Genomic DNA, 69,476 nt, shown 5'->3' with positions numbered 1-69,476 from the left:
TGTACCATGACGGAATCTCACGATACCCGGACTGGCAGCGGCAACAACAATCACAGTGTCGCCGCAATGGACGCCGTCGCGAAACCCTCTCACAACGCCAGGCGACACAAGCCCTCCGCCTCCCTGGGCTCCTTGTACGAAGTCCTCGCCGACCTCGACGACAACCAGCTCCAGTACCTCATCCAGGAGATGAACCACACTGGTCACCAAAACGTTCCCGTGTCCCAGGCCGTCTCGACGTTCGAGGCCCTGAAATCATCTTCCTCCCCCGTTGAGCCCTTTGCTGTCTCCGAGACGGGCCTCCACGCGCCCGCGCCCGACTCGCCGGCTCGGGATCCTCTGCGTAATCTATCAAAGTCGCGGCGGGGAAGGCTCTCTCTGCAGACGGCCTTTCAGAGGGCCCCGTCCTTGAAGCATAGGCAGCGCCAGCAGCAGCAGCAGCAGCAGCAGCAGCCAAGTTTGGACAGCCCAAAAGATGACTATCTCTTCCGCAGCAGCACGTTTTCCCAAGGCCCCGAACCAGCTCACAGTCACCGGCCCGCCAAAGGGTACGGTGAATTGCTCTCAAGTCCCGTCAGCAGCTGCTCCTCACCGGCCGGCGGCCCCGTTATCATGAGCGGGCTGCCCGAACCGGCAACGGTTACGCGGCCCACGCGGTATGAGGAGATCGAGGTACCTCAGCCCGCCAGCCAACCACTTCCATCACCACCACCGTCAGCATCATCATATCTTCATCATCAACCGACACTACCGCCGCCACCGCAGCCTCAAGCTCAACAGCGTCGGCCGTCTACCAACGGAGCCCGAGTGGGACCACCCGCTTACCACCGAATCCCTCGGCCAGATTTCAACCTTCCTGATGGTGTCACGGTCACTGACCTTCTCCACCTACTCGAAATTGAGTACATGTCCTCGAATCGGCAGGCATCCTCTTCCTCGCGCAGGTCTTCCTCCTCCTCCACTTCATCGTCCATCTCCCGGCCTTCCTTTTCTTCACCCTCGCCATCATCACCAGCATTGGCCACTCGCCTCTTTCCCCCACCATCGAGATCATTCTCACAGACGCCCAACTTGCATGGTCGCTCGCCTCTGCGGAGGTCCTCTTCAAGGCTAGACCTTGCCCTCGGTGCAGAGCGATCGGCTTCCGGGGCCGCCGAGATCGGAATGGGTATGCTCGAACCCAGACAGCTGAGATCAGTCTCGCTCGGTTTCCCGGGCGGGGGTATGGCCACCACCATGTCCATGGACTCGTTGAGCCGGAGTCTGAAGGGCGAGACACGGCCTCCCGCGCCAGCGCCAGTCTTTGAAGGAATCTTTGACGTTTTGGAGAACCAATAGTCTGCATCTCGACTACAAAAGAAGACAAGAAGGCAACTCAGGTCGCCATCGTTGCTTGCCGCGCGCGCGAACAGCCCGGCTTCAGCAGCTGTCAGCATCAATGCTACATGTAGACAGAGTGGGGGACGATGGAGCAGGGCTAACGTCAATCACGACGGAGGCAGCGTCCGCATGACACGAGGTGGCTAGTCTAAGTTGCTGGGTCAACCCATAGCCCGCAAGCCGCTGCTTTCTCCCGGAGCCATTACTATGAGCCAGGAGTATCGGTTTGTTTGATTTTATTTGCACAATACCAGCTGATCACAGCCAATGCTTTTAGGGGCACTGTCGAGTGAAGAAATAGAGGACAATGTAATAAGCAAGCGCTACGATACCCAGAATGTACTGAAAGGATAATACAAAGGTCGCTAATGCGAGCTTTCAAACGAGCCATGTCGAAACCAACTTGACTGTGACACAACACCCACCGTGATCGCTGTGAGGATAATGGTGTTTCCTCTGGAATTCTTGATGGGATCCATCCTCTCCATCTCGACAACTCAGTCGCTGGCACATCGAATCCAGACATGCTTACACGCAGAACAAGCGTGGGGCCATATATGGCTCGCAGAAGTATCAGGTTGGTGTTGCAGGTGGCTAACGAGGAGGGATCGCTGATCAGGATCCATTAGCAGTCAACCAGTAGACAAGTACGATGCGACATCAGAGGGCCACGTGTGTTCAACTTACTGTCTGCATCATCCCACCGGCGGAATAGTCCAGCAATCTGGTCTCGAATCCTGATTCTGGGCAGCCTTCTTGGTCGGACGCTCAAGAGATTGAGCCGGTTCCTGTATTGGAGATTGCCGTGTTTGACATTCGACGGAGCCCGCTTCCACCATTCATCGGTAGCGGGTCGCGGGACATGTTTCCCAGCCCGACGGGCAGCCCAGCGGGCTTTGAAGGATGCCCATCGGTAACGAAGCCAGTATTCACGGAGGAGTTGAGGATAATAGGTTCTCATCCACGCCTCGTCCACATTCCCGGCATTCCGATCGTTCTCTCCTTCGTATTGAATTCGTAAGATGACTCGGTTATGCTGGCCAACATGGTGTCCCAGGACGTTGATGACCTTTGCTGTTGATTTATCCCAGGGAAGGATCTCTTGGCGATCAAGAGGATCAAAGTAACTGGTCCAGGCGTCGGGATCACCAAGCTGAACCATGTATTCAGATGCCCAAATGTCTCGCAGTTCGCCATCTGAACTCTCGGATTTCTCCTAAAGTGTTCGAAGCTGAAGTCTGGTTGCATCTTCGGGATCGAGTCTGTGGGCAGTGACTCCGAGATGTTGCCACTTCCGTTGAGTTCCGTGGGGCACAAGCTTTACTTCTCCTCCACTGTCGAAGAGCGACGGCTTGAAAGCAAGTACGTGTTCGGGGACGTGGTCAATCGGCGGTTGCGTGTAAGTCGGCGGGTCTAGATAATGAGTCGTCTCAGCACAACCTGACCGCAATGAGAAAGGAGAGAGAGCGATTGATGGCATACATGTGAGAATCATTCCGATTTCTGGCTTCTCGGGGTTCATGTGCCATCCGTCCAGCGGTCTGTCACTAGAGTGCGCAAGACGTGTTAGCGAGAGGCGGTAACGTGCGAAGAGCCGGCAAGACCAAAAGCAGTGAACTCACACAATGCGGGGCACTCCAACAGCAGTAAGCAGACGATCAGTCATGGTGGTTATGAAGTCCATGGTCAATGTTGTAATCGCCCGAAGACTTGGTTGGATCGTGGACGAGGTCGGTCACTGGTGTTCGTGACGGGAGCCGTGGCTGTCTGGCCTGCAGGACTCGGACCGTCGCTTGAGAATTTGGGAAACGAGTCACTGAAAGTAATGCCTGAAGCTCGTTGCCTCTTATTTGGGTTAACCAGTTGCTGAAATGCCAAAAAAGATGCGTGTAGTGAAGACATGCAGCTGTTGATGAATGATGCCGATCTGTTTTGCCTTGACGACGGGAGGTTGTGGAAGAAGAACCAGAAGGAAGCGGAAAGAAAGGAGAAAGGAGTGTAGGTAATCAAAGAAGCGCACGGAAGGGAAGTTTCGATCATCGATATCTTAATCCAACGTACCTTCCGTTGTCCGCTGGGGAGTGGCCATGAGGTGGTTGTCCCAAAACACATGAGAGAGTTATGGCAAGAGCAACGAATATCTGGAGGCACATGTACTTTACTCAATGCAAGTCGATCCTCAGATACCTTTGTAAGGTACCTAGCTGAGTTCATCCCCACGACTCTTCATTTCTTAGCCTCAAGTTCGTCACTTGGTAGAGATATCTCACGCTTGAACCTTGTCTTCATTATCATTGTTGTTCTCCTTCTGCTATACTGTGAGGCGTCGAGGCATGAATGTACTCCTAGCTTTTGTGTCATATATTGACTTCCTATTGAAGGGAGAATTAATGTCGAATGTAACAAAGCTAGATGCACCTCCAATCAGCAATTTGCGGTAGTTGTTGAAGATCAAGATAGTCGCAGCGCCTCTTGGTACATCTGAGCTTAGCGTATTCCAACCTCCATTCTCACCAAGCTTAAACCTAGGCAGTCGTGCATTGGGATCTTCTGATCCAATCGTCTCATTATGCCACGTCTGGGGCATTTCATGGACCTATCGTATAAGAATCGCTTGGCTTGAGGGCGACACTACTACCACCATCTCATACCGTTGGTACGTTGTGGAGGAGGCAGAAATTAGAATTCAGTGCAAACAGCTCTTGCACCTACTTTCACCTTTCGCATCCCACTGCGCAGTTCCATGTCAGATTATCGAGCCTCAAACCGGCTGAATAGCTGTTCTGCTGGCACGTATCACCAGTATCGAGCAAACATCTCTGCCGTCCAACGCGGCATTGCTTGACTGCCCGCCCTTCCCCGGTTTCCTCACTATGTCTGCCAAGAAAAGAACCATCGTTTTGTCCACTCACAACCTGGAAAGAACTGAGAATCCGACACAAAGGACGAGCATCCCTGTCTCTTACTTGCGGCGAGTACCTACATACGGGCGTCGGTATTCCTGCGTAGTGTTGGCTACCTACACCCTGCAGTCTACCTCGCCTGCTAGCTCTGTCGGACGCGTCACAAAACGTGGTAATGTCCATGATGCATCTGAATAAACTTTAACGGGATCTCGGAGCTGGCTACGTCCTGATTGGATTGAACCACATTCTCATGAAGTCAATGGCTGTTGTTTTGAGGGTCGGACAGCCATCAGTAATTTGGCGTGGCCGGCGTTCGGCCGCTGATGTTTCCAACACCAATCGCGTGACTTGGGCTTGTCGTTTTTTTGTCGTTGGTGGCGCCAACGCCGCAGGCCAAAAGAGGAAGCAAACAATTGAAATTGCCACTAACGAGCGTGATTCCAATCACGACCCAATCGTTGGTCAAGGTAGGGGCTTATCGAAGCGCCCCTGGCTTTGCAGAGACTGGCACAAACTTTACTCTTTCATCTCCAGGCCCGCGAAGTCGTCGTGGGACACAGTAATTCTCATCAATTGCAGCAGTTTTTACTTACTACCATTCGCAACCTTTTATGTGCCTGATAGCTCAGCTGGCAATTCTGCGGGCTATTGAATCCATTCCGTTGTAAGCGTCAAGCTCTTAGTCCTGCCCTTCAATATCACAGTATCACAGGAAGAAGGAAACTCGCATTTGCATGTCGGGGTCACTGAAGATGCTTGGATGCCTTGTTTTCCTTGCTCATCAAGAGTTCAATCAGTGATTCTAATGTGGGTTCTAAAAAGACGTGTCTGATAAATCCGGGGCACGATAGATTACAAATTCACAATGACCGCCGAAACGCCTACGATAGAACCTATCCCTTTAGCACACATGACGAGTGCCCCCGTTTAAAATTAAAATTAAAATTAGAACTCTTAGTTATTATAGTATCCTAATTAATTATACTAAAAGTATTATTAAATTATATTTTTTATACTAATAAGGACTTATTAGAAGGAGCTATTTTTTTAAAAAAGATTAGGGATTACCCTACCCTTTTTAAAAAACTATTTTCTTTACTTTTTTATAAATAGTTTAATTTAAATAGAGATTTATTTATTTTAGCTTATACTTAACAAAGGGTTTTTACTCGGTTTTAAAAAAGAGATTTTTTTAATTTTTTTTTATATTTTTAAACAATTAGCCTTAGTTAGAAAACGATTTATTATATTTACGTTAATAAAATAAAAATATTATTATTTAGGGAAAGAACTTATAATCGTAAATTATATTAGCTAGCGCGTTATAAAAATAATTATAATAAGTATATTTATAATATTTTAACTTTTTTTTAAATATTTTATATTTTTTAACTCGCTAAATAATAGAATAAGTAAAGTATTACGATTTCGAAATTATGCTTTTTTATTTTAAAAAATTAGTTTAAAGTAATAATAAGTTAAAGAATTAGTAAATATTTTAATAGAAATATTTTTTAAAAAGATCGGAGTAACTAAATAAGGACCCTATTAATTTATTTATAAGTTTATAAGACTAGATTTTTAGAAAGGAGACTTAATATTACGATTTAATATATATAATTAAGATTAGGGCTAGCCCCGTAAGCTTATAATAGCTATAATATATTATATATATATAAGGCTAAGGAATATAAGAGTTATTTTATAGAATAGAAAAATTATAAAATAAGTTATATATAAATAAGAAAAGTAATTAGGTAATAAAGTAATTATTATAATTACCCTAAATAAGTAATTATTAATATTTATTCTTAATTATTAATAAATAGAATAGAGTATTATAAAAGATATATTTAGGAACAGAGACTTATATATAAAATAAGCTCGAGCTAGGCTTAAAAAATAAACCTTTTATAGCTTCTTTAATAATTAATTTAATATTAAATTTTATAATTATTTTTAGCTATTTTTATTAAAAAAACCTTTTTAATAAAGATTACGATTAATTACTAAAGCTTTATAAACCTTACGACTTATAAATATAGTTTTAGGGAAGTTATTTATAATTATAATACTATTTATTTAGTATTCGTAGCTTTAACTTTTTATTAATATACTTACTACGACTAGCTAGTTATAATACTTAAGCTTAGCTCGAGGTTATATTATATATAAGTTTTATTTAAAAATATATTTTTTATAATATTACTATTTATAATTACTTAATTATTTATTAAATAGTTATTTATTTTATTTATATATAATTATCTATTTTATTTTTTTTATAAGTATTTATTTTTTTATTTTATTATATAATCGTAGTTACGTAACTTATTTATAATTCTTTTTATCTTAAGAGGAGTTATTTTAAGTTCGTTCTTTTTTATATATATAGTATAATAGCCGCTATAGGTCCTATAGGGCAGCCCCTAGCCTTATTATATTTATTAAGTTATAATAGCGAGCTTTATAATTATTTAAAACTATTTATAAAGCTTAGTTTAAATAATAATACTTAATAATTACTATTTAGAAAATAAAAGAAGTTTTTTAATAAGTAAGCTTATTACTTAGTTATATTTTAATATTAGGTTCGAGTTTTAGAGATAAAAATTGAGTATATAAGGCTTAAAAAGAAAAAGATTATTTAAATAAACTTAAATATTAAGTTCGTTAATATTTAAAATATATAGAGAGCTTAGGAGGACTTTAGTAACTATTTAGCTAGTCCTAATTAACTTATGGGGGTCGAATTACTTAGGGATAATATTAACTATATTATTATAGTAATAGAAAATATTTAATTAATTAAGTGTAGTTAGTAGCGATGTTTTGATGCCATGTTTGTTGGGGGGCCCATAAGTGGGTGCTTTGACTTAAGGCCAGACTTCTTTCCTACCGGACTCTTCAAGACTTGCTACATGAACACGCTCCGTAATCTATCCTAGTTAGATCCCTTTTCACGCTTACAAGCAACCTAACCGGGTATCAATATAGGTAATCTGCCGTTTTGCCTACTCGTTTCTGCCACTATTATTGCTTTGGCTCTTAAGCTCTCTTGGAACTGATGTATCCTTTTTCTGACATGCCTTCAAACTTTTAGGAGTTGGATGGCACAATGAAGATAGTAGTGATAGGGAAGTTAGGTAGTGAGTTATCTGATGTCTAGCAAATCATTGAGTTACTGTCACGAAACATCAATGGTCTTGAGACGCAGCAGCCGCTTTGTCACGTGCTACTCCATGTGGATATCACATTCGTTCAGTACCTACGTAGACTGCTCTCTCTTCTTTGTTTCAGATAGGATGGTTCGAGCCACTTTTAACCCACTTCAAATGCCCATTGCTGCGTGCCATAACTCGTGACAGTTACCTGAAGTAAGGTAATTACTGCCTAAGGTTCTAGCTTCTATGGGAATAGTGCTCTCATTTTATAGGTCTTCTCAAAAGCGTGGGGAAACGAGAACTCCCATAAATTTCTACCCTGAAAGTCTAGAGAAATAAAATAGCTATTGGTGATCTTGCTGCTGACTCAAGAGGCCAAGAACATGTATCGGCGTGAGTGCCGTAGTCATGGGTTTCAACCCCGCCTTGTCCATCGTCATGCCTAAACTCAAAGTTGGAGTACGGTGGATTTCCTGGGGTCCCCGCGAAACGGAAAACATCACCCGCATGGGGGTTTCTCGGGGTTTCGGCAGAGTCGGAGAACAACGGTGATCAAATACCCACCTACGAGTGATTGATGATAGGTATCCGGAGCTTAAGAAGACGTAACCGTCCGACCCAGAACTTCCGATGAACTTTTCCTTTTCAAGCCTGCGTGTCCATGAAACCTTGAAGATTCACCTCAACTACCTGAAGAGTTGCCATCAAGTCGTGAAACCAATGCACTTCACCTAGACAGCATGGCTGAGCCCACAATCCTCATCATAGGTGGTGGGACATTCGGCACTTCCACGGCCTATCACCTCTCTCAAACCTACACAGACGCCAGTCGCGTGACTGTAGTCGACCGGTGGGCACCATCCGACCCTGGAGCAAACAAGGCCGCCGCAATAGACGTCAACCGAATCATCCAAACAAATTACGTGAGACCGCTTTATTGCAACCTTGCCAGCGAAGCAATTCATCCATGGTTTTGGGATCTTAATCTCGGCCATTTCTTTCACAAAACCGGGTGCGTGACAATCGACGAAGAGGATAACCAGTTTTCCGACGCCGTGCGAAAGACACTCAAGCAAAGAGGATCTGACTATACCGTTGATGCCAATGTTGATGATTTCGGAAAGCGGTGGAAGCCCTTCAAGGGACTAGACACTCGTGGGTTAGGAACGGCATTCTTCAATCCAGAAGCTGGATGGTGCGACGCAGCACTGGCAACACAAAATCTGATGGCTGCGGCGAAACGAAACGGAGTAAGAACAATCACTGGCGAAGTGGAACAGCTGATATTTGATCCACTTCTTGGACGAGTACTTGGTGCAAGGATGAAAGACGGCCAGCGACTGACGGCAGACCGAATCGTCTTGTCAGCAGGTGCATGGACAAGTGGTCTACTTGCGCCAATAGAAGCTAAGCTGCGTTTCGCACCCCACGACCAGATTGAACGGCAGATCACAGCAGTTGGCAGGGTCTCAGCTTACTACAAGCTCTCGCCCGAAGAAACAGAACACATGTGCGCAGCCGGAATGCCCATCATCATCTATAAGTCCTGCGGGATCTTAACGCCGCCGTCACGGGAAAACCGAATTATGAAGATCAATGACCTTCAAACCGAGTTCGTCAATCGGGTTGCTATATTTGCAGAGCATGTTGTATCAATTCCGTCTGAAAGAGCACAGCAAGATGTGCCGCAGAAGTTGAAAGATGAAAGTCAGAAGCTCTTGAACACCATGATGCCTGAGTTTGCGCAGGACAAGAGCCCAGATCGATGGCGAATATGCTGGGATGCAAAGACTCCTACAGAAGACTGGTTACTTTGCCGGCATCCGAACTCACAGCTCGAAAACCTCTTTCTAGCCGTCGGAGGGAACTTTGACACATACAAGTAAGTGAACTTTCTTCCAAGGGGTGATGCTTTCAGGGTAGATCTGACTGACAGATCCACTCCAGGTTCCTCCCAATTGCTGGCAAATACATGTGTCAGATCTTGCAAGGGAAGAGCAACGGCCGGGAAAAAGATGCCGCATGGGGCTGGAAAGATGAAGCCACCTTAATGAATGCCATGAAGAAAGAGCTGGGCCCCAAGTCAAGTACTTTGCCATTACCTGAGTTCCGATCGTTTGAAGAGGGTAAGCGGTCATCCAAACTGTAGTTGGACATGGATGTGTCAAGTATGTCGTAGACCCACACAAAATAATCCAAATAAAGCCATGTCGTCCTCAAGATCTCAAACACAAGTAGAGCGCGGGTGCATAACTACTATGAGATGGTTTTGGCAAATGAAACGAGCTAGTATCTGACCTGGAAACCATCTGGATGCTGCAAAAGGGGAGCATCACTAGCCTCGAATGGAAACTTTCTTCCAACATGCCTGACTAACTCCACATGCTCCTCGCTCCGAGGTACGACTCTCACTTGGAAGGCCGTGGGATATGTCAAAATGCCGGGCTTCGGTCTTACCTCGACCTCAATTTCCTTGCCATTCTTATCTAATGCCTTAGCGATCGTGAAAGCGGCGAGTGTTTGGGCCATATTGATAAAGAGGCTTGAGTCGGCAAAGAAACGTCCGGGGCATATCCTGCGGCCGTACCCAAAGACCTCTGTCGTGGGATCAGCTTCATTCCGTGGGGGTAGAAAGCGGTTAGGATCGAATGATTCTGGGTTGGCGTAAACACTTGGGTCGTGAAGGAACCACCAAACAGCCGGGAGAACAAAAGCGTCTTTGGGAATTCGATACCCTTCATACTCAAATTCCTCCGTCGTTGTATGAGGAAAGCTCATGGGAACAATGGGCCACCACCTGGCAGTCTCCTTGACCAAAGCATCCACATACGGCAATTTGGAGCGGTCTTCGAAGGTCGGAAGGCGGCCAGAGCCGATCACCTGATCAATCTCCGCCTGTGCTTTGCGCTGAACGTCGGGGAACTCTAGCATGGCCAGCGCAAAAGTGCTGAGAGTGATGACAGTTGTATCCGCAGCCGCGCCGTAAAGACTTGCCGCTGACCAGATGACAGCCTTTTCATCTTCTTTGCTTAACCCGCCCTTTTCGTCTTGTGCCAGCTGTTGGGATAGTTTTGACACATAAGAGGGTCTATTTGAGAAACAGGACAACTGTTGTTGTACAAATTCGTACGGGATATAGGCCGACGCTTGAATGGATTTACGCCATTCCCTGGCAGTCTTTTTGAAAGAGGCACCCGGGAAACTTTCAGGAAGGTATTGAAGAACAGGAATGATATCTACGAGCCAAGCCATCGGACTTGCGGCAAGAGAAAACTCAGTCATCATCTTTTCAATGAGCTCTACGAGTGCGTCCGATTTATGGGGTTCGATGGTGTAGCCATAAGCCATCTGGAGAACGGTGGCAGCGGCAGTACTGGTATAAATCGGCCATTAGCTTTCGATCTGTTTGCTAGATCCCTGCCTAGACTCACGTCTTGTAATGCTCTAGGAGACTCTCAGGCCTCTCCAGGGACCGCACTAATTGTCGGCCTACTTCGCACTCCTGAACGTTGCGGAACTGCGATGCAGAGACCTTTGTACCGAGCTCTTGGTGAAGAAACTTGCGATAGCGTCGAAACATGGGCGTATAGCCTTGGCAAAGAACGATAGATTCGTAGCCGCAAAGCTTGTTGGCCATGACCATTGAGGGTCGACCTGACGTTTTACTTGCAGTTTGTTCCAGCAAATCATGCGCCATGTTCTTATCGTGGACAATGATGAGAGTCATCCCCATGACCGTTACCGAACTGATTGGTCCATATAGATCCTTATGCTTGAGCCAGTGTAGATGCTCTGGTGTGCCTTCAGGAGGGAAATCTCGGATGTTACCCAGCAAAGGGAGTGGCTTTGGTCCGGGAGGAAGTCTTCGTTGGTTCGGTTTCCGCCTGCGACTGCAAACAACAAAGCTCGCTAGAGCGAGTATGCTCCATAAGAACCACAGCGTATAAGTCATATTGGCAAACAGTTCATGGCCTCGGCCGAAACAATGTCAAGCTCGATCCCGAGCTCAAGTGAGGAGAGCTTGAAAAGAGAATGAAGATGAACGTTTTGATATGGGATGATGTACGTATGAAGCAGGTCCAGTCTATTCGCTTACCTGCCATCTTGCTTCCTGCGCAAACCAAACACGAAGGGGAACCTGGACATCATAATCAGAAGAAATGTGTACGGATACCATGGATCCGAGGCCGGGATGACTGCGTATTGCCAAATTGAAAGGATCTTGTCGATAATGCAAGGGTAACACTCAACATGTTATTTCCAACAACGACTTCCGGAAGCCACTGTTGGTTTGGATGAAGACTGCTTTGGACCTGACATCAAATTACCAACATGCACTAGTGTGGCATCATCTGGGGTACGTTATTGGCTTGGCTGCAGTGTTGTGAGGTTCAGCCCCGTCCTCCACTGCAGCCCGTGAGCAGCCGATCCAATAATGAAACGCGCATTGCTGAAGACACGGGAGAACGGGCGTGGCGGAGATTGAGGTTGTCCGTCGTTTGGTGGCCATTGTCTCCAGATGGGGCACACCGCACCCGGGGTATTAACGGGCAAGACAAGGCCAGATCATGAGAAGCAGACCGATCACCGAAATAAGTAGCTGCACAGTACGGCGTGGATCTTTTGGACATGTCCGGGTGGGGTGAGCTGCCGGGGTAGGGCTGCTGGCTATATCACAAGCTTTCAACTGCTTTTCATGGTCTGATCTGATCAGATTGCTTTGGCACGTTTGCATTACGGGTCGCCAGATCGCTTCGTGTAAGTCACCTTACCTGAGATTATGATACTTACGTGTGGCTGCCAAAGGGAAGGTTGACTTTGGATGAGCACTTTCACATTGACAGAAGCACCCATCCTCATCTCAGGTGGTCAAAGGCAGTCTTTTGTGTAATCCGTTGACTATAGTTGAGCCCTGGATGAATACAAGAGCAGACACTCTTCAGCTTGCAGGATTGCAGGATTCATTCAGTGCACTTGCACCATCCCTGCTAGCTCCCCTGCGGCCGCTAAGGGGGAAGCGGGCCGGTCTGTGACGACGTTGCAATGGGGCCCCGATGTAGCTGCAGAGTATGAGGCAGGCATCTCTCGGTGTGATGTGATGGACTCTGTCATTTATCCTGCAGGAGTCCTAAACCGTATAGAATAAGAAGCGGCACCATTTGAAGAATTTCGCTGCAGACAAAAGGTCAAAAACTGGCGCGCCTCGATGCTGGCGCGGCCTGAAACTAGCCAGACTGGATTCCGCCCACATTTCGCCCCAAAGAGGCTTTTATCCGGCTTCGCGGCCAATGAGTCGGCTGATTCCTCGGACTTACTTGGCAAGGTCGAATCCTCATGCAGTGTGCCAGCCATTTCTGCAACTTGGTCACTTACGCATGGCGTTCCGAATTGGACTTTGGTTTAAGTTCCTGCTTGTTATGAGCGCCCCGTCTCCCTCACGCTCGGCTAGGTGATGTGGTATCCGAATTTTCAATCTCAATCGTGCCGAAAATGGAACCCTAGATCTTGGGAAGGGAGAGAGAAGCAGCATTTCCTTGCGTGATTCTACTAAACTCTTTCTCCCTGCCTATTTGATGAGATCAATAATTTGTTTTCAGACTTATTTGAATACCGTTATTCTCGACCCATCGTCAAGCTGGTATGAGGGCACTGTCGTAGACAAGTAGCCATGGGAAAGCTTCCAACCGAAGAAGACATCGCCTGGATGATGGCGCATATCAACGACTCGACGGTTCCCGACATTATTGTTTGCTGCATCATTTGCAGTATCGCTTCAGTCATTATCCTGGCCCTACGCATCTGGGCGAGATTCCAAGCTGGACTCAAACCCATTTTCAGTGACTGGCTGATCGTTGGTTCGGTGGTAATGCTATTTTGCTAGCAAGACGTAAGATTCACCGCGCTTACGACAGCCAATAGTTCTTCTATGTCGTCTTCTGCTCAGTTTTTGCTTTATCGACAAGATATGGAGCTGGCAGACACATCATCCTCATAACGGATCCGGAAACGATGCGCATGTTGGCTATCGTAAGTTGGCCTCTTTTTGTACTTCAAGTCCAAGGCCCCTAACGACCAATGCGGACGCAGGCTAATTTTTCGTCCTACAGCTAAATATTTGCAATCCGATTCTATATGGCGTTTCCAGCGTTCTTGTCAAATGGAGCATCCTCGCGTTATACCTTGCAATCTTTCCCCAAAGAAAGTTCCACTACTGGGTTCACTTCGTGAGCACCGTCAACTTGCTAAATGGACTCGCCATAATTCTCGTCAGCTGCCTGCAATGCCGTCCTCTAGAGGCCTTATGGAACACATCAGTGATGGGCACTTGCATCAACTTCAGTTATTTCAGCGTTTTTAATAGCGTCTTCAACTTTTTATTGGACGTGGTCATCCTTCTGACACCCCTACCGCTTGTCAAACAACTCAACTCGTCCACACGCAAGAAGATCTTGCTATCAATCAACTTTGCCTTGGGCGGAAGGTAGCACCAAGCCGGTTCAAGTCTCAGTGTCTTCTAGCAGTGCTAATAATCTGATATAGTGCTTGCATCATCGCAGCTATCCGCGTTCCTTACGCAAGACGAGTGGGAGGCACGGTGAACCCGAGCTGTAAGGGTCGTTCTTATAATCCTGTTCTTCATGCCGCACACCAGAAATACTGACCGAGCTTGTTGCCTCTAGGGGACATGATACCGGGAGGACTACTCTGCGTTGTTGAGGTTGCCGTTGCCCTCTTGACAGCCTCCCTACCTATATACCGCCCACTATTGGGTTGCCTAGGCATCACTATTACATCGAATTCCGCATCTAACTACAAACGAGGTAATTCGCGTAGTTCGAATAACTTCTTAGGCAGCCAAGTGAGCACCCACATCACTAGTGGCAGAGACATGTCATCTCAGCAAGCAGGTATAAGTATCACAGACGATATAACGTTGACGACACATACATATGTGGGAGGAGAATGGGTGCGTGTGGCAGACGAAGATGACGATGCTGCTGGTTTGGTTGTGCCAGATGATTCAGCGCCGTACGCACGAACGGTCAGCAGCACAATGAGTGATAAGTTTTATTAAGAAGTAGGCGCTTGTTTTTTTAAAAAAAAAACCGTCCTCGACGTAAGATAGAAGTAGTACATCAACTCAGGTACTACGCACAAACGCGAGCGTTGTCATCCACTGACTGTCTGGCCAGACGGGACAACTGACAGACAGTTCCGAAAAGCTTGGGACTTGAGATCCATAGCAAATTGAACGTGTTCTCTTCATGCCATTCAAGCGCATTTACCTTTCTCTCTGACAGCTTGAAAGAGACATACCCCTATTCACCTCATCTAGACGCCTCTCATCCTCATGGCCGATTTGAAAATCTTCGCAAAGTCAGCCATATGCTCTTTGTTGAGCATTTTGCATGAATGCCCGGGCAATTATGGAACTCTGCTCCTGTCCGCGTGAAGTCGACCCATCGTCCAAGTTTGTTTTCTCTCCAGTCTTGTCGGTCACGAGCCGCGTAAGCTGGCGGGTCCGCCACAAACACGTCTAGACTATTGACGTTGCCTAGAGGTTCATAGCTTTGTACATTGACACGGAAGTTCTCGGCAATGTCTGAGATCAGCGCAAGCCTTTCAACGCCAATGGCGAGAGCACTGGCACGTTCAGTATCGCCGACTCTGAGTACGTAAGACAGTGCTTCGTCGCGGTTGAGTGTGTGTAAGTGGGGCGTGATGTCTTTCATGGTCTCCTCGTTAATGAGCTCCAGGAAGAATGCAATGTGTGAAAGCACATCAATCCAATCTAAGCCGCGCACGTAATGCGCAATGTGTGGCGGGTAGTCGATACTAGCCAGGAATCTTACTTCTCGCCCCTGTTTTTCGAGCACCTTTCCGACCTCGAAGGCGAGCGTAGATCCAAGTGAGTAGCCTGCAATGGCATAGGGCCCCTGCGGCTGTGCCTTGCAGATTTCTGCTGCGTAAAGTTCCGCAGTCGCCTCGATAGAAGAGAAGAAGGATTCCCCAGGATTGTAACCCCGACTTCTGAGGGCATACACGGGACGGGTCGGGAAGTGTGCTGCAAGAGCAATGAACACGAGGATGTCTCCGCTCCCGGGATGGATACAGAACAAGGGTGTGCCAGACCCATTCTGTTGCAATGGCACAACCGGGGTGTAAACGATTGGATGTGATACGAGCCGGTCAATGGCGGATGCGATAGCGACGATAGTTGGCCTGTACGGATACCGAGTCAAGGATTAGCAACTGTGCCTCGGCCAGACAGGAGTAAGATAAGAAGGGTTGATAAAAAAGAGCTAGAAGAGAGTAACTTACTCTGTCAGCAAGAACGACATGGGCATGTCAACCTGGCCGCCAATCGCCCCCTGGATTCTGGATTTCAGAAGGATGAGATGCATCGAGTCGACGCCGTGGTCGAAGATGGACGTCTCCACGTCAATCTCCGCAACGGGCATCTTCAAAAGGTCGGCTAGTATGCCCTGCACAACCTTCTCGCTGTCAGTGTCGGCCCCCCGCCATTTGCGCTGTCTGTCTTTGTCAAGGAGCTGTTGGTCTTCGCGCTCAATCGGTCCGAATTGACCACTCTCGAGTGCAGCGCGGATTTTGGAGCGCGAGATCTTGCCCAGCGATGACTTCTCGAGCATTGATTGGGGTAAAGGCACTATCCGTTCTGGTTTTTTACCCGTTATCAAGGAGATCACCCTTGTAATTGCCCTTACCGTCTCAGAGCGCGCACCGAGATCTTCGTCACGGAATCGCGGGGAGTAGGCGATGGCAATACCCTCAGTCGGTGACCCAGCACTCCGAGTCGGGAAACAAATCGTGAAAGATGGAGTCATCCCAGGAATTCTCTCATCATCGAGTGCGCTTTCCAGCTCGGTTGCACTCCACTTAACGCCATTGACGATGATAGAATCCTTGATACGGCCAGCCAAATGAAGATTCCCGGCATCGTCGATCCATGCCAGGTCTCCCGTAACAAACCAACCGTCTGAACTGAAGGAATCTTCCGTCGCCTTTTTGTCGTTGTAATAGTGGCTGAACACCATCTTTCCAGTGACCTGGAGCTGGCCAGTGTGGCCTTTGGGAGCTTCATCCTGGGGGTCTTGGAGACTCATGACGCGCATTCTCATCCCTGGTATGCATAGTCCCACAGTCGCAAATTCTACAGAGCGTTGAATGTCGTATGAGGGGCAATGTCTAGAATAGATGGAACCGGCACATGTCTCTGTCATTCCAAATCCTGGGCGTATCACCTCGCCCTTGCAGCCAAGACGGCGGAATTCTCGCGTGAGCTCATGGCAAGTTGATGTAGGGTTTGACTCGCCGCCTGAAATCAAAGCCCTCAAGCTGGAAAGATTTGCGGTGCAACCTGGACTCGAAACCAGAGTGTCGAGAACCATAGTCAAGAAGAAATTGGGCGCAAAGGTGTAAGTAACATTGCATGTGTCCAGAAGTCGAATAAACTGCATCGGGTCTCGGATCAGAGGCGACGCAGGAATATGAATTTGACTGGCTGCAAGGCTCACTAGAACGATGGAGGAGATTTAGTTTCTTGACTGGCCAGACATCGGAAAGATTTAGACGCAATTGAAGGGGCCCAAAGCCATCGCTTACTTGCATGAAAATGGATCTCTACCAAACTTGCAACATGGTCTAATCCGACCCAATTAAGAAAAATATCGGCAGTTGTGGTCTCGTGATATGCGCTTTTCCCATTGACGGCATCAAGGACTTGGCGATGCCGAAGCGGGACGGCTTTGACATTGCCCGTGCTCCCAGATGTCAACATTAGCGCGGCGATGCTGTCGGCACCTGCTTTTTGTCCGGCACCCTGACTTGCACACTGCTCATTGGAATCAACGCATCGAAGGTCCTCGACAGTTCTGACTTGCAATTCGCACGAATCAAGAAACTCAGCTGCAAGTTTGGTTGACGTGAGTATCACTGGCTTCTTCAGGAGGCCGTGCAGGTGTCGTAGGTGCTTTTCGCGTTGCCCAATGTTATTGACCAGCGGAAGTGACATACATGGCAGAAATCCTGCCAACGTCGCGGCCCAGAACCAGGTAATACTGTCACGCTGTGAATTGAAGTGTATCAACATGACCTGTTCTGGTGACTGGGCTTGAATGCTGTGGCTAATTAATCTAGCCTTATCGCGTGCTTCGGTCCAGAGTTCACGGTAGGATAGGGTGGAAAGACCGGGCCCCGCAACAGTTTCTGAGTAAAAGTAGAGATGGCCCTTTGTCTCGGCCGCTCTTTTGAGTAGCTGGGATAAGTTTAGGACCGATTTCGGAGCTTGGAGAGAAGTCATCGATGATGGAAAGGCATGGGGTGTCGCGGGCGACGAGACTTTCAGCTGGGGACCAGCCTCGACGTAGGATGGCATATTCGTATGTACTGTACTGAAATGAGAAGTGAGGAATGTTGTTAACGACGATGGCAGAGATCATAATTCAACGGTTTCAGAGGGACTTTAAGCCAACACAGATTCATGAAATTCGTGAGACTTCAGGCAACCTAAGTACCTTAGCAAAGCAAACAAACATGAAGTATTGTCTGCATGCGCTAAGCTGCACTTTTCCGCTGCTAAAAGGAACAAACTCAATGATTTAACTGTTCACCCCTTCGTGGGAAGGATTTGTTTGCTATGCAGGTTCCAATTTACTCGGCAAACTGGCCCTTTTAGGCGTGAAACACTGAGCTGTGTGCAGGGTAGAAATGGATGTTCAAATGCATTGGTCGAACTCGCCCCATATCTACATCGAGCCCAGCCAGACATGCGCGTGGAACACAGCACAGCGAGTTGACTTTCCGCCGTTCCCGACACTTCACCCAGTGTCCAGCGGCCGCCCTGTCTCCGTGCCCCCCTCTCTCGACTGCAGAATAAAGTGCATGAAGATTGTGGCAGTGTTCTTCGTCTGCTGCACGCTTGCATACCTGCGCGGTGCGGATGCCTGGCGCCGTGACACTGGTCTGCGTGTTCCTGGCTAGATAGGTTCTAGATTGGTCGCATCAATTTCGGCGTTATTCACACCATAGCCGCCGATAGAATCCTTCTGAATATGGTATTTCTTCATCAGTCCACACTTACTCAGGAATGAAGTTTCTTGCGACGTGACATCGACTTACAGTTCAAATGGTCTAGGCAACGAGGCCTTATCAGCTGGATCGCAATCCTTGCAATACTCGCGATCAAAGTGCTAAGTAGGCTTAGGAAGAAAGAACATCTTTCTTATCCTGGAAAGGTACCGAAGTCGAAGCAATGGTCAGATCGACAACGACTGCCGTAGTGAGGAGGAGATAGTGCGTGCCGCGTTCGTATTGAATTGAGTCGGTGACTTGAGTAGGTTTCTGTTGTTGAATCGCAAGAGAGATGGAAAGGTTAAGTCCCTAGTTCCGTAGGGCCAGAAGCCCGGACAAATCACAAGGCATGGTTTTTTGTAGCCGCAGAGTTGCCAGCGGCGTATATTTGAAAATCTTGAGATTTAGTGATCCCATGTCAGCCTTCTAGTGTTGCAGTAGGAAGTGTGTCAGGCCTCAATGTAACACTCACTACAATTCAAACCATAGTAACCACTCATTGACCCTGCCAATCTTTTTGGATGTTCCGTCAGCGTAAAGGATTCCTAAATGCGCTGCATTAAACCCCATGTCACCTCCGAGCCTGGAACACGATGTTCCTTCGAAAACTTATCCATATTTGGCTCATATCTTCTTCAATGAAAACTTGCGTCGACGCGAGATCCCCACGCTGTGCAGATTAGCGTAGATCTTATAGGACAAGAAGTCGCGGCTATCATTCACGCTTATTTAAATACATCCTTCACTAACGACCTGTCTCTGTCAGACTGTATCAAATATAACCCGGCCAAACTCGTCAAACACGTTTCAGTGAAGCCTATGTCGTTCTGGAATGATTGAACAACATGGCTTACATGCCCTACCGTCCGCTCTCAATTAGAGAACGTTTTTATGCGGTCGAGATGTCACGTCACTCTGAAAAGTGCCAAGAAGCTTCTCAAAATGATGTTTCGCTGAAAGGCGGAATATATAAGGGGGTATGGTGTGCTCAGCGCTTTTGATGGCGTTCTTGGTTAGTTATTCCAAATAATTTTTTGGATAAATAGCTTGGCGAGCTCACATATTCAGCTGGTAGTCAACATTCATAACGAAGTAGATTTTCAAACGCCTCATGTTTTTAGTATGTCACAGAGAACTCACTCTTGGACTATTCCACGATTTGGGCCCTCTCCTTGTTCATCCCATAGAAACAGTAGACCCCAAGTCAAGACCTGTGAACCATGCGTTGAGAAACGTCGTGGCTGGATATTCAACTTCATGACTTCCCGTCTCATCGGTTTTTTTCCCGCTAGCTCTTCCATAACTCCCTATAGAGTCTAGACCTGCCGCGTTCAGACGATCTGACGATAATATGTTCCCGGCTATGCAGATGATTCAGTCTCGATCTTTTCACTGTAGATTGCTACTACGCATATAGGATGAGTAGCATGTTACAGGATGGACGGCTCCTCGTATCGGCTTCCAAGATATGCTTCGAGCTCTCGTGGCTTGGCCCACAGTATTCACGACAATCTTTACCTGAACGTATTGCTACTCTAATGAATAATGAAGCCGGTGGAAGTTGCGTGCTACAACTTGGATTGTCTGGCAAGGTTGACATGAATTGCCTTGATGTTTGAGTAAGCGGCCAGACCAGCCTCTCCCAATTCTCTCCCAATCCCGCTCTGTTTGACCCCACCGAAAGGGATTCGCCAATCACTATCATTACTCGAGTTAATCCATACCATGCCTGCCTCGATTCTCTTTGCAACGGTATGGGCGCGGGCAAGGTCTGTAGAGAACAGAGCGCTTCCGAGACCGTATTCGGAATCATTGGCCAGGGCGATAGCGTCTTCCTCGGAATGGAAGCGACAGATGACGACAAAGGGACCGAATACTTCCTCCTTGAAGATCCTCATCTGAGGCGTGACCTCGGTAAAGACAGTGGGTTCGATGAAATAACCAGGAGAGTTAGGCTGGTGAGGCTGGCCTCCGAGCTCGAGCCGTGCGCCCTCCTTCTTGCCGATGTCGACGTAGGAGAGGATCCTGTCGTACTGTGCCTTGGTAACTTGCGGTCCCTGAAAGGTGTTCTCCTCAAAGGGGTCTCCGACCTTGGAGATCTTCATGACCTGATTTCGGAAAGCTGCTAGGAATTTATCATAGACAGTGTCCTGCACCAAAATCCTCGAGGTCGCGGTACAGATCTGGCCTTGATTCGACATAATACCAGCGTGAGCCCAGTGAACAGCCAAGTCCAAGTCAGCGTCATCAAACACAATCAGTGGACTCTTGCCACCCGTCTCAAGCGTAATGTTCTTCAAGTTATTACTCGCCATCTTCATGATTCGTTTCGCCGTCTCGGTAGACCCTGTGAATGCAATCTTATCAACATCCATGTGGGATGCAAGAGCTGCGCCTGTGACAGCTCCAAGGCCATTGACGATGTTGATCACACCAGGTGGAAATCCTGCCTCTACTACGAGATTTGCGAAATACAAGATTGAGAGCGGTGTTTGCTCCGCCGGCTTGAGAACGACTGTGTTACCACAAGCCAAGGCGGGGCCGAGTTTCCAGGCAGCCATTGCCAGAGGATAGTTCCAACTGTGGTCGTTGAGATTAGCTATTCAATTTCTTAGTGTAGAGAAGCAGAAGGAAGAATGGGGGAGTTGGGGCGTCTTACGGGATGATCTGGCCGCAAACGCCCACTGGTTCGCGGACTGTGTAGGCAAACTTCTCAGGCGTCGTCTCGATTACCTGACCGAATACCTTATCCGCAAAACCACTGTAGTACGTCAAGGTTTCAATAGCCTCGGTGAGATCCTCATTGAGAGATACCGAGTATGGTTTGCCGTTATCCCATGTCTCGATGGTTGCCAGTGTCTCGCGGTGTGCTTCCATCAACTCGGCAAGGCGTACCATGCATTTCCCGCGGTCCGATGCAGGCAAGTCCCTCCAACTTGGGTGATGAAGGGCTTTCCGCGCGGCTCGGACAGCTCTATCGACATCATGAGCCGTCGCTGCGTACACAGAGATGATTTCTTTTTCGTTGCTGCGCAAGTTTGTTAGCGACATGACTTCAGGGCACTTTGAGGAGATGTGAGATCATACCTAGGATTGATGCTGGTTATCTTGCCGCCGTCAGACGATTCTATCCAATGGTTGTTGATAAACAGCCCTGTAGGCTGGAGGTATGTTCGTCCATTTGGAGCGGTCAACCTCACAGAAGCCATTGTATGAGAGCCAAGTAGTTGAATGTTCTTACGAAATGCAAGAAGAAGGGGGAATTTTCAAAGCTCCTCAAACGCAGCAAGTTTTCATTTTCTAGAACAATCACGTCTGGTTGCAACGAGGGAGAAATGTTTCGAGAGACAATTAAGCCATCTGCGAGGGGCCTAAGAGCTATCAACCACTGCCGTTGCTTGCCTGGACGAATAAGGCTATTGCCGAAACCCGTTACCATTACCCACACTGTGGAGTCTTGTTTGTGAAAGATGCCCCGGCCCGGGATTACACTCTCTCCCACCGGGTCCTTCCAACGCAACGAACAAGCACTGTGCGGGGAACCTGCTACCAGCTTGCAAGCTGCGACAAAATGAGGCTTAAAGCTGACCGATACCGCATATGTTTGTCGAGCGTATGGTTGTGTGAGGGGAAACCACGTTTGGGGTCGCTGTGGAGAGGCTTCCTGACGGCTAGACACGCTCGAAACGCGGATGTTGGGTGATAGGCAGCTATTTCCCGGCGATGACACTACGAGAGGGCGCCATTGCAAGCCAAATTAGGAAAGAAATTTGGCCAAGCTGCTTACCCCGGTGACACCACGTGCCAGGTACCAGCTTTAGCTCGCCGAAGGACCGAACACAAACCGGGACCAAGGTGCCAGGGTGCTCCCTAGTCTCGCCGCACCGCTGGTATCAGATCAAGTTGATCAGGTAGCTGAGAGCCAAGCTCAATCAGGAAAGAAACTAGGCCATGATCTGGACAGTGACCAACCTCTATCAAACGCTCGTAATGAGGGATACAGTATCCCGTAGATGCCTTGAGCCTGGAGCTGACTTCCAGCCCATTCTGAGCATCGAAGTAGTTCAATGATAAGCGGCTGGCAGACCCGTAGTGAGCTCGGGGCTAATCATGAACACTCCTTACTCGGGGTGCATGTCTCAACTCAACGGAAGTCGATATACCCAAGTTGCGCAACTCTGCGAGGGGCTCTCTTCATGGGTTATTGGCCACTGATGTCCTTCGTAGACAGAGCACGGAGTACGAATACTTCACTGAAAGTGACATGATGTACAAGGTGGGGGACCCATCGATTAAGGATTGCTCCATGGATGGTAGCCCAAGGGACCATCTCATCCACTTCTCCAAGCACACTTTCCGAGCTGTATACGCAGATACAGATACCACTTGAGAAGCCAGAACTTTCCAAGGCTCTGCTCAGGTTGACCTCGTTTACACGATTGTCCGTGAACTAGGACACCATAAGTACACTCAGCAATGATCACTCAACCGCTGGCATCCGGAAAGAGTTTTATGGAAAAATATGCATATAGTCCCAGCTTCGTGACTCGAGATGATTGAACTCACAAAATAGCGACTCTCATCCCGTTTGTGCCAAAAATATTTCGTGGCCGAGCCAACAGATCCAAAAACCATATTGAGCTAGTCAACCCTGTTCTTCTCTACACCCTTTCCCAATACGTAGCGCTGACTCAAGCTTTCCTGGTGGAGTGATTGCCGACACCCGCGATGAAACTATACAGCCTGGCAGATGTCTATGAACCGCGAGCGACATGGCGAATGGATCTGTGTGGCAAGCCGTCTTCACTTTCAATGTCTTCTTCCAAGGCAGGAGAAGCTGAAGAGTTCAAGAAACGACACTCTGGTCATGTTGCATTTGCCCCGCGGCATCCGGCCACTCACTCAAGAGCCCACTAGGTAGAAATAGGTCTAGGATGGGGGGCTTCTTATCAGCTCGGTAATGCAATTAGCTTGGATTGGCCTTGGTCAAGAGCGACTTGACTGGGGCCACCCATGACGTTGTGAACTCTTCTGATGGGGCACTGACTCGATCCACGCATACTGGGAACGACCCGCCGATACCAGTTCTATGGGGCTCACCCCGCGATTTCAAAGTGTCAACTGTCTGAACTAGTACGTAATTCCTGCAGATAACGCGACCTTGATTTTGTGATAGCGGGAGTAAGTAACTCATGATGGTCTGGGAACTTGAAGGTGAACAGTTGATGAGGGCATTTACTTCGATGGCTCAACGGCTGTCAAACCTTAACCAAGTACTCGTCGACCGGGCCGTGACTTTTACGGAATACAATGCCGGGCTACTTTCTTGTAATCTGCACAGCGGGTGTAGACTGGTCACACTCACAACCAAAATACATGCAAATGTAGGCACTCTGTCCGTACGCGCGCTGCGCTCTCATTTGACCTTGCGGATCTTCAACACACCAATCTTGATACAACCTACTGTATCCGCATCCGAATCGAATATCGGGTGCTGCCACTATAGGAAAGAAGGACGTTAGGGAACGAGCGCGACATTGATCTACCCAGCCTGTTGCAACCTTGCAAGCAATCCGGCTCCTTATCAATTCCAGGGGAATATTTTGGGCGCTGACAGCCCATCCTTGCATCTCATACAAAAAGCACTTCGCACCTCTTGCAAGCCATCACCTCCGAACTCCGTCTCGAGTCCCGTCACAACTTAGACAACGCATCCGCGCGAAACAAAACCACGCAAAACTCGATAATCGAATTCGCCATTAAGCCAAGTTGGGTATTCAGTCTGTGTCTCGAGCTATGGAGAATGACCCGGAATCGAACCCACCGCTCGACCATCTGAAGACCACCGACCAGGTCGCTCAAGATGCGCAGGATCTCGCCTACCTCGGCCATGACCAGGCCCTTTCGCGAAAGTTCAGTAGGATGAGCATGCTCTTCCTCGCCATATCTGTCCTGGGAACCTGGTCTACATTTGCGCAAGGACTTTCGAGCGGTATCACCAGCGGCGGACCAGTTGCCATCCTCTGGGGCCTCGTCCTCGTCCTGTTTTGCAATATCTGCGTGGCCGTATCATTGGGAGAGCTCTGCAGTAGTATGCCCACAGCCTTGGGACAGGCATACTGGATATTTCGTCTGTGGCCGTCTGGTCGCTTTGTGTCCTACCTCTGCGCATGGATCAATACCTTTGGATGGTGGACGCTTTCTGCCTCACAAGTTGCTTTTATGGCCAACTTTATCCTGAGCATGAAGGTTCTCTTCGTACCGGACTGGTCCGAGGTCAGTGTTGGATGGATCAACTTTCTCCTCTATCTCGCCGTCACTCTGGTGGTTACAGTCGCCAATCTCGTTGCCTGCCGGAAAGATGCCATCCTACCGGCGTTCAACAACTTTGTCGGAATCTGCTTTATCGGACTCTTCTTTATCTTTAGTCTGGCCCTTCTCATCTCTGTCGGAGTTAGGCCAAACTTGCAATTCCAGCCAGCCTCATTCGTCTTTGGACAATGGATCAACCAGACTGGTTGGGGAGACGGGGTAACCTGGTTCACGGGCCTTCTTCAAGCTGCATATGGGTTGACGGCCTTTGACTCGGCTGTCCATTTGGCTGAAGAAATTCCGGCACCTCGCAAAAATATTCCGCGCGTCATTTGGCTTTCAGTCACTCTGGGAGCCCTTACCGGGTTCATCTTCATGGTGGTGTGTTTGTTCTGCATCCAAAATCTTGACACCATCTTGAACCCTCCTACTGGTCTTCCTTTCATGGATTTGGTTCATGAGGCTGTCGGACTGCACGGGGCAACTGTATTGCTCTCCCTTTTCATCTTCAACGGTCTTGGTCAAGCTATCAGTATTGTCACCACCGCCTCGCGTCTGACCTGGGGATTTGCGCGAGATGGCGGGATGCCCTGGAGCAGCTACTTCTCTGGGGTGAATGAGGCCTGGCGTGTGCCGGCTCGCGCACTATGGCTTCAGGGAGCCATTATTGGCGTTGTTGGCGTGCTCTACATGTTCGCCAACACAGTGCTCGAGGCAATTCTCAGTGTCAGCACAATCGCACTTACGATATCCTACGGAATGCCCATCCTGACCCTCCTACTCGTAGGACGAGACAAGCTTCCGCCTGGAGAGTTCAGATTGGGACGCCTCGGGCCTGCAGTCAATTGGATCTCCGTCATCTACTGCGCTATTACCACGGTGTTCTTCTTCTTCCCATCGGCACCCAATCCAGCACCAGCTGATATGAATTACGCAATCGCAGTCTTTGGGGTCATGATGGTGGTGACTTTGGGTTTCTGGTTCATTAAGGGGCAGTACACGTATCTCAAGACGGAAGATGCGGCAGAGCGAATCATTGAGGCTCAGAATGCCGAGGTGACTACTGCTCCGGTTCCTCGCAAGGTATAGGCGTGTTTCTCGAGTAGATCAAAACAACGTAGACGCTGCTATGTTGGACCACTTGAATCTCCTGATACATAACAGTTAATCAATATCTTATTCCCATCAACAAGATCTGTAGCTGCAACATGACTCAAGCGTAAAGACTCTACAAGTGGCACAATGTACTCTTCGATCTATCTTGAGGGAATTGCTTCCATGTCATTTTCGTACTCTAAGGTAGAACAGGTTCAGTAGAAGCAATCAACATAATCAACTAGAGCACGTGACATGTGTGTGCCACATTAATCACCAGTGGAACCCATTCCCAAGTCAAAGTACGGTGATGGAGATTTTAGCCCGCCGGCCTTGGCACACCCGCCCGCCCACCGTTCCGTTAAGCGCGTCTCGCCCCGATATGAGTGCCGATTCAGCCGCCGCCGCCCCCTCGGTCCAGGGGCTGGGGATCCCTGGGGGGGCTGCATGGTCGATTTTCCTTCCTAATTCAGTAAGTAACTTGCCCATGGCATCCCTTGGTCTTGGCTAGACACCTCATGCACACCTGTCGTTATTCACACTTACTTTCACCTTGACACATTTAGCTCTCAGAGCCAATCTGAATCGCTCTTCTGTGGCTTCGAAGCGCGCTTTTGACTGCAATCCCCTTTGCCTCGAGATAGACTCTGAGTAGTCAATTACGAAATTGACCGGCAGCAATGCCGGTCCACATGCCACACCCCGGCCCGGTCTCTTCTCTCCCCAAAATCTCCGCCTTCCGCTGTTCCGCTACAGAATGGAGCTAAGCAGCGCCGAAATCGCCAAGCGCGAGTCGCTCGACAGGGACTCCCGGCGACAGGGTCCATGAAGACGCCAGAGTTGCTTGCACTGTCTTGACATGATGGTGCACATTGCAATTTATCTTACGTTTGTCAAAGGAGAGCTCCGCAAGACACTGCAGTTGGCCCTCGTACGATTGTCACGTCGACAGACGCCCCAGCATCACTTTTCCAACTATAAGAGGTAGACTTGCCCGCATTACGGTTTTGGCTTCCATCTGCTACCAGTCACATCTCTCTACCAGAAACCAAACCGGAAACTAGTTCGCATCGTTTTCACACCAGCCCTTCATCCTGTTCGCCAGGTCTCTCACATCATCACATATCAACAATCGACCTTGGTCGAATCACAAATACCACCGTATGGAATATTTGTACAGCCCAGACAGCCCTCATCATGATTGCAGACACCTCTTCTATAGCCGGTTACACAATCTTCCGGGAAGAGCCCAGCGATACCGTTCCAAATCTGTCTACTCAGCATCGAGTACATCCTCTGGGTATGAACATCAACTCCCTTGTTTCTGCATTATTGCGGCGTTTGAGCTAACAACCGATTTCTTCTTGAAGATCAGCTATCGATTGAAGAGATCCAGCTTGCTGCGAAACTCATCAAGAACTATGCTAGTCCCAAGGACCTCAAATTCAACTGCCTGACTTTGCGCGAGCCCAAGAAGAACGAATACGCTGCCTTCAAGTCTGGTCTCGGCCCTCGCCCTGAACGCCGCGCCTTCGCCATTGTCATCACCAAAGGAACGTCCCAGGTGACTGAAGTTGTTGTCAACTTGGAAACCACCCAGGTGGAACTGTGGAAGGATGTCGCGGACGTTGCCCCGACCCTCACCTTGGAGGATCTTGACATCTGCGAGACAGTCACTCGAGCTGACCCTCGCGTCATTCAAGCTTGCCGCGAAATCGGAATCTATGACATGTCAAAGGTCTTCATTGACGCGTGGGCCATTGGATTCGATCATCGATGGGGTACCGATCGCCGCCTTCAGCAGGGTATTGTTTACTATCGCAATTCTCCCGACGATAACCAATACGCCCACCCGTTGGACTTCTCGGTTGTTGTCGACACTGAAAAGGCCGAAGTTCTCTCCGTCGACATCCGACTGGTCAACGGCGAGCGCACCAAGGTGTCTCTCCAAGAGCACAACTACTTGCCCGAATTTATCAGCAGTGGCTACCAAGACAGGCTCAAGCCCATCGACATCAGCCAGCCACAGGGCGTTTCTTTCCGCATGGATGAGAATGAGATCTCATGGGCTGGATTGAAGATGCATATTGGCTTCAACTACCGTGAGGGCATTGTTCTGTCCGACGTCAGGATTGACGATGAAGGCCGCGAGCGAAGCCTCTTCAACCGCATCAGCGTGGTTGAGATGGTAGTACCCTATGGCAATCCGGACCCCCCGCACCAACGCAAGCACGCTTTCGATGTGGGCGAGTATGGCACTGGCTTCATGACCAATTCCCTCAAGCTCGGATGCGACTGCAAGGGAGCTATTCACTACATGGATGCTATCATGGCTGTTGGGAGCGGTGAAGCGGCTATCGTCAAGAATGCCATCTGTATTCACGAGGAAGATAATGGCCTGCTTTACAAACATACCGATTACCGCGACGGTACCGTCATCTCAGCCCGCGACCGCAAACTCATCATCTCGCAAATCATCACAGCTGCGAACTATGAGTACTGCTTCTACCACACATTCCTCCTGGATGGCACCTACAAGCTGGAAGTCAAGTTGACGGGTATGCTCAATACTTACTGTATGCACCCCAGTGAAACGGCGGCCCCATACGGTACAGAAGTCGCCCCGTTCATCAACGCCCACAACCACCAGCACATTTTCTCTCTGCGTGTGGACCCAGCAGTCGACGGCCCCAACAACTCGGTCTTGCAGAACGATGCTGCGCTTTCCGATGATCCTCTAGGGTCCCCCGGCAATCTGTATGGTAACGGCTTCTACTGTAAGAAGACGCCCATCCGAAATGCCGGTGGCGCCGACTACTGCCACGAGACAGGCCGCTCTTGGGACATCATCAACCCCAACAGCATCAATCCCGTGGCTAAGAAGCCTGTCGCCTACAAGATTCTCAACAACAACTGCCCTACCATCCTCGCTAAGCCTGGAAGTATGGTAGAGAAGAGGGCTGCCTTCACCCGCAAGGCACTCTGGGTCACCCCCTACAAGGACTATGAACTGTTCCCAGCGGGTGATTATGTATGCCAATCGAGCGGCGATGAGGGCCACCCACATAACTCAACCATTGTGGACTGGGTCAGCAAGAAGGAGCCGGTTGAGAATACCGACATCGTCTGTTATATCCAGTTCGGCCTGACACACTTCCCGCGCACCGAGGATTTCCCGGTCATGCCGGCTGAGCCTGTTGGGGTCATGATCAGAGCCTCCAACTTCTTCAAGAGAAACCCAGCTCTGTGGGTGCCGCCTTCAATCGTTGCCGTGGACAAAACATCCAAGAACGCATTCGCCAAGTCGGAGCCCGCCGAGGCGTGCTGTGGTACCAGAGGCAGCAAGTTGTGAAGCCCCAGGCTTTGCAATACGCTCTGGAACGATAGCCGCGGGGGCAAGTATTGGTAGCAGCATCCACCCTTCATAGTAGTACCTTACATGTAGTGCAGTACAGTCATTTCCGCAAATTAATGAAACCGAAAACTGATCTTCATCATTGTCAAGTCTTGTATTCCCCCCGGCCAGGAATTCGCCTATAAAGATCTTACATTTTTATTACTATAGTTGACAAGATGGCTTACCTCGAGATGAACTTGCATATTCAGGACCTCATTGCCATGAATTTGTATCGATTACAAACACGTGAATGAAGTAAGGAAATTGTTTATGGACCACATGTTTGTTTCGACCGCTTCATCGCGTTGCAGACATATGTGCGTAACACTTCCTTCACCGCTCGTGGCCCGACCGCACGCTACCTTGGTTAACAAGTCACAGCACGAGGACGTGTGGGCTGAGATGGCTGAAGATTTCAATCCAAGTCTTCTCTCCAGACTTGGACGGCCAAATGGTCTTGAAGAAAGATTTGACCGCGTCGATAGAAGCGAATCGCATGTCATCGTATATCACGTCGGCCATGTCAAGAACAGCCTTTTGCTCTTCTACCGATGAAACATGGGCTCCGGCGATGAACAGCGGGAAAACGATGCAGTTGAGGTTGTTTGCCTCCCGAGGGATCTCAAAGATGCAAGCGAGGCAGGATCTGACATGCTGCTGCACAAGTGGGTGACGAGTCGGAAGGCCACAAATGGCTCTATACAGGTACAACAAGGCGGTGTGTTGGAAGATGCGGACGAGGGTGAATGCATGCACAGCCTCGGTTTCTGTCGCAGAGCAATCGGATACCTCTGAGGGGCTCTGACCGTCAGCATCAGCGACAGTCAGTGGCGCATAGACTGGACGAAGGGATGTTTCGAATTTGCGAATGCGCTCAATAGACAGATCCTCGGTCATGCTTGTCGTCGCTTGTAGGTACAGGCCCATCTTTGCGATTTCGCGAAAGACGGACGCGAGGGAGCATCTACCCAACGGGTCACGACCCCACCAAACAGGGCCCTTATCGAGCCGGTGCCACACGTCAGGAGGGAATGCCGGAGGCTTACCCCGAATCATGGATGTTGTGAGATCCGTCGTCGCGAACTCTGAGAGCAGCATGTGCAGCGGCTCGGGGGCTGTCGACACTACGGCCTCGATGCCACCTAGATGCTCGAGGATAGCTAGGATGCCATTGTAATGACTAGAGGTCGAGGCTGACTTGAGGATGCAACCCATGTATCCGTCATCAAAGTACAAGAGGATGACGGCAAATAAGAGCCCGATCGTGGGTCCATCCCTCTTAGGCTCAACGCAGCAGCGGTCTATCTCGGTTCGCACGGCAGCCAGGCACTCTAGCCGCTTCTTACCGAGGGAATCGTGGTCATGCGTACCGTCTTGTAGGAGCCTGTGAGAATCAGACAGCAAACAAGCAGCGAGCAAAACGACACGGTGCTCCAGAGCCACCGAACTTGGAGGAGCACACGGTTCCTCTGCCGTGGAGAGAAGTGGCCAGACGCGAAGATGGAAATAGTCAAGAGCGCGCCGCTCGCACACTTCAAGGTAAACGGTCAAGTGCAAGTCGTTTCGTGGGATGCAGTAGGCTGGAGGAACATGAGGAGTTGGCCGCGTGCTCCACCTGATGAGTCGGCTATTGTAATCGCACTTGGTGCCGGAGGCAGCGCATTGGCGGCAAGTCGGCTTAGAGAGACTGCATTTGATGCGTCGCTTTTTGCAGGACCAACAAGAGCCCTTGACAACTCTGACTCGGTTGGGAGGCATGTTCTCTGGGAGCTTTGAGGGTTGTGGATGCGATGCTCAGATATATTCAAGCGATGGACTTGTAAATTGGAATTTTCTCGGTGGGCGTTGACGAAGTAGGAGTCTCTGCAGCATGCCCAGTTTAGCGGCATTCAATCTAGGACTGTTGAGAGAAACAGAGTTTGGAAGGCGGCTCACATCCGGCATACTTGAGCTACTGGGCACTCTCTGCCAGTATAGGCAACAATATGTGTTGCCACCAAATTGATTCCGACTTGAACGATCCATGCGGCAGGTAAGGCGGGTTTTGGACGAAAAGAGGAGGGAGAGAAGGAGAATGTCGAGAGTTGAGAAGCAAGCAGACGCCTGTGATGGGAAGGCCAACACAAGGAGAAAGTATGACACGGGTCTTGATGGGGCCTTGCTGTCGACGGCGGCAAAGTGTATGAGTGACGGCGAAGGTGTCTTCCGACGTAAGTGTGTCCCGTAGATGAATCGAAAGAAAGGTTGCAGTTGGTTCGGCGGACGGGAGCGGGGAGAACTTTGTAGGAATCCAGACTTGTCCGGCCATGGGTTCGGGCAGGGAGCCAAGGAGGAGGGATCTTCCCAGCGCGTGTGTGCCGGGCTCGTGTGACTTGGCTGCTTGGTTACATCCATTGGGGGATGCGTTAGGTGGAGATGCGGGGCAGCCCAACACGACGGCACTAACATTGGATGTATCAAGGATTACGTACTCCGTACTCTAGACTGCATCCTCCGTATCGGAGAGAGAGATAAGCATCACAATGATGGTGTAAGCAACGCATCCGTGCCCTGGAGATGGATTATAATCTCTTATCTAAGGTTTTGTTGCTGCTCGATAACGCCTTAGATAAGATAAGCCCCTGTGTGAACCAAGTTGGTTCGAACTTGTTGTCCAAACGCGACTTGGTTATTTTCTGCTGCAATGCCATCAATTGGTCTTGGCATCATCGAGGTGCCGATAAAAGATCACCTGCGAACGGTAAAGACAACACAATGACTCAATTGGTGTACGTTGAAGCCTACGTGCAAAGGAGAATGTAGTGAGACTTTGAGTATCGATGTAATTCCTCATCTCGCGTGAAATAGGTTCCTTGTAAGACAAGCAAGGCCAGTCCTATGTTGTACTTGTAGGCTTCGGCCTTTCCGTTGACGTCTTCGCGGCTGGATGTTCCTCCTTCTGACCTCCTTTCTGGTCCTTGGTCGTCTCTCCACTGTTTTGCTTGCCTTTGGCTGTCTTTTCATCTTCGACCGCTTCTTCATGCCAGCCCGGCACAAGCTCATTGTCGGCCTCCCCTTCATTGTCATCCCACCCTCTCAGAACTCTTCTTGCTGCTTCCCTACCGACAACGGGGAGTCTCTCAACGCCAATCTTGCGCCCTGCTTCTGGCACAAGATTCGGGTCTAGCAAGCCAACTTGCACCAACACGCTCGCTTGATCCCAATACACATGCTCGTGGTAGAGTTTGCCTCCTCTCAGCCCAACGATGCTAACAACAAGCAGCTCGACCCGTTTATTTGTTGCTGGGACGCCTGGCAGAATCCATGGCATCTCTTCCGTGTGTTTGAAACGGACGTGAACCTCATCAACGACACGATCAGTCCCGATAGTGCGGGAAATAAGCGTGAGTTTCATTGACGGTGGGTTGTTGAAGAATTGCTTGTAAAACATTGCCAGCTCTTGGGCTCCGACCCCTCCGGTCAATGTCGGGATATGTGTGACGTGGGGCGTCTTGTGTGTTGTATACGATGAGAGAGTTTGGTTTAGGTTGCGAGTGAAGAACTTGCCTGCAAATAGGTCAGCTTTGAGTCTTGGGCCAGGATACGCCCCCCGCCCCCTTGGTCCGATATCATGAGGACATCGCAAGCTCGTTCCCCACACAGCGAAGAGCAATTCGTTCAGAAAGTGAGGGGAAATACTGACCCTGCACATTTTGCTCCAACACGAGCTCCAAGTCGGCATGATTATTGAACGCCTTCCTCGCCGCACCAAGGCTTCGGCTCCATGCCAATTCAGCGGAAACTTGGTGGTATTGGTCCAAATCGTGCTCTGCAAAACCGGGCTCCGCATCGTAGGTGTAAGTCGGATATGCCAGCTGCAACATTCCGCCAATGCCCATGCCGTTTTCCACCTTTTTGCGAGTCGTGCGTCGTTTTCCTTGGATCCCAACCATCTGGCTTTGCTTTGTGACACCAATCTCCTCACCCGCGGCGAGATGGACAAGAGCGGAAATGCTGCTGGGAAAGTGACCCTTGGGATCAGGGATCGCCGTGGGGTAGTATGCAACGAGAAGACCCAGCTTGAACTCTGGGTTGTTGTCCATGACATGATAGTGTTCAAGACAGGCAGCTGCGGCATCTCCGTATGCTTTCGGATGGTTGGGTGAGCTTTTGTATCTTCTCTTTGATTTTGGAATGGCACTTTACTAACCCACGATTCCAAATGTCTCACAAGGGCCCATATTGGTTTTGCTCAACGATCGGAGTTTATCCCGGTACTCTTTCGCGGTACCCCCCATTGGGAGGTACTCCACGTCGAAGTCCTCATCGCGCCACTCGTCTAGCGTGAGTTGGTCAAACTCTTCACTTTCCGCACTGATATACAGCTTTGGTCGACCTCTTGGGAAGTCCTTGGACAGGAAGTTAGGATCTCTGTGGACGGGGCGATTCCAATTGTCCGAGACGATGCGCGCATTTCGTCCTTCGGAATCCGGCGCAGCGGCCTTGACCAGCTTGGGGATGTCGATATTCATGATTTGTTAATCTCACAGTCTCGATATACCTACCTAAGTCATGCAGATAATTACTGCTCTGTGAAGTGTATAGGAGAGTAGAAACGACTCACTCCCATTTATAATACATCGTGGGAGAACTTGAAATCGCCTGGTTGTGACGTCATGCCTGTCCCCAAGCTATCGTCCACAGACCCGTTCGTCTATGGAGTGCATTCACGGCCAATCACATCGCGCAACAGGTGAACAGACGAGGTCTTCTTCATGAGCGTCACTGTTCCTTGTTCCCTTACATTCGGACTTACCTAGAGGTAGTCCTATTTGCAAAAAGATGACAGGTGCACGTTCCCATGCGCCCATCTCAGATGCCTGATGCTCTATTTTGCGGAAAGTGAACTAAAGAACTTTTCTTGGCATGCGCTAAGATGTCACGGGATATGACGTGCGCTGCGCCAAAATTGAGACAGATTGGGCCACCGCACGCTGGTGAAGACGATGTGCGCAAAGGTGAGATTGTGAAGACACAACTCTTCCTATCGTAAGGCACCTCGTCCTAACTGAAGCCTTTTCTTTTGGGCATCATTTGGCCGACTCAACTGTGTGCTTCGCGAAAGCGTTGGATCGTGCCCGACGCAAACTCTTATTCATTTTGTCCTGCTCGCTGCTCAAGAAATGCGTGCTCCAACTTGGGAGCATAGCCTACAAGAGAAGGCAGCGCGTATGGCCAGCACCTTCAAGGTTAATTGGCATCTGGGCTTGACGGCGTTTGGAGGGCCACCAGTGCATTTCAAAATAGTACACAGGGCCTCGCTCCATGTCATTGAGGCCAGCTGCTTACATGTGGGCTGGTTTAGTTCCATGAGCGATTCGTGAGACGTATGCAATGGATCGATGATCAAATGGTATGACTTTTGATTACCACCATTCGCGAACCATCGCTTTCACTTGCTAATATCATACGAACTTTAGAATCAAGAGCTGTTCAGCATCTCTCAAGCTCTTTCTGGGCCGGCTAGCACTAAGATGCTTTATTGCATTAATCTCATCCAAGACGGCCTCCTCAGCGCCATCCTGGCCTTCATGATCTGGAGGTATGTGCTCCTGGGACTTCTGAATAATCCTCACCATCGCAAACCCGACTGAAATTGCATCCCAGCTTACCCGGTGCCCTGGGAATGTACGGCCTCTCTTTGGGCGTTTCTAATATCGGGTCAAGTCTCCCGCGCGCAGTCTATGCTCTTCTTTCTGGCCTCAACGCTGCCACTGTCGGCATCATCGCCCATGCAGCCGTGGAGCTCTCGGGCAAAAGCATCAATGACAAGCTTACAAGAACACTCGTGTTTCTCTCTGCCGCAGCGGGCATAATGTATAACGCGATATGGTTCTTTCCAGTACTTATGTGTGCTGCGGGCTGTTCGGCTATCATACATGACTACCGCTGGGTTCAAAAGCTGGCGATGCGGGTCAGAGAGATGATGCGAGTGTTACTCGGCAAGAGACAAGGTGGATCAGCTATCCCAACCCGCCAGGGTGGGGATGTTGGCGGCGAGATTCACCTCCCATCAAGTAGGCGAACGCCCACTCCGCAAGACAGAAACGTCGGCCACACGGGAATCTCACCTGCCATTCTCCGGCCTTCATCATCCGAGAATCAGGCCGCCAGTACCTCTCGCGCCGAACAGGGTCCGACTGCGCCGCCTATGGAAGCCGATGCACGCCGTTCTCTAGCTGGGTCCGAGCCGCGGATCGTTCCAAAGGAATTTCAACTGCAATTTTCCTGGAAAACCGGCGCTGCCATCTTAGCAACCTTCTTCACTACTTTCATCACTGTGATGGCCATTCGAGGAATCATCCCAGATCCTCCAGTCCTTTATAAGCTGTTCTCTAATCTTTACCTTGCGGGTACCATTATCTTTGGCGGCGGCCCTGTAGTAATTCCGTTACTTCGGGAGTACATTGTGGCCGAGGGCTGGGTATCTCCGAGGGATTTTCTAATCGGTCTTGCGATTGCGCAGTCCTTCCCTGGCCCCAACTTCAGCTTTGCTGTTTTTCTCGGCGGCCTGACCGCCGCCAACGCGGGACACCCTGCTAGCATAGGCGCTGCCATCGCCTTTGCTGGCATCTTCACCCCAGGACTGGTCCTCGTTCACGGCACAATGGGCGTTTGGGGGGCGTTGCGGAGCAGGCCCTGCGTGAAGGCCATGGTGCGGGGCGTGAACGCCTCAGCCGTCGGGCTTATCTACACTGCAGTCTACCGGATCTGGCAGGTTGGGTACATTGACGAGGGCTTCCAGTCAGGGAGGAGCTTAGGTGACGACCCTTGGTGGGTTGTTGTCACAGCTACTGCGTATGTCGGGGGACGGTATTATAAGTTGGCAGCGCCGTTGGCGGTCTTACTCGGGGCGACGATGGGTTTGGTTAGGTATGGCGTTGTTTCTACGTAGATGTTAGCATTAGATCAAGACGGTGAGCTTGAAAAGGGCTCTGGGCTTGCCGCCTGACATAGGAACTTAGCCCATTCACCACGACTGTCTTACAGACAAAAGGTGGAGAGAACGTAGATAAGCGCCCAATTATTGGTAGCTTCCCTGTTGACTTGAAGTCAAAGCCAGTTGGAATTCTAACTTTGAGCGATGACTTGTAATAATTGCGTAAACAAGCTTGGGGTTGGTCTGAAAAGGTTAATTGAGGCCCGAGGTTCCTATCTGTTGCACGACGTATCAAAAGTGTGTTGGTCAGCCTAAGAGGATTCAGGGTACTGGGTGGACGAGCATGGAAGAAATGCAGAGATATTTTGAGACCTCTTTGCTCAATCTATATCAGCGATCTCTCATCGCCGCCCAGGAGATCATCTTATACCCTTCGTCGTTGGCCAATCTCCTACATTCTATCAATTCTTCATCCCTCGGTGCATGCATTTTTGATACCTCAACGCTGTTCCTGACACATAATGGTCTTGAATGTTCCCGTGTTGATCAAAATTCACTGCCCGAGTGGCAACACAGTTCCTAGAATTTTTGTCATCTTTATGTACGCTCAATCCATGGCGAACAATTGGGCAGAACTCACAAACCCGTCAAGCCGCTCACTGCTCGGAGTAATTGGTGATTTTAATGCTGCTGCCATTTGTGGTTGACCTTTTAGAGCATGATGGACTTCCAATGTGACAACAAAGGTTGTTCAATATTCTAGGGATGATGGATATTCCCTCGAGTGTTTATTGTGCATTCCAACTGATGCTCGATCAACCCAGCCGGCACAGCGACCACGGAGGTGAGGGAGATAGCGAACAAGGACACGTAACATGTTTGGATTCTAAATCAATTACCAAGTCGTGTGTTGGAATTTGAGGATGATAGTTCTTCTACCTTACCAACACATTCGGCCAGTTATCGTTAACGTTTTCCACGAAATCACGGAGAAGCTAAGAGCTGGACACGACCATAATGGAGCAGTCACACGAGGAATCACATTTGCGTCATGAATGCATTTAAATAATACTACAGAATGAATGAGACGACATTTATCTTGTACTGTATGAGGTACTCGGAATCAGCTTGCGGAAGGGTTGAGACGGCAGTATTGAAACCTGTCTCAAGACTTTGTTAGCACTCAGGTATTTGCGGCAGCTTGTTTCGCTTCAAATTCAAACTTGTCGAGGGTTGCAGGTTCTGTGTAAGAGAGTAAATTCGAGGCTGATTTTTTTTGACTCATAAAGCAACCGGCTTCACCCACGTACTGAAAACTATCGCTTGTCTTTTGCACATAGCTGAACTCAGAACTCAACGAAAGCCGCACTATCACCGGCCATCCACAAGACGTCTTACTAAGCAGTCCCATGGTTCACCCGCACTACACAACCGAAGCCGACTTGTGAAGTCAAGCGACTGACTCAACTCCTTTGGACACCTCCCCATCGAATATTCCCTCTTTCAGCAAAGCAACCCCAACATCGATAACCTAGAACTAAGCTCTCTGCAAACATGTCACGATCCCGGAGCGGATGCCTGACTTGCAAACGGCGCCATCGCAAGTGCGACGAGACCAAGCCCGAGTGTTTGCAATGTCTCGGTCAGGGTATCAAATGTGCGGGCTACAATGTCGTATTGCGTTGGGATGCTGGCATCGCTTCACGGCGCCGGCATACAGGAGCGCCGGAACCGTCAGAGACGCTCCATATCGAGCCTACAGAGACGATAAGCCCGACGAGGCGCTCGTCCAGAGAGCCATCTAGTGGAATACTTTCGTCGGTCGAATCGGCAATCCCACCAGAACGAGATTTTAGAGGAAACAAAGGTGCCCCCCAAAAGCCGATCTCAGTGGTTCGCTCTCCAGATCCTGAGATGCCAAGTATATTATCCGAGGTCTTCCAGACGTCCCTGCAATCCCCCATGTCCTCACTAGAGGGATTTTCATGGGCGGCTTGTACAGAGCAGGATCGAGATCTTTACGAAAGATGTACGGTTTTGATCCAAATAATTGCCAACTCAAGGCGGCGGACGAATCTTATACATGAGCTAAGAGAATCCTGGGCTAACAAATCTTGTCAGTTGATCGAAGCACCATCTTTCTTCTATATTCAACTCATCGAGATGACTGGTTCCGAACAAGCCTTCGCCACCTCGCGAGTGACTCGGAAGCCCTTTGCTCTATTCTCATAGCCACTCATCTCTATGTGTCAAATCCAGACAATCCTTCACCACTGTTCGAGGAGTACTACGTTCGCGGGCTACATTTATTCCGTAAACAGCTTGAGAATCACGACGGCAGCATCAACGTTGGAGTGATGTATGCCGGGCTGTTCATTTGCACGCTTAATGTGAGCCCCCCTGAAGGACTTGTATCTGATTGCCGTTTATATTCTAACAATTCCCTTCAACCAACATAGCTTTTCCAAGGCACACCGTGGTCGGTTCATTTGGAACTAATGATGACCGTCTTTGGCCTAGGAGAGAGTTTGCACGCCTCTGCAGTCCTGGACAATCCCGAGACCCACTTTCCCCTTGAACTCATGGCAGTGATGGACATACCGACGTTCGTCCGCGGCCGTTCCACCATGACACTGTGCCTGTGGCAGAGATTGAGACAAGGCAAGAGATCCAACAATACGGAGCAGGATGATGGGGTTGAAGGAGTTACTAGTTTGCCCAGGTCACTCCTCGATATCTTCTCGTCTATTCAGAACGAAGCTTCAGAAAGTGCTTTCATTTCATGGCCAGGAGAGGTTGGAGAAATACCTCAATTCCATTTATGGGAAGCTTATCGCTTTGCTGGGATCCTCACTGGTCGGCGACTGAGGAAAGACCCATGTCTTTCATCGCTGGCTCTATCCACGGAGGTCATCGTCGGCCGCCTTGTGGCAGCCATTGATGCCCTCTGCGACACGCGGAACCGACCCGAGTATAGCCACTTGCTCACATCGAACTCGCTCCTATATCCATACGTCGCGGCACGGCTAGAAGTTGCCATCCTGCGACGTCGGCCCTCCTGGATGGAGTCGCTGCGCCGTGCTTGCGATATTTGTCAACCCTACGGCAAAACCGCGAACGCAGGCAACATTGCACGCATGCTGAATGAGGCTTGGGAGGTGGGCGACGATGATTACGACATTGATGAGCAAGCCAAACGGAGAAATGTGGAGATCGCACTTTTTTGAGCGACCGTCTCCTGGGCTCAAGACACGGATTAGTAGATGGGATTTGAAGGTTCGACTACTCCATAGTTGCCCTAGCACGATCCGGTAATTATCTGAAATTCTGTTTAGATCACTGTCCGAGGTATAATGACAAGGGTTCGCCGGGTACGTTAAACCGCTTTAAGTATGTCTAAGAGCCAATGATGTGTCTGCTCTTTATCGCCCTTCTCGGAAGCGGGTCGTCGCTAGCTCATACCCCAGATCCGAGTTGGAGTGGAGTTAGTGCTTATCATTCAGCAGCCAAAATTGGACGTCCAGTTAATGCTCTTAACGAGGAAAATGGAGACTTGGGCTCCGACCTCTGAAACATTCAAAAGAATGCGTGGCCCTGGACTGTGATTGTCGAACATGGCACATGTTGAGAAGGTTTCATTCTACGGCCCTCTCATTCACAACTCCGACACAGAATCTTAAGTGGTTAGAAACTCGTCGACAAGCAGCACCATGGATGGGCCCCAAGGAGACACGTACCTTCCTCCTGGCAGTGCCAGACTTTTGTCAGGTCAGTTCTTGACCTTCCGCTGTCTCAAGCATGCTGTACTGACATCGTTTGCCATAGAAGAAGAATCCACCCTAGTCCTAATTCCCACTCCAACCTCAGACCCCAATGACCCCTTGGTAAGTCGTTTGCGGCTGTTCTCTGTTAGTTTACGACTTCGTCAACTGACAAACTGACTGTGTTCAAGAATTGGAACCTAACCCGAAAATGCGTCAACACTCTTTTCGTGCTTGCTGTCACCGTGGCAGTCTTCGCTGCGTGAGACCCCCCGCCCCCTCTATGCCCCATTTCTTGGGGCATCTTAATCAATTGAGTGACTATTCCAATAACACTCCGCCTTTAGAATGACTATGCAGATGGTATTTTGGCAGCAAATGACGGTCGAGCTGGATATGACCTACGACGAACTCAACAAAGGTGTCGCTTTCAATGTCGTCGGACTCGCCCTCGGATGCCTTTGCATCATTCCCTTCACAAAGAAGTACGGTCGACGATCCACATACATCTTATCGACCGCTTTAATGGCTGCAACGTCTTGGTGGAGCAGCCGATTGCGTACGATTCCCGAGATGTATATCACGAACCTACTCTATGGCCTGGCTGGATCAACAAACGAGACCATAGCCGAAATGACGGTATGCCTGACATATGCCCTCATTCATTACCAACGGTAATTAAAGTTCACTAACGCGCTACTTTCCTTGCCAGATTGCAGATCTCTTCTTCGTTCATCAGCGAGGCCTGGCAAACGGCCTTTACATAACCGCCGTCATGGTCGGGAATTTTCTCGCCCCCACACTCGCCGGTCTTCAAGCAGCCTCGATGGGTTGGCGATGGGCCTACTACACTGTCGGGATCTTCCTGACGATCTTGTGCCTCTTATTTTTGTTTTTCTTCGAAGAGACCAAGTATGTGCCCATCTCTGTTGGATCCCCAACCACCGAAACTCCAGATCTGGAGAAAATAGCGAATAAACTGCACGAAACGAAGTGTGGCTCAGCCGCAGCAAACTCTGCCAGCGATATAAAATCTTTTGAGACACATCCAATTCAAGACATCGAACGGGCCGAGCAGTCAACCCCGCTGCCCAATACGTATTGTCAACGTATGCGTCTGTCCACGACAACGGACGAACCACTGGTCTCCAGCTACGTTGCGCCTTTCAAGATGGCCCTCTTTCCGCACGTGCTCTTCTCAGCAATCCAATGTGCCAACGCTGTGGCATTCCTGGTCGCGCTGACAAGCTTAAACTCCATCGTTTTCGCTGCTCCACCATACAACTTCAACACAGCCGGAGTGGGTCTTATGCTCATCGGCCCATTCGTTGGCAACATGATCGGTAGTCTGTACGGCGGGATATTCGGTGACTACGTCGTTGTCAGGCTCGCGCGAAAGAACCGGGGTATCTTTGAGCCTGAAATGAGACTCTACGTACTCTTGCTACCTGCGTGGATCATGGGCGCCGGAATGATAATATTTGGTGTTACGGCAGATTTGGTGAGTATGAAACATTTTGCGTGATCAAAAAAGGATTGAGAATAAAGTGGCTAACCATAGAGTCTCTTAGGGGATGCACTGGATATGTCCGAGTATCGGCGGTGCTTGTTTCGCTTTCGGCATGAGCTCTATGATGGACATTAGTTTCACAATCATCATTGACACCTATAAAGCCGTGAGTCACTCTAATTAAAGAAGGATACCATGGAGCAGGGTTGAATTAAAGAATAGCTGACCGGCATAGGCTACCGCGGACTCCTTCGTGTTTATTACGTTCGTCCGCAACGCGGGGACTATTGGAATACCCTTTGCCATAGTACCATGGCTTAGCTCAATGAGTCTCACTAATATTTGTATCATTTGTGGCTGCATATCTAGTTCTGTTTGCTTGCTCTTCATTCCATTGCTCATCTGGGGAAGACGCATTCGGATTGCATCGCACGCAAGATACCAAAAGATTGCGGCTGAGGCCGGGGGTATTGAGAGCTCTGGAAGAGCTTAGAAAAGAGAGTCAATATCGTTAATAGACTTGCAGTATGCAATGTGTTAGATTTGAGAAGCCTATCTCTAAATACAATAAGTTCTGCAGTCCTATTCCTAAGCTCTTTTCACCCTGGCTCCGCAGCCTTGCCGGCCACGACTGAATGCGTCTTGCCATACGAGACTGGTAAAGACGCCAAAACCCCATGGCAGAAGACCCGCTAACAACTTGCTCGACTGACCAAGAGCTTGCGAGAAACAGGCGGATGGGGAATTCAGATCACGAGATGAGTCGTTGGATAGAACCGACGCAGCGGGGTAACGTTTTACGCCCACTTTAGAACAGTGACATATCCAAATTGACAAGCGAAATATCAATAAGGCGATGCTAGCTACATATCTGAGTCGAGATATCATTGACTACCGAATCAGGGTCACAAAAACTAACAATATGGCACAAAGCGAGTAATCTAGCCGCTCAGTAAGTAAGAGAAGTACTTGAGCTGAGACGATAAGAAGGCCATGTGTGATTGGCTCCTAAACTTGCCTAAAACAGTTTCGTGGCCCACATTCTCAGTTCAGCGATGAGCAGGGATTCAACCACCTAGCAGATTCGAGTTTCGAATCATGTGTCGCCACCTCGTGTTCCCAAGTCACCTTGCTACGAGATCCCGAAGTCGGCGAGTCGGGAATAGAGAATAGAGAAGCTCCTTTCAGATTCCGGTTACTGCCTCATATGGTGCAGGGTTTGTACTAATCCCAACCCGGGCTAATAAATTCCTCACCTTCCCATCTCCTCAATGGTCCGTAGAAACACTCACAAACTCCAGATCACGAGACTCGGGCGTAGCTAAAGTGGTAAGACCTTCTGAAACTAAGAATCCTACTCAAATACTGACTATGTTGTTTTTCAGTGCACGAGGTAACTCAATATGCGGACTCTTATCCAGAACGCCCGTATGATCACCACAGACGCCAATGAACCACGAGAACTGTGCTGTTTGGCAGTCAATGACCACACTATTCAACACATCGGCCACCTTGACGACGCTTCCATCCAGAACTTCTTACGCCATGGAGAAGAAGTTCAGATAGTCGACCTTCAACGGCGCAATATCATGCCTTCGTTCATCGATGGGCATACCCACCTACTCCAATTCGGGATTTCCCTGTCCAAAATTTCCCTGGGAAATTGTGCCAACCTGGAGGAGATTCGACAGGTCATTCAATCGACTGCAAAAGAGGAACCAGATGCACAACGCTTGATTTTCCAGGCCTGGAAGCAATCGGCCACTGGAAGTCTCGTCAGTAGCGAAATGCTGAACAATCTCAGCGAACGTCCGATTTATATTGAGTCGCATGACTTGCACGCCGTATGGTGTAACGCGGCCGCTTTGAGAGAATTGGAGATCCCCGATGAGGGCATACCTGGCGGTCGAGTTCATCGCACTGCTGATCACTTGCCAACCGGCTTGTTCGAAGATGCTGCTGTCCTTGGCATTATTTGGCCGTTTTTGACACAATGCTTGACGCACGAAGAGAAGTTGGACCGACTCCGAGAAGCCATAGAAACATACAATCGCGCTGGCTATACTTCGGCCATTGATATGGCGGTCGATGAAGATTACTGGAATTTACTACAAGAGCTTTATGAGAGGGGAGAGCTCAGCCTACGCTTGGCCGTCCACTTTTTGGTCTCTCCGACGGGCTCAACAGAGTCTGATGTAGAGCAATTGAGACGTGTCATTCAGCTTCACGAAGCGTACAACATCTTGACGTCTCCAGATTTCCGGGTTGCGGGTATCAAGCTCATGTGCGATGGCGTCATTGATTCATGCACAGCTGCCATCTCTGAACCGTACAAGTCGACTAGACAGTCCGTGCAGCCCTACTGGACCGCAGAAGCTCTGAGCGAGGTCCTGACCGCCGCAGATGATGGCATGCTGCAAGTCGCAATGCATGCCATAGGGGATGAGGCGGTTACTCGGGCAATCAACGGCTTGGAGGCGCTGGGTACGACGGGGAAACGGCATCGCATCGAACACTTGGAAGTCACCAAGCCCGAAGATGCAAAGCGACTTGGGCGCTTGGGCATCACTGCCTCTATACAGCCCGTTCATTGCGATCCCGTCCAGAACGTCGACTGGACCCCGCTTATCGGACAGAAACTATGCGGCAGAGCCTTTGCATATCGAGAGTTCGCGGACCACGGGGCTAGGATCGCTATTGGTAGCGATGCGCCTACAGCCCCTCACTCGCCGTGGAATAATCTCTTCAACGCAACAACTCGCAAATCTTACAATAGGCCGTATGGAGAGGAAACAATGAATGCGGAATTCAAGCTCACGCTCGTCCAAGCATTGGCGGCTACCAATATCGGCGCCGCCTACTCTTGTTTTGCGGAGGATATGGTCGGAAGCCTTGAAGTGGGAAAACGAGCTGATTTCATCGTCCTCGATCCGATAGGTGACTGGAAGGGGGAACCATTGTCACTTTTATCATGTAAAGTAACGAGCACTTGGCTGGGCGGGCGAAAGGCTTGGTCCAAAGACTAGGAGGCAGAAAAGAATAAATCTTGCTGCCCGAGAGCCCCTTTATCGCGTCGATGCCCCAGCTGGAAGATTTGTAATGGGCATTGTCACTTTCTTTAAGAGACCAACGTTTACTTGTGCGATGAACCAATGTCGTAGATAGCTTAGTAGTATAGAAAGATTCAACTCTCGTTGCGTGCGATTGCTGCGATTACAGAATCGATGTGGTCATGTATACCGCTAGACATGCAGGAATCATTCGTGTCGGTGACCTATGCTGACAACGTGCAGTGCGACCTTCTTGATTTGGAATGATGCATTCTTTATCAACACCCTTACGAAGGATCTAGTTACTATTTGCAGCCAATTAAGTGCCCCAGCTGGCACTGCTGCCTAAAGTGGTGTCGTCAAACACAGACTTTTGAGATGCCGAATCTTGTGGCCATAGAACTTAAGTATTAATCCAAGGCCTTTGTAAATCGGTAAAACATCGTCAAGCCCATTACCTGCAAAGATGGAGGTCGAGGTTTTTGACGTGATAATTGTCGGCGGTGGCACAGCCGGATGCGTGCTTGCCTCCCGACTCTCCGTTCGGCAAGACTTAAAAGTCCTCCTACTGGAGGCTGGAAGCAATAACATCAATGAAGAAAAGGTCACAACACCCTTGCTGAGTCGAAGAATGTTTGGAGATCCGAACTATGATTGGTGCTCAGAATCCTCACCGCAGAATGGCATGAACGGACGTGTCTTCCAGCATACAAGGGGCAAGATGCTCGGAGGAAGCAGCGGAATCAACTCCCACAGTCTAGTGTTTCCAAACAAAGCAATGCATGAGGCATGGGCCGAAATATCGGGAGATGAGCGATGGAGCTGGGAGGAGATCAAAACATACTACCGCGCATTTTATACAGAGCAGGTTCAAGACATTTCGAAACAGGTCCGACAAAGCCAAGGGCCTATACAAGCATCTTATCCGAAAGAGCTGAATGCTCTACAGAATGCTTGGGAAGAGGTATTCGACGACTTGGGCGCAAGATCTGATCATGATGGTTCATCTGGCGAAGCCCTTGGGGGTTTCACAGCCACCAATGCAATTGATAGCCGCCCTGGCCAAGGTGTGAGAAGCTTCGCTGGGAACGCTTACCTCCAACCGACTTTGGACCGAAAGAATCTTGTTGTCATCTCCGGAGCAGAGGTCGAGAGGATCGTGCTTGAAGGTGATTCTCACACCGACGAAGGAAAGTTATGTGCGATTGGGGTAGTCTATGAGAAGGCGCGCAAAACATCGCTAGTCAGAGCGAATAAGGAAGTCATCGTCTGTGCAGGCGCCCTGGGTAGCCCCAAGATTCTTGAGCAGTCCGGGATCGGTGATCAACGGATTCTGGAGCCTTTGGGTATTCAATGTTTAGTCAACTTGCCTGGTGTTGGAGGTAAGTGCATGCATACACTGACAAGGTGCATTCAATGTTCTGTTATCACTCATGCTGACTGCTGCGTCCCAGAAAATCTTCAAGATCATCTCAACTTTGGACCAAGTGTTGAGGTGAAGCCCGAAATTGAAACCATCGACGTCAACTTCAGAGACCCCAAAGTTCCTGCAGCTCATCGCGCAGAGTATGACGACGAAAGAACTGGGCCTTTGGCAGAAGGGGCGGCGTACAGTTTCGCTCATTGGCCTCTGCAGCTCTTCAACTCGCAAAGCGAAGAGAAAGAGCTAAGGGAGCTTCTCCAACGTTCACCTCGAGTCGGCAACGAAGCTACCAAAGTACATCACGAATTCATCGATCGGATGATCCTCGACGACCATGAAGCGAGCGCAACTGTATTCATGACTCGAGTGCAAAGATACACCAGCCGCACCAACCCAGCCCCAGGTAATTACATGACCATAGTGGCCATGCTGGCTCATCCCTATAGTCGAGGATCTTGTCACGTCAAGACTGCGGATTGGCATGATCAGCCGAAAATAGACTGCGCTTATCTCTCGAATCCCCTCGACATTGAAATTCTCGCGCGTCATGTTCAGCAAATTGATAAATTGTTGACTAGGGACGCGCTCAGTGGCTTATTGAGAACGGATGGCAACCGTCTCCCAACAGCAGCGGCACCTCAGACTTTGGCGGAGATCAAGGAGCACATTCGAAGTTTCGGTGCTACAAACTACCACCTCTGTGGCACATGCGCAATGATGAAGGACGACTTTGAAGGCGGAGTTGTAGATGGGGAGCTTCTCTTACGTGGCACAACGAACGTTCGTGTGTGCGATGCTAGTATTTTCCCGATCATACCGCGAGGGAACATACTAAGCACAGTCTATGCAGTGGCAGAGAAAGCGGCGGCATTCCTTTCAGAAACTTATAGCTCCAAAAGCTGACAGCTACATTCTATCGAACTAGTTATGGAGGGATCACTTTGTCTTAATATAAAAATCTTTGTGACTATTACTGGCCCTAGTCCTTTTTAATCATATTACTCTCTCTATTTTAGTATCTTTAACGCAAGTTTATCATCACTCTTTTTAATTTCTTTCTAAACAATATTACGTTAATAAACTTCATTATAAAAACCTTTAGTATTTATGAATAAATTAATATCATCTCATTACTATTCACTTTAGTTAGAAAGCCAGTCTGAATAAGAGTTCTAAACAAAAGTTAATTTATTTTATTAGCGTTGTTATTAATTCAAGATGTAAGAGTTTAGTTTAAAAAGATTTACTATGCAATATAATAAGTACTTGGCTAGGCTGGCAAAAGGTTTGGTCTAAGAATTAAAATATAGGAAAACTAGCCTTGCTATTCCGAAGCCCTCTTATTTGTTTCTCAAGTGGAATGAAAAAGTTGATTTATAAAGCGGCTAAAAGATCAATCACCGACGCCTAAGACCGAACTGGAATGAGACGCGTCCAACATGGCTATTCTCGAGGCGGCATTTGTCAGTCTCAATACCAGTGATTTTCTCAAGTAAGTTGTAGAGCGAAAATGTCAAGCTAAGCAGTATTCGTAGATGCAATCTGACGTGTCCCCATGGGGCAGGCCGTACCAAAGAGCATCCATTCCCGGTTTGGAGCCTTGAAATGAATCTCCAACTTCTGACCTACTCCGTTGGACAAAGGAATAGATAGCCACGGCTGATGTCTAGGACCGATGCTTGGATATTGCCAATGACGCAGGATTGGTGCTTATCGATCTAGACTAGCGATGCGTTCCATTAAGGATTTGAAGGTTCTAGAACTTGTCGGACAATTTTGAGAGTTATGATTCATATTCTAGCCTCTCGAATAGCCAACGCAAATGATCCCGCCGCTCCTGGCCCTAAGACTACAGTCGCTATAGTGAGATAAATCAATTCCTGAAACTCGTTCGGCGAACTCGTCCCTTTCGATTTCATCTTTTCAACCCCATCCTTCCGCGAGAGAAGTAGATGCGCAAACACAATGGTGGTGAGACATACAACAATCCAATCCCACTGCGAGAATAGGTGAAGATTCTCCAGCAGCGCAGCGTACTCGACAGATGTTACCTCCTTTTTCATCAAGGACTCGTATGGGTCTTCAAAGCCTCGCGCCGGAAGGAACAGTCTCAGGAGTGATGCGTCGGTATCTTGTGTGAGTAGCGAGCCGACCGAGGTATAGAAGTGCACGGCTGAGGCGACGATACCGGCAAGTATGAGCGATGCGACTACCCACTTTCTTCCTTCTTTGACAGATGACTGCGTTGTGCCCGTATATTTGCGAGGGAGAATTGCCACGAGGCTGAGATGGGAAGCCATGACCAATATGGGGGCCACCTGGAAGAGTGCAATGCATCCATGGTGAAGGCTGCTGCCCCCATTTCCACTCCACGCCGGCGCAAACACGAGAAGCGGTTGAAGCAAGATGACGAGTGTCGTCAGCGGGAATGCCGCCGCTTCGTGCCAGGGCATCGAGGCATCGCGGACGCGGGCCTTGCTGCTGCAGACTGCGTACAGATACAGCGGTAGGATGATCGCGGCGCCGTTGGCGTTGCAGAGCACCAAGGCCCAAGCCGGATATCTCAAAAGCAAGGACCGAACGCTTCGACGCCTCGATTCAATAAGAACCCAGAGATTCGCGCATGCAACAGCGTAATTGATGTCGAAGAAGAGGAGGCGAGGTCCGGATGTGCGGGCATTTGTGAGCACATCGTAAAAGGCGGAGAGGAGTGTGAGCTGGGCGTCTACGGCGGCTAGGCCTGTGTATGAGGAGCGGAGGGGACGGTCGTCTGGGAAGCGCAGGGTGCTAGTAACTGTTTCAAGGCGTGCAAACATGCCGTTGAAGAATGCGTAGCCCCAGAGACCCCATACTCCTAGGGCACTGAGGTAGAAAAGTTGTGTCTTTGAGGTTTGAAACATGATAACGCAGGTAAGACGATTTGTTCACAAGAGGCGTTGGGAAGTGACAAGTGTGAATTCTTGTGCTAGAGTATTTGACTTGGGAGACGCGAAATGGAGGCAAGGATGGTGATCCTGTCTGTCTGTACATCCCCGACCGAGCCCCACGGTGACTGCCGGCCGGCATGGGGTGACTTAACCCGCCCTAATGTCGGTTGTCAGCCGCCAAGAAACGGGACGAAACGGCCGCTCTCTCATCATTGGCTCCGTTTCTCGACCCCGATCCTTTGATCGGTAGAGCGGGGACAAGGCCGATGGGCCCGCTCGAAGGTCGATTCCGCCGAGTCCGGCCACATAGATTTTCCTCAGTGATGATGACATGCCGCAAGTGATACCAAAATCAAAGGTTGCGTGCTTTGCATTTGAAAGAGAAAACTGAACATCATCTTCGGCGCAAACATTCCATTTTCGTTGCTACCCATCAAGACATCAACATTTTTCCTAGCCGATACTGTATACACGATGACAGACGGCTCTACCTCCTTCATAGTGATCATTGTCGGCGCGGGCGTCACGGGTCTCACACTGGCCCACTGCCTCGTCAAGGCAAACATCGACTATGTCCTATTGGATAAAGGCATAGTAGCTCCGAATTTCGGAACAACCATCACACTCCAGCCGCATGGGTGCAGAATCTTGCACCAGCTGGGCTGTCTAGATGCCGTGATGGCCACGTGCGATGTGATGGGCGGTGCGCAGTGTCGCGACCCTTCTGGCAAAACCTTTGCTTCGAATGACTTTTTCGGTGTCGTCAGGAAATTGTCAGTTCAATGTTGCCATCGTCTCGCGAGTCGCCAGTTCCCCCATGACGTGGAAGACAAGCTGGCTATAGTAAGACATGCTAATTTCGGGAGATAGCGCCGGCTATGATACTAGAACCCTGGATCGGCAGGTTTTTTTGCGCAAATTGTATGAAAAGCTGCCAGATCATTCCAAAGTATACGAGAAAGCACGCGTTGAGGAGATTATTGAAGAAAACTCCAAGACTCGCGTCATCCTGGCGGATGGGCGTGAATTCGTTGGAGACGTAGTGGTTGGCGCAGACGGTGTTCATTCCAAGGTTCGCGAAATCATGTGGGATAAGGCAAACGCGGCCAATCCCGGAATGATTACAGTTGAAGAGAAGCGAGGTATGTAAAAAGCTCTTTCTTGACCATCAACGCATCAAAAGCTGCTAATAACTACATACAAAGCAATGGTAACCCAGTACAATGCCATCGTCATGGCATCGTCTCCCGTACCTGGTCTGGGTTCCCACGACATGGAAGTCACCTCAAATGACAAGTTCTCTTTCCTGCTCCTGTGCCAGCCGGAGTGGATATCAATCATTGTACACAACAAGTTGCCCAAGGAACAGCACTGCACCTGGCCCACACGTCGGCGATACACCGAATCTGATATGGAGGCTCTGGTCAGCAAGATCTCAGAGTATCCTGTCACGGAAACCGTTGTCTTTGGAGAGTTGTGGAAGAGGCGCCTCAAGGCTCAAATGATTTCGCTCGAGGAAGGCGTGCTGGAGAACTGGTTCTTTGGGAGGATTGTCTTGGCTGGAGATGCTGTCCATAAGGTAACATTGCAATCTTCTATGCATGATTGCATGTCTTTCGTACTCCGGGCTGATACGTCATGTTCTCATCGCAAAGGTTACTCCAAACTCGGCTCTCGGCGGCAATACAGCAATGGAAGACGCCGTCACACTCGCAAACACGATCCACGCCCTTCTCGGCACGCATTCCAATAAAAAACCGAGTGATGTTGAGCTGCGCGATGCGATGCGAGACAAGTATCAAAACACTCGCGTCGACCGTGCGCGGGCCATCGTGAAGGTCGGGGGTGATCTCACCAGGCAACAGGCTTATGACGGTTGGAAGGCCTACTTCGTGCAGCGATGGCTGACGCCCATCGTGGGCCTTGATACTCTTGCGAAGAACATTGCTGGATTGTGTGTTACGGCGCCAAAGCTTACGTATGTGGACTTTGACGAGAAGAGGGGGATTTTAGGGTGGCAGGATACACTGTCTGCTATAAAGGAGAGGGAAGTTCGAGGAGAAGATGAAAGACTCAAGAGTGGACCTTCGTGGGGTGACTTGAACGGGGGCTTTGAGTCTGTCTTCCCGCAGGTGCTAGCAATTTTAGTTGCTTTGTGGTTGGCTATTTGCGTCTTTCACATTGTCTTCTCTAGACAGTCGATACCTGGTTTTGGCAGGGAAATATGGCAAACCGTGGGAAAGGAGAATGACACTTTCGGAGTTGCAGTATGATACAAACGAGGCCAGTCCTAGACCCATGCAAGCATAGTCAGAACTTCTTGATTTCCAGGAAGCGGCTATTTGAATTATCACGAGTTAATGATAGCATGATTTTGCAGCCGTTTACATCCATATTACAACCGAAAATGAGATCACTTGCTTTTCTTCCCAGACACAGCAAATCATGCTAATTTTATGAGTCTGATAAATCTAGGACTAAGTTCCCAAGCAGTGTATATAAAAGGCTTAGGTACTTGGATTATAGAGCCCACATGTAGGGAACCCGGTATTGAATGTATGCACGGCGTTGATATAAATGATGATGATTTACGTGTTACATTTGCGTGAACCTTCATTTCGTATCTTACACACAAAGAAATCTTCCTCTCAAAGTTTGGGACCGTGGGCTTTTCTACAATCTCAACTTGATGATCCCCGGACCTTCAGAGCTTCATCGCCTTTCCTAGGTGGCCAATATACTTAGTGATATGATCTCTCTCCAGGCGCAACGTGATTTTGATTCCATCCTACGCCGCTACCAGCGCTTCTGACTTCTTGCCACCGCCGAGCTTAGCTTGCTGCCGAATGTGTTAATATATACTGCAACTACAAGTGGGGCATCTCGACTTACGAGCAGCGGAACGGAGCAAACCACACTCAAAGCGGCAGCAGCCAAGAAAAAGGCCCAGATGCTTGTCATGGCGCTTGAAATTTCGGGGATCACAAGGGCCTTCTCTGCGTCTGTGAGCGCCTGGAATGCCCTGCTGCTAGACCCCGCAATAAGGTTGCCAATCTCGGCAGGAGAAACGTCTGGGAGCGCCCTGCCGACCTTGTCTACCGCCACGTTGTGGAAGAGACTGCCGCTGATGGCCAGAAAGAGAACCATACCGAGATCTTGTGCTAAAATTTGACGATCCTTGTTAGCCTTATGCATGATGGAGGGAGCAGAGGTCTGGAACGTACAGATCGTCATGGCTCCCACGGCATTGGCGATTTCGTGGGTCGGAACCAGTGATTGGACGATGGCGAACCCGGCTACGATGTAGCAACCGGCGCCGGTGCCGACAAGGATATTGTAGCCGTAGATTTTCGAATTCGATGTAGTCTCGTTTACGGTGTCTGTAATCCATGTTAGGCACAGGACCAACCTCAAATTTCAATTGAACTCTGACTGCACTAGGCAGTCCATCGTGGGATACGGAATTGAAAAATGACTCACACATTAGAGCGGCCCCAATCAGCGCGAGACAACTTCCCCCAATGTACCAGACAGGAATCAGTCCATATCTCGGCATGAAGAAGCCGTTGGCCATGGATGCAACGACCATGAACATGATTAACGGAAGTAGACGAACACCGGCCTGGAGAGCCCCATCGTCCTGACAGATCCAAATTCAGCGCAAGTTTCGGGAGAATGTCTGATATCATACCTTGACAAACTGGAAGTAGAGCGGGATATAGTATGTCATAGCCTGGGACATGTCAGCATCATGCTCAGTAACCATCCCTAGCATAAGGTAGGTAACTTACCAAGATAATGCCAGACGACAAGAAGACTTGAAGCTGCATGTTGATCAAGGTAAGCTTTTTGAAGAAGTGCAGAGGGTATAAACGATTCTCTTTGGTCACCAACGGATGCAACTTGAGCATGACGATGAAGGCCACCAGCAAAACACCTGTTACGGTCCACAGCGCGATGACGGTTCCGGAATTGAAAGCGTAGACGACACCACCAAATGTTAGTACCACTGTTAGACAGGCGGATCCGGCGAGAAAGATGACGGCGTTGACCCAGTCGACCAGACGAAATTTCTGTGCGAGGGTCTTGGAGGGGTGAGGGTCGACACTTGGAAAGAGGAGGAAGTAGGCTGGGGCGAATGCAGCGCCGACAGGCAGGTTAACGTAAAATCCCTGAATGTTGATCAGTGCGCATGTTCTACCGTCCCAGCAGGTGATCAAGATGTTTTTCTCTTCTTACCCATCTCCAGGTGGCACTGCTTGCTGCAAAGGCACCGCCAACCTAGGGAAGACAAGAAAGGTCAGCAATCCCTTGTCAAGGCAGAGACGGGCTTCCCATGCTTACCACAGGACCGAGAACGCTACCGACGCCCCAAACGACGGTACTTCCAGCAAGGTATGCAGGCTTCTCCTGTTCGTTGGATAGGACCGAAACGTAGGTCAGAGTACCCGAGTACATGCCTGAGCCACCGACACCGGCGATGACACGACCAATGATGAGGGCCTCGATATTAGGGGCGGCGCCGCAGAGCGCGCTGCCTGCCTCGAACAGGAAGATATTGAAGATGTAGACCCACTTGATGTTGAAGACTCCGTAGACCTTACCCCAGAGCAGGATGAACATGGTACCCAGGGCGAAGCCGGTGCCGATCCATGATAGAAGCTCGAGGTGGCCAAAGTCGTTGATGATGGCTGGCTGGATGTTAGCAACGATTGTGTTATCGAGAGCAAAAAGGAGAGTCGTGGAGAGCATGGCAGCGTAGGCAATGCCCCACTGGGCGAGTAGAAACCGGACATGTTAGCTTGAGTGCAAGCACAGGATCGCTATCCCAGTTGTGATTGTTGTGGGGGCTTGCTTACCTTCCATCCATGTAGGTTACGAGGACTGGTCTTGTCAATTGAGGTGGCCTCAGTGTTGCCGTTACCAGAGTGTTCGGGGTATCCGTGAGTACCCAAGTCTGTTGCGCCTACATCCTTCTCGGCATTTGCCCCGTTTGGAGCCGAAGACGCGAGCTCGTTGTTCATGTTGGGGAATGTTCGGAGGCCTTGTAGATGGAAGGGTAAAATCTGCGTCGTATTTTTCGATGGCTGTAGAGAAGCAGGCTGGCTTGATTGAATGCAGAGCTTAGGAGGCCCAGCAAAATGGAGGGTGTGAATTTGCGGATTTCGAGAAGGACCTGCCCGATTATACGACACCCAACCGGGACTTGATGAACAATACGGAGGACGGACGCGGGACGGAGACGGACGCTAAACGAGACCCACTTGATGCACTGCCCACAGAAAGGACACAAGACACGGGCCCGTTTTGACCGACGGCGAGTTTTAATTCGCTGATGCACGATGGGTCCCCTACGCTAGTCCGCCCCCACCGAGGAAGGCTTCCGATTGGCGAAATAGGTTGACGACCGTTTGTTTGTAACGGTGATCGCCTCAGTCAAAATGAATTGAGAAAGTACGGCGCAGTGTACTTGCCCTCTTCATTGACCTTGCCTTAGTAAGTAGACTTACTATACCTTTGGTTCCGAAAGTTGATGGGAGGCGTGCACTGATACAAAGTCATTGGCTGGGCTACTTGAGAGACATCAAATCGAAGAAATAGCGTGGAAAGCTTCATGTAGCTGTATAGAATTACAAGATTATTCACGATCCAAATTGGCATATCGAGAGCCACTATTTGCAAAACCATGTGATATACCTTACCTTGCACGTCAAGTCTCAAGCTAATGTTCTCATCAAGCCGCTGTAGAGTGCTCATTTCCTTTTGCGGTGCCAGTCGAAAGCCCTTTCGCGATTCCATTCGTCTCTTTTTGTTCCACTCTCTCCTGCCGAATGTTTCGGTACTCATCCAGAATAGTGGAATAGTCGCTTGGCTTATATCTGACAAACCACTCCTCAAAGACACTGCTTTTGCGAAAGGGATTGAGACCCAAGTCCTTCATCAATGTGTCGATGTACTGAATACTTGATATCAGCCCAAGGCCTTTGACAAGATCTAGAAGAAATTGACAGCATACCGGGATATAGTCGTATATGAAATAAGAGTGTTTCTTGCCCTGCTCGAGATATCTCTTCCTCGTCCACGCATTAAAAGTCGCAGCTTCAAATTCCATTTCATCCCTGGACGGGAGATCGCGCCACCCGAGCATCCAGGAAACTCCCCAAAGCGCTTGGAGTTCGGCCGCCAGTGGTGTAAACGCCGAATGAATATGCCCAGGAAAGAGTATTGATCGGTCGCCCCGTGCCGCCAACGCAGGTACAACCAGACGGCGGAAATGTCTGTTGGGCCCTTGTTCCGCCATTCCAATAGCTTTCACGTCGCCATATTGTTCCGGGGCAGTCTTGAGATACGGAAGAAGCTCGTCGACGGTCCTTTCAGCCTTTTCGTCTAGCATTGTCCACCGTGAGAACACCTTGGTGTCATATTGTAAACCGAGCTCCTCACGGAGCTCGTGATCAAAAGTATCGTATCCCTTGTCAAATCCGGTGCAATGAATCACAATATCAGTTGCTACAGAGTATCCATTCTTCAAGTTGACAACGTCTTGATGCGACAGACACTCAATTTCCGTCGAATGAATCGTGACATCGCCTCGATGAAAGACTTTCCAAAAGTCAGGGGCGGTAGCAATACCGATGCCGCCGCTTCCCCAGCATACTCTGAACGATGGGTTCGTCAGCTGAGTCTCTGGTTTTGATACTATAATACTCACCCATCGCTATATGGTCTCGGCCGCAACTTCTCAGCATTCGGCGTCTTCCAGTATTCTGCATGTGATACGGACAGATAGTTGGCGGTTCTCCAGTAGATATTTGTCAACACCCGTCCGATGGCATTTCGTTGGAAGAAACTGTAAGGCATTCCAGATGTTGACATGATGCATGGACTGAAGCTTGAGGCGAACCGAGTTGAGATGTGGTCGGCAATATTCCATAGCCCCAAGAACGTCGGGGCATAAAGGCTGAAAGGACCGGATAGCCCATCACGCATGACCCAGTCAACATTCTTCCCCTCGCACAGCAGGTGGTAAACAGCGTCGTATGATGACTTGGAACGACCAACGACGGTAGCTCTCCGCACACTGCTCGAAATATACTCTTGATGTGATCCAAGCTCAAGCGAGTGGATTACGGGCTTCTGGAAGTTGTCTCTGGGCCATTTGGGAATGATGGGGCTAGAATTGGCTCCTGTAGCGTAGATGAGCTTGTTGCATTTTAGGTGATCTCCACCTTTGATATCGAGGATCCATCCTTCCGAGCCGGCTGGCCTCCTTGCAACCCTGGTCACGCGGGTCTTGAGGCGGAGCCTAGGCAGTAGGCCGTGATCTCTGGCGAAACTGTTAAGGTAATTGTGTATCGTCTTCCCGGAGACGAACCCATCAGGCGAGATCCCATCTTTGGACATCGGGTAGAAGGAGTATTGGAATAGTGGGTGGCTAATCTGAGCAAACAGGCTGGGATAAATTCGCTCCTTGGACCAGACCCCGCCGACTGTGCTGCTGTCATCGACGATGATGAGATTTGTCTCAGGAGCCAGCTCCAAGTATGTGCGAGCCGCCATTAGACCATACCATCCTGTGTAAACTATTAGCAAGACAACGATAGAGACTAAATCTCGGAAACTGTTCACTCACCAGCACCGACGACGATAACATCAAAGACATCTACGCCTTGCCCATTTGTCGACATGTTGAGAAAGCTGGAAGATGAAGTGGTTACAGACTCTTGCACATAGAGGTTCAATGATTTGAATAAACGTGACCCAGATGTCAGATTGATGGAATACAGGAGATTGTTGGTTTGTTTTGAGGCTCTCTTTCCTGCCTCGCCATTGGGGAGCCAAGGTCAATACCGCCAAGTCCGATGCTAATGCAGAACCGGTGCTCTCCGGCTTACCCTGCCTCGGGCGAAGGATTCGTCCTCCGAAGGAACGGATCGGCCGTTCCGACGGCGCAGGTTGGCCAACGGCGAAGGATTCCTATCATCCCCCACGGAGATCCCGCTCAAAAGTGCCAAAAGTTACGGGAGGTGTTGGAGCAGCATCTGGAACGTTTCCAGGAATTTACTGGGTCAAGCTTCTGCTCGACGCCACAAACAGACGTAGCAAGACGGATGAAGGGTATTCGGGTTGCGGACACAGCACTGCACAGCGCATGCGCATTTGGGCGTATGAGAAACTCGGTGGATATCCACAGGCTTGAATTACCGTGATTCCCCGTTAATATATATAGCATTGTCGATATGATCATGAGCTGCCAATATATCTTGTAGGTAGTAAGTGGCAGCATATGAAGTCTTAGGATTATTAGAATATCTGTCCCTAATCTTTGATTCATAACCTGGCCAATTTTCAGACGCTCGTAAACCTTTCACATCAACACACCATAGACAAAATGCCTCATTTCCATGAGACATCCTCGAGCGCTTCAGACGCAGCTCCCAAATTTGACCCTGAAACCGGAGGAGCTCATCAGCGCATCGTCAGCGATGATGAGTACGCCGCTTCTTCATCCTCAGAGGTGCCACTAAGCCAGCAGCTGGAGCCAATCGCAGTCGTTGGAATGGGTGAGATCTCCGACGCACATTGCGGTCATTGCCGAGCTGCTGCTGACACATAGGAATCAGGATGCCGCCTGCCGGGCGATGTCAGCTCCCCGTCCGACTTTTGGAATTTGATGATGGAGAAGCGCAGTGGCCAGACGCCCAAGGTCCCTCCGTCCAGGTTCAACATCGACGCCCATTTCCATGCAGATAATGACCGGCCTGGCAGCTTTGGTGTACTTGGCGGCTACTTCCTCAATGAGACTCTGCAAGAGTTTGATCCGGCCTTCTTCGGCATAACTCCAGTCGAAGCCACGTGGATGGGTTAGTGTTGTCCTTGGAGCTTTATCAACAAGACATTTGCAGCAACATCAACAGCCCACTGACGAATTTCATCTCTAGATCCGCAGCAGCGGAAGCTTCTAGAGGTCGTCTATGAAGCCTTCGAGTCAGCCGGTCTGACCCTGGACCAGCTCTCCGGATCGGACACAGCCTGTTTCATGGCCACGTTCACGGCAGACTTCCAGCAAATGTCCTTCAAAGAGCCCTCGTTCCGTCACAGCCTGGCAGCCACCGGTGTAGACCCCGGCCTCCTGAGCAACAGAGTCAGCCACGTCTTTAACCTTCGCGGCCCTAGTATTGTCGTCAACACGGCTTGTTCCTCATCTGTCTACGCCCTACACAACGCATGCAACGCCCTGCGGACGTACGAGTGCTCAGCTGCTGTCGTCGGCGGCAGTAATCTCATTTTGACCGTTGACCAGCACATGAACACCGCAAAGCTAGGCGTTTTGTCGCCAACGTCTACGTGTCATACGTTCAACAGCTATGCGAACGGATACGGACGCGCTGAGGGCGTTGGGGCCATCTATCTCAAGCGCTTGAGCGATGCTATCAGGGATGGCGACCCAATTCGTGGCGTCATCCGTTCCAGTGCAACGAACAACAATGGCAAAGCTCCAGCTGTTGGCATCACTTATCCAGGATTTGACGGGCAAAGAAATGTCATGAGGCAGGCATATAGGCGCGGTGGTCTGGAACCCATGCTGACAGGATATTTCGAGTGCCACGGAACGGGCACGGCAATAGGAGATCCGCTCGAGGTTCACGCCGTGTCGGATGTTATGAACGGGGCTCGGACTGAGGCTGACGGGCCTCTGCATATCGGCGCTGTCAAGACCAATATCGGACATAGCGAGGCGGCCAGCGGGCTATCTGCCGTTATCAAAGCTATACTTATTGTCGAAAGAGGCATCATACCGCCCACGCGAGGCGTTACCGAACTAAATCCAAAAATTGATTGGCAAGGTTGGCAAGTCGATGTGCCCACGAATCCTACACCATTTCCAAGCGGACTACCTGTAACCAGAGTCAGCGTCAACTCCTTTGGGTAAGACCTAATCAAACTTTTTCATCCAACGGTTTTCAAGTAAATGGTTCTGAAGGTTTACTGACTCAGAGTCTAGATACGGCGGCACAAATGCGCATACTATTATCGAGAGCCCCAGGTCCTTGCTAGCATCACCACAAGCCTACAAGTATTCAATGCCTGGGAACACAAGCAAGGGAAAGTTGGCGCGAGGAACAGTGAATCGCAACAGACCATATCTATTACTCTTTTCTGCTCACGAGATCGGAGCACTGAAGAGAAACCTCGCGGCGCTTGGAAAGGTGGCCGTGGACTACAGCTTGCTCGACCTGTCTTACACCCTCGCCAACCACCGTACACGCTTCCCGAGCAAAGGCATGTTAGTCACGACGCCGGCTACTCTTCATGGAACCTTCATCAACGGCACCCCCGAACTTGCTCTTGCAGACAGGAAGGAGACTGCCCACGTTCTCGGCTTCGTTTTCACCGGCCAGGGCGCGCAGTGGGCTCGCATGGGGGCGCAGCTAATGACTTACTATCCGACCTTTCTCATGTCGATCCGACGGATGGACATGGTATTGGAAGACCTTGATGACGCTCCCTCTTGGACATTGGAAGAGGCGCTTCTCGAGGATCCAGCCGTCTCTAGAGTTAACCAAGCCGAGTTCTCCCAGCCGTTGTGCACCGCCATCCAAGTTGCCCTCGTCCAGCTCCTTCGTCTTTGGGGGAATCAAGCCTTCAGTGACCCTTGGACACTCGTCTGGCGAGATTGGGGCTGCGTTTGCTGCCGGTCACCTATCCGAGTCTGAAGCTATTCTGATAGCGTACTACCGTGGGCAAGTAGTCAAAGACATCGACACTGCTGGCGCAATGATGGCCGTGGGCCTCGGCGCAGAAGCTGTGGCTCCCTATATCGAGGCTCATCAGACAGAAGTCGTGATTGCTTGTCATAACTCTCCATCTGGCGTCACTTTGAGCGGCAACGTCGACGCCTTGAAGACAATCGAAGCAAATTTGCAGACAGAGGGTATCTTTGCTCGCCTTGTTAAGACAAACGGCAAAGCTTATCATTCACGACACATGCTCCCAGCCACCGAAAAATACGAGTCCCTTATCCGCAAAGCTAGACAGGCCAGCCTCACGAAACTAATGTCAGACAAAGCGAAGATGGTATCGTCAGTGACCAACTCTGTTCTGTGTGAGGACGCAGTACTTGACGAGAAGTACTGGAGCGCCAACCTCGTTAGTCCAGTCCTCTTTAATCAAGCAGTGCAAACGGCCCTCACGAGCAAGGATCTTCCCGCGATCGACATCTTGATCGAGATCGGACCTCACTCGGCACTTTCAGGACCCATTCGACAAATTAAGACTGAAATGAAGGCTGAAAAGCTTCAGTACTTGCCGACTCTCACCCGTGGTTCTCGCTGCGCCGAACAAGTCCTCAAACTGGCTGGGGAACTGTTCCTGCGCAACTATCCCCTTGGTCTCGCGACAGTCACGGCAATCGAGGAGGTGTACCCATCTGGTAAGATCATTCCTCGCAAGGGCAACCTCATCGTGGACTTGCCGCCTTACCAGTGGGACAAGACAAAGAAGTTCTGGGCCGAGTCGCGCGAGAGTAGAGAGCACCGGTTTCCATGCTTCCCGCGACATGACATTCTAGGTCAATTAACGATTGGCGGATCCTTGGCCGAGCCAACATGGCGCAATATCTTGCGCATCAAGGATCTCCCATGGCTTCAGGACCACTCGCTAGGAGGAGAGGCAGTCTTCCCTGCTGCCGGATATCTTTCTATGGCCATGGAAGCGGTGTCTCAGATCAACGAGACTTCTGACAGTCCGGTCATCATTGACTCGTATGTGTTTAGGGGTGTCGCCATTCAACAGGCCTTGGTTACACCTGATGACGACAGTGGTATCGAGGTCCTGCTAAACATGCGCTCCTCGAACCTTGGCAACGGCGAAGCTAGCAAAAGGTGGTGGGACTTCAACGTCTCATCCGTGTCAACAGAAGGCCATCGCAAGAATCACATGGCGGGAAGCATCAGCTTCAACACAGAGCGGCACAGGCCCGCCGCGAAGCAAGTTCCAAACCTCCCGCAACGCGCATCTGGGAAGCTCTGGAACCAGGCCCTGAAGCAAGTTGGTTTCAACTACGGGCCGACATTCCAAGACATGGATAACATCACCTTTGATGGATCCACGTACTGTGCACATGCCACGACAAACATCAAGACTGCCGTCATGAAGAATGAGTCCCGCCATGTGCTTCACCCGGCGGTCCTCGACTCGTGTCTTCAGCTTATGATCGTCGCCATCTGGGCTGGCCGCGCCGGCGCGATGCAGTTCGGTGCAGTGCCTGTCCGCGCCGAAGAAATTCTCATCTGGAAGCCTACCGCGGAGCAGTCTAATGACGGTGAAGGTGCGGCTGCCACGGCTTTCTCTTGGATCGACCCGCGTGGCCAAAGAATCTTCAATGCTCACAATCAACTGGTAGCGGCTGATGGTCAGATTTTGATGGAGATTCGGAGCATGCGCTGTACTGCGTACGAAGCCGCTATTCCGCAACGACTGGAGACCTTGATACAGCCTCAGCCGTACTCACAGATCGTCTCCAAGCTGGATGTTTCGTGGCTGAATGGTCCTCAGAAGAATCTTGAAGTTGTCGATTATGTTGAGCTTGCCGAGTTCAGAACACCAGGTCTAAGAGTTCTTGCTACCGACGCTACGATAGCAGGCTATCTGGTGGATCGGCTTCCTGACCTGTGCTTGACAGTTCTTGTCACCAGCACTAGCGAAGCTGAGATCGAATCAGAATGGAGGAAGTTCAGGAGTGTTACTCTTCAGAAACTCGACTGGGCAGCAGGCACGACGGCTGAAGCTTTTGACAAGATCCAGGACAAGTTTGACCTGATCATCGCCCCGAATACTTCTTCCAAAACATTGCACCTTGTTTCCAAGCTCATGGCCGACAATGGGAGCGCCATCCTTGGAAATGAAAATTGCCCAACGGATGAAGATCTGAAAGAAGTCGACATCGTAAGGTCAGACTTATCTTTGAAGAACGGTGCAGTTGTTACGTCCAAGGTTAGGGAGGTTCGAAAGCTCACATCAACGCCCGTTCAACTCGTGTACTATATGGCTTTGACAGAGCATGTCAATCGACTACAGAGAAAATTGGAGGAGTTTGGCTGCAAAGTTGAGACTTGCAAGCTGGGAGACACTTCCTCTTCCGCTGCCAATGTCATCATGCTGGCGGATCTGGAGAAACCATTGGTTGCTAACATGTCGGAGCTTGAATTCCAATATCTTCAGAGAACACTCAGCGATGTCACCAACATCCTGTGGATTTCCGAGGGTGGCATATCAGGTGCTGGTGTGGTTCCAGAGTACGCGATGACGAGGGGACTCTTGAGATCGCTTCGATCTGAGAGGGCTTCCCTGAGAGCAAGCGTTGTTGACTTTACCCCTCGCGACGTCGAATCCGAGAATTTCGTCTCCACAATCGCTTCATTGGCCGTTACGATCTTTGGAAACGAAAGAACGCTCGAGACCGAGTACCTCGTCCACAAAGGTCAGCTTGCCATCAGCCGCCTGGTCACATCAGACAAGATGAATCAGACACACAGGCACTCCAGTGGGGAGACACAACCACAACAGTTCACTCCCGAAGCCAGACTAGTAGGGAAAATGGAGTCTGGAAAAGTTGTTTTTGACTTGGATGATCTTGACTCAGGGGAACCATCTCCAAACGAGATCGAGTTTCGTCCACTGGCGACAGGTCTGAATGGCGAAGGTTACACCGTGATATCAGGCGCCTCCTTTGAGACTGAATTCAGCTATGAAACCTCGGGCGTAGTCACACAGACTGGATCGGCTGTTACAAAGGTATCTGTGGGTGACCACATCGTGGCATTCAGCTCAGAGAAGTTCTCCAACTACCAGCGCGTCAATGAGAACCAAGTACAGAAGCTCGATGTCTCAGAATCCTTCACGACCATGGCAAGCCTACCTATGTATTACGGTGCCGCTTTGTATGGTTTACAAAATTTGGCAAGGCTTCAGAAAGGAGAGTCAGTTCTAATTCTTCCCGATTCTGGACAACTCGGAGCAGCCGCCATCAATGTTACACAAGCTCTCGGGGGTATTCCGTTTGTTGCTGTGCGCGGGTCAGCCGAAGCGGAAGACGTGGCAAGGATCTTTAACTTGAAAAGCGAGCACATCCTCCTCGAATACTCTCCTGAAATGCTGGTCAATCACGAGTTTGACGTGATCTTCTCGGGCAGCTCGACTGAACCAACAGTATCTCGAGAGGCCTGGAGGAACCTGCCTGCTTTCTCACGATTCGTGAGCTGCGGCACCGACATCACTTCCTCGTTTTTGGATGCCGTACCATCATCACGAGGGGCAAGTTTTCTCTCCGTGAACTCGGTTGGACTCTTCAAGAGGCCTTGCATACTTGGCCAGCTTCTCGAGCAGATTATCACACTGAACCGCCAAGGTTTGATTTCTGCCCCAGAACTAACCATCCGCAACATCACTGAACTGAATGAGACTGTCGCCACTTTCTCAAATAAGCTCTGTGATTCCAAGATAGTCGTCACACACGAAGCAAGGGGGGGTACAGTGGATGTAGTCCGAGCCCGTCCGCATTTGCGACTACGACCGGATGCCACTTACCTTCTTGTTGGATGTCTTGGCGGCCTCGGTCGTAGCCTCACATCGTGGATGATGAAACGTGGAGCGCGTAACTTTGTATTCCTTTCGAGGTCCGGCACCGACTCTGAGCAAGCCACCATCTTGGTCAAGGATCTGAAGGCTCGAGGCGCCAAAGTGCAGGTACTTAGGGGCGATGCTGCTGTGAAGGAAGACGTGGAGAAAGCTGTCGCCTCGATTCCGGATGATCGACCTATTCGTGGTGTTGTGAACGCCGCAATGGTCTTGAGAGTAAGCCGATTCCTCGTTTTCTTTTTGATGGAAACCCCCGGTTTCCTCAAGAGGCACCCTTAATGACACCTTTGATCATGCTGACGTGGTTGCAGGATGGTCTGTTCCAAAATATGCCATATGAAAATTGGATCACCTCAATTCGACCAAAGGTTTTAGGGAGTAAGAACCTCCATGATGTCACTGCTGAACTGCCTCTCGACTTTTTCCTCATGACTAGCTCTGTCTCTGGCATTCTAGGAACGCCGACACAATCCAACTACGCCGCGGCGAACTCCTACATGGACGCGCTAGCCCGTTTACGACGCGCTCAAGGTAAACCCGCATGCGCCGTGATTCTCCCCATGGTTCTTGGCGTAGGTGTCGTAGCGCAGAACCTCGAGCTGGAAGATTCCCTCAAGCGCAAGGGAATGTACGGCATCGACGAGGAAGCACTACTAGAAGCCTTCGAAGTCGCCATTCTAGAGCAACAACAACAGCATAATACGGAATTTGATCACCTCATCGTTGGCCTCGATCCGGCAGAGCTATATAAGACAAGTCGCGAGGTCGCTGGCGATGTGGACGCCTTTTGGGCCGCCGACCCGCGCTTCTCTGGGCTCGTACATGCCATGCAGGTCAGCGGTGGCGGCAGCCAGGGAGCCAGTGGCGGAGATGACGGCTCGGTCTTGACGCGGATCAAGGCAGTTGGTCAGGATTCGCCAGCCAAGGCCTCCCGGCTGGTGCGCGATCATTTTGTTGCCAAGTTGACGCGCGTTCTACTGGTCGATGAGGCTGACTTTGGAGAGGAGGAGAGTGGGCGGTCTATTGCGAGCTATGGAATTGACAGCATGATTGGGGCTGAGCTTCGGAATTGGATTTTCAAAGAGCTATCGCTTGACATTGCTTTTCAGCAGCTCTTAAGCCCTTCGCTTACAATTTTCAAGTTTGCGGAGCTGGTGTGTGTCACTCAAGGAATACTCGTGGAGTAGGGAGTAGGAGACCGTATGTCATCTCCATGGCTCAACTGGGCGGTTTTCGTGGCTTCAAGTTTTCAAAGTCTCCTTGCTTTAATTGGATTCATTGGGTGCTCTTGAGTTTTGTCGACCTCGCCAGCGCTCGAAGTACCGGATCTGATAAGAAGTAAGACCTAGATTCTGTCGTCTTCTCTTTCTATTCAACTAGCCAATTACTGAAAATCTACGGCCCATCTTTCTGAGCTGAAATTCTTGTCTGCTTCTTCTTTTTGGTTCTTTAGTTTAGCTTTTCTTCATATCTAATTGACGAATAATTTCTGGTATGTGCGGTTTGAGTTGGCGTCTGAGCCCTCATAGTGCCAGGGAATCAAAACCATTCTTTTCATCCCATTCCTGCAATTTGGCTTCAACATGGAAAACACACTGGTGCCAATATCCACCAGATTCCTCGATGTGGTCCAAAGCCGCGAAAAGCAATCTCGACGAAGCAACGACCCCATTCACCGTCTCGCGGCTTCCACCATGAATTAGCTCTCGGTACAGCGCCTTGAGGGCCATGGTGAGCGGCCAAGCAATGAAGATAGCTTGTAACATAATGATATCGCTGTCTGCCTTCCACGGTGAAGGCAAGTTGAGTCGCACGGCACTGGAGATTTGGAACGCCGCGGCCGTGGCGCGCCGCTGGCTTTCAGCCGTCATGAGTGGCGGCAGCCCTTGTTCTCCGCTTTGCCTTATGGCAGACTCGTGCGAGAAGATCTCTGTTGCGCGCAGGTTCAGGTACAGACTGAAGGCTACGGGGTCCTCCCGTATTGAGGTGGCATTGAGGTGCCGCTTGAGCATACTGAAGAGCTCATCTGTGGTCTTTACTAACGCGCAGTACCCATCCCAGAAGCTGGTTGTAGCACGTCGTTGTCCGTGGTCGAAGCAACGTAGGGCCAGGTCTACCATCAAGACGCAGCCTGCGTAGGATGAGATCTCCTGCCATTGATCGGGACGTATTTCCCAAAGAAATGGCATGTTGATTGGAACCAGATCAGATCTGAGTAGCCCTGGTGAAGGCAGCTTTATTCGGAAATTCTGAAGAGTACGTCAGTTTGAGCGATTTGTAGAATTTACAGATTGATTATACGTCGGCCATACCTTCACATCACCCAACTGACACTGCCACCCTGTGCGTGTCTTTACGTAGCTCTGCAAAATATAAAGTCCCCAAAAGGTACGACGTCGTTCTTCCAAAATCACAGGGTCATCAGTAGGCGGCAGACGTGAAAGGGGACCACTCGGTCCTCCGTCATCCTGTGAGGGTTCACTGTCATCGCCCTCGTCCATTCGATGTATACGGAGAAGCCTGCAAAGCAGAGCAGCACGCCCCAGAGTAAGCCAGCTTCTTTCTAGTTTCCGATCCATGGCCTCAAAACGACCTATGAACAACAGAGCCTGTACAAAGTTGATGTCGTTCAATCCGCCGTCACGCTCGCACTTCTCCGCGTGATTACGCGCTAGACTGTAGCAAGTAGACTGCCGGTTGGGGTCTTTAGGGGAATGCGCACAACCAGCGAGGGCCACGGCGTACACCAGGGCGCTCACCGCGGGCCCGCTGCTGCCCGTCGATTCAGCCAAGAAACGGTCTCTGTTAAGGAATGGAAATGAAAAGTAGACGGAATCGAAGTAATGGTTGTGTAACGTGCTCAGTTCCGCTGGTGAGATTTCTTCTTCGGGGCTACTGTTAGATAACGATTGCGGTGAGAGGCGATTGAGTAGGAGGGTGTCCAGGGGTTCGAGCGCCGCCAGCGAGTGATTTGTCCAATCGAATAACAGGCTAGTGTCCTCGCCTTCGGTAAACGAGGTGAAAAGATCAATGTCGAGCATGGATGAGTTGGTCAAAGGCAGATCAATTGCGGCACTCATGTTTCTGGACTTATCCACATTCACGGGTGTGCTGGTAGTCGACAGCCCTGGAGCCGGAGCGATTTGGGTCTGCAGTGTCGTCACTGGTGGCAGTTGGTACTGAGAACTTCGTCGCGAGCTCGTATTCGGCGTGATTGTATCCGGTGTCTCTGGCCAACGCGATACTACCGCTTGCTCCGCGGCGCTTGACCGCGATTGCGGGCGCAGTAACGAAGGACCCCGAGGTGTGTTCAGCGCGAGCTGAGCCTCGGTCTTGGCCAGACGGTCTTGGAGCTGCTGCAGCTGCTCATCTCGTGTCCTACGTTGATGAGCATGATTGTAGCTGCACGGCTGGTTGAGACGATCGCATCGTCTTCAGACAAGCGCGAATGATCAGCCTTATGGTCTAAAGCCTGACGTGGGCGCGATGCTAATTGTAAGGCACGTATGAACTCAAGCTGGTGGAGTTGTAACACACCTGCATTTTGGCAGTCCTCGATCACACCGGACTTTGCGTTCTCTACAATGTCGCGCGGTCAGCGGTGTCGTATTGAGTGACCTTCATTTAGGCGGACGGAAATCTTGCCTGCAAATTTCACAAGCATGATGCGCTGTAAAGGGAGTCCCGCTAGAGGACGGTCTCATTGTGTTGACTGTGAGAGCTTGTTGTTTGCGAGCGACTTGCCGCGGTGATCAGTCGGTCAAAGCGAGCTGTTCTTCATCCAACTCAACATCTGGGTGCTCTCGGTATGATATCCATGAGATGATGCAGCATGGGGAAAAAAAGCCTGACGTGTTGTCCTCGGCAAGCGATGCGACGGCAAGGCTGTGCCCCAGATGTGCCTCCCTCTATCTAAGCCACGTCCAGGGTTTCACACACTGATCGCCGATCTCTCCCTTAACTGTGTATCCGTACGGAGTACCTAGGACAAAGGATTGCTTGGGTGCATAGTTTGCACATGGAAGCTACAATTCTGCGATCACAATTCCGACCAATAAACGACATGTCGACTCGTCCCCTGGCGGCTCTTTCGGGACAGATCTTCCATCTTCCGGAGCCACACGGCGGACTTCTGCAGTAGTGTTCTTCCTTCGTTGCGGTAGTAGCTTTCGCAGATAACGGGCGCCGTGGATGGCTCTGAGGAGTCATAACACTTCTAGGACTATTAGGGGTCTGAGAATCTCGTTGGGTGGGGAGGTGGGGGGGGGGCTGGCAAAGATAAAGCAGTTGACAATCACTCTTTTCGCAGCCAATGAGAGAATAAACGCGGGATCTGATTGGTATCCCGTCTACTGAGGCAATTGACCAAGGTTACGCCAAGATATGACTGCAGGACGCCCGCATATCATATGTTTACGTATTCGGCTAGAGCAATGCACCGCGATACGGGAGTATTATAGCAGTGTTAAAAACAGGACGTATTTTGATAAAGATGCGCACAAGGATTACTATAGGCATTTACGATATCGCCATTTTAAGTAGATATTCGAGCTCACATCAGCGGGCCTTTACGCGGCCCGCGGCGGGCCGCATGAGCACGCCCGCATTAGCACGCCCGTATTAGTAATGAGTTCAGGATGCGAATCCTGTAAATTCTATCACACCAAGCTGTTCATAACAGGCATCTTTAGTAGACGTGCATGATTTTGAGATTGGACGCGATCGCGGGGCCCCGTAGTAGAGAAGTGGAATTCTATAAGTTCATATGGAGGTGGAGGCTAAAAGTAAGTTCACATGCCAGGGGGCCTGGCCACGATATAACAGTCGGTACAAACAATAAGATACCGTACTATTTAACAACTACGGGTTAACTAATGAAAAGCATTAGGAAGCAATCCTTACATAGTGCTTAATTTACTGACTTTAAATATTGTTTATTACTAATGGCTTAAGATTGGGGAAATAGACTCTTTAAGATGCACGGTATTATCCGAGGCCCTCTTCAAAATAGCAACTAATATCGGCAAGTGCAGTAAAACAATACGCAAGGTTGCCTGTTAAGTGTGATTAAATGATTATCTAGTAACATGCGGATGTACTTGATGTGTGCTTTGATACCCGAATTCTTGTCGAGACGAGAGCGCTATAATCCTGCCTACATACAAGAGCTGTTCCTAAATCGACTAAACATGCCTGTTGCTTTTGCTGCTACTCCTGACTAGATGCCATTACTGCCGTCCAAGGCCTCGTAAATATATAGCATCTACGATTAGTCGGAGATATGTGATTACGTTCCTTTTGACCAAAGGTTGGGCTCTCATAGTTGCGTGTCGAGCTGGAGTTAGAGGGCCCGAAATTTGCGCTTCGTCTATATCCTCTTCTTTAAAGACACGGATGTGGCTGCGGTTGGCATGACGTGAATAAGATATAGGATAACTGTCCGATGAGACGCGGGTATGTCCATTTGGGTTTTCACTTCCCTATTATGTTGAAAGAAGGCACCAAAGAAATAACCTAGGGAAGTACTAATTATCGGCTAGACGGGAAAGATCCCTCGACTACTTACTCAAGTGGGAAATTGCTAACCGCACGCCTGCCGATTTAAAAAAGCCTCTAAGCTTTTACGATGTTCCATGGCTCTCTTTATCTTCAAGCAAGAAACCCTTTGTGGAACGGGACTAGTTTTACTAGTGGGGCTATTAATTATTTTCCCTAAGTATTTATAACGTATATGCATAGCGAGTTGCCTATTATAGCGAGTTGCCTACTTTTAAATACCCTCTTGCTATTTATATAAGTTAATTAAGCTATATTATATAAAATTAATTAGAACTACTTATTAACCTCTTTTTTAGAGGTCTCTTAAACTATTTAATATATTTATATATTATATTTAATCTT

At 49.7% G+C, this 69,476-nt stretch overlaps 14 protein-coding genes across 14 annotated transcripts; 7 read left to right on the top strand and 7 right to left on the bottom strand.

Annotated features, from left to right (window-relative positions):
- Positions 1 to 66: 66 nt before the first annotated feature.
- N0V96_004632 (uncharacterized protein) lies at positions 67 to 1,338 on the top strand (the record flags this gene model as incomplete). Its single annotated transcript, XM_065757172.1, has 2 exons — positions 67 to 672; positions 1,063 to 1,338. The coding sequence occupies 2 exons, from the start codon at positions 67 to 69 to the stop codon at positions 1,336 to 1,338; spliced, it is 882 nt and encodes a 293-aa protein (XP_065614385.1).
- An 8,398-nt stretch (positions 1,339 to 9,736) lies between these two features.
- Positions 9,737 to 10,798, bottom strand: N0V96_004631 (uncharacterized protein; the record flags this gene model as incomplete). The annotated part of the gene is made up of 1 exon (XM_065757171.1): positions 9,737 to 10,798. The coding sequence occupies one exon, from the start codon at positions 10,796 to 10,798 to the stop codon at positions 9,737 to 9,739; it is 1,062 nt and encodes a 353-aa protein (XP_065614384.1).
- A 3,984-nt stretch (positions 10,799 to 14,782) lies between these two features.
- On the bottom strand, positions 14,783 to 16,584 carry N0V96_004630 (uncharacterized protein; the record flags this gene model as incomplete). Its single annotated transcript, XM_065757170.1, has 3 exons — positions 14,783 to 14,818; positions 15,028 to 15,673; positions 15,773 to 16,584. The coding sequence occupies 3 exons, from the start codon at positions 16,582 to 16,584 to the stop codon at positions 14,783 to 14,785; spliced, it is 1,494 nt and encodes a 497-aa protein (XP_065614383.1).
- A 3,525-nt stretch (positions 16,585 to 20,109) lies between these two features.
- On the bottom strand, positions 20,110 to 21,439 carry ALD2_3 (mitochondrial aldehyde dehydrogenase; the record flags this gene model as incomplete). The annotated part of the gene is made up of 2 exons (XM_053199395.1): positions 20,110 to 21,121; positions 21,201 to 21,439. The coding sequence occupies 2 exons, from the start codon at positions 21,437 to 21,439 to the stop codon at positions 20,110 to 20,112; spliced, it is 1,251 nt and encodes a 416-aa protein (XP_053043169.1).
- A 2,898-nt stretch (positions 21,440 to 24,337) lies between these two features.
- On the top strand, positions 24,338 to 25,942 carry N0V96_004628 (uncharacterized protein; the record flags this gene model as incomplete). The annotated part of the gene is made up of 1 exon (XM_053199394.2): positions 24,338 to 25,942. The coding sequence occupies one exon, from the start codon at positions 24,338 to 24,340 to the stop codon at positions 25,940 to 25,942; it is 1,605 nt and encodes a 534-aa protein (XP_053043168.1).
- A 763-nt stretch (positions 25,943 to 26,705) lies between these two features.
- On the top strand, positions 26,706 to 29,300 carry N0V96_004627 (uncharacterized protein; the record flags this gene model as incomplete). The annotated part of the gene is made up of 2 exons (XM_065757169.1): positions 26,706 to 26,769; positions 27,319 to 29,300. The coding sequence occupies 2 exons, from the start codon at positions 26,706 to 26,708 to the stop codon at positions 29,298 to 29,300; spliced, it is 2,046 nt and encodes a 681-aa protein (XP_065614382.1).
- A 420-nt stretch (positions 29,301 to 29,720) lies between these two features.
- Positions 29,721 to 30,560, bottom strand: N0V96_004626 (uncharacterized protein; the record flags this gene model as incomplete). Its single annotated transcript, XM_053199392.2, has 1 exon — positions 29,721 to 30,560. The coding sequence occupies one exon, from the start codon at positions 30,558 to 30,560 to the stop codon at positions 29,721 to 29,723; it is 840 nt and encodes a 279-aa protein (XP_053043166.2).
- Positions 30,561 to 32,220: 1,660 nt separating this feature from the next.
- On the bottom strand, positions 32,221 to 33,856 carry N0V96_004625 (uncharacterized protein; the record flags this gene model as incomplete). Its single annotated transcript, XM_065757168.1, has 3 exons — positions 32,221 to 32,891; positions 33,028 to 33,471; positions 33,535 to 33,856. 3 exons carry the CDS (start codon positions 33,854 to 33,856, stop codon positions 32,221 to 32,223), a joined length of 1,437 nt encoding a protein of 478 aa, XP_065614381.1.
- Positions 33,857 to 41,136: 7,280 nt separating this feature from the next.
- On the top strand, positions 41,137 to 41,550 carry N0V96_004624 (uncharacterized protein; the record flags this gene model as incomplete). Its single annotated transcript, XM_053199389.2, has 1 exon — positions 41,137 to 41,550. One exon carries the CDS (start codon positions 41,137 to 41,139, stop codon positions 41,548 to 41,550), a length of 414 nt encoding a protein of 137 aa, XP_053043163.2.
- Positions 41,551 to 42,806: 1,256 nt separating this feature from the next.
- Positions 42,807 to 44,561, top strand: N0V96_004623 (uncharacterized protein; the record flags this gene model as incomplete). Its single annotated transcript, XM_053199388.2, has 3 exons — positions 42,807 to 42,813; positions 42,857 to 42,864; positions 42,957 to 44,561. The coding sequence occupies 3 exons, from the start codon at positions 42,807 to 42,809 to the stop codon at positions 44,559 to 44,561; spliced, it is 1,620 nt and encodes a 539-aa protein (XP_053043162.2).
- A 5,458-nt stretch (positions 44,562 to 50,019) lies between these two features.
- DEP2 (FAD-dependent monooxygenase dep2) lies at positions 50,020 to 51,387 on the top strand (the record flags this gene model as incomplete). The annotated part of the gene is made up of 4 exons (XM_053199387.2): positions 50,020 to 50,077; positions 50,141 to 50,514; positions 50,591 to 50,889; positions 51,369 to 51,387. 4 exons carry the CDS (start codon positions 50,020 to 50,022, stop codon positions 51,385 to 51,387), a joined length of 750 nt encoding a protein of 249 aa, XP_053043161.2.
- A 336-nt stretch (positions 51,388 to 51,723) lies between these two features.
- On the bottom strand, positions 51,724 to 53,959 carry DEP3 (Efflux pump dep3; the record flags this gene model as incomplete). The annotated part of the gene is made up of 8 exons (XM_053199386.2): positions 51,724 to 51,774; positions 51,828 to 52,315; positions 52,416 to 52,575; positions 52,627 to 52,668; positions 52,727 to 53,107; positions 53,175 to 53,216; positions 53,280 to 53,708; positions 53,795 to 53,959. 8 exons carry the CDS (start codon positions 53,957 to 53,959, stop codon positions 51,724 to 51,726), a joined length of 1,758 nt encoding a protein of 585 aa, XP_053043160.2.
- Positions 53,960 to 55,643: 1,684 nt separating this feature from the next.
- DEP4 (FAD-dependent monooxygenase dep4) lies at positions 55,644 to 56,623 on the bottom strand (the record flags this gene model as incomplete). Its single annotated transcript, XM_053199385.2, has 2 exons — positions 55,644 to 56,509; positions 56,569 to 56,623. The coding sequence occupies 2 exons, from the start codon at positions 56,621 to 56,623 to the stop codon at positions 55,644 to 55,646; spliced, it is 921 nt and encodes a 306-aa protein (XP_053043159.2).
- Positions 56,624 to 57,327: 704 nt separating this feature from the next.
- Positions 57,328 to 64,762, top strand: DEP5 (Reducing polyketide synthase dep5; the record flags this gene model as incomplete). Its single annotated transcript, XM_065757167.1, has 6 exons — positions 57,328 to 57,499; positions 57,560 to 57,799; positions 57,878 to 58,865; positions 58,942 to 59,548; positions 59,613 to 63,791; positions 63,887 to 64,762. The coding sequence occupies 6 exons, from the start codon at positions 57,328 to 57,330 to the stop codon at positions 64,760 to 64,762; spliced, it is 7,062 nt and encodes a 2,353-aa protein (XP_065614380.1).
- Positions 64,763 to 69,476: the final 4,714 nt, after the last annotated feature.

This window comes from Colletotrichum fioriniae (genome assembly GCF_027942845.1).
Source record: "Colletotrichum fioriniae strain IMI 355084 chromosome Unknown scaffold_4, whole genome shotgun sequence".
NCBI lineage: Eukaryota > Fungi > Ascomycota > Sordariomycetes > Glomerellales > Glomerellaceae > Colletotrichum > Colletotrichum fioriniae.
Note: the sequence above shows the minus strand (reverse complement) of the source record. Positions and strands in the feature narration are given on the sequence as shown.